Raw genomic sequence first — 72,089 nt, 5'->3', positions numbered from 1 at the left:
CAACACTACACTCCAATACCAGCGCTGCTTAAGTCAGCTGTGAGCTGGTCGTACGTGCTCATGCACGATTTTCCCATAGACATCAATGGGGAGAGCCGGCTGAGAAAAAGTCTAACACCTGCCAAAAAGCAGCGTAAATCTCAGTAACTCAGCCCCATTGATTCCTATGGGGAAACACATTTTATGTTTACACCTAACACCCTAACATGAACCCCGAGTCTAAACACCCCTAATCTTACACTTATTAACCCCTAATCTGCTGCCTCCGACATCGCAGACAACTACATTATTCTTATTAACCCCTAATCTGCCGCTCTGGACACCGCCGCCACCTACATTATACTTATTAGCCCCTAATCTGCTGCCCCCAACATCGCCGACACCTACATTATATTTATTAACCCCTAATCTCCCGCCCCCAATGTCACCGCAATTTACCTACATTTATTAACCCCTAATCTGCCGTCCCCAACGTCGCCACCACTACATTAAATGTATTAACCCCTAAATCTACGTCTAACCCTAAAACCCCCTAACTTAAATATAATTTAAATAAATCTAAATAAAATTACTATAATTAAATAAATTATTCATATTTAAAACTAAATACTTACCTATAAAATAAACCCTAAGCTAGCTACAATATAACTAATAGTTACATTGTAGCTAGCTTAGGGTTTATTTTTATTTTACAGGCAACTTTGTATTTATTTATTTATTTTTTAGCAAATTTTTATTGAGGATCAAAAATAAACATACAGGTAATCTGACATAAAACAGCAAAATTTGCACATACAATGTGTTCCAGAACAAAGGAGTGATATACAAACATAAAGTAATACCTGTAGAGAAAAAATAAATCCATATCAAATGTTAATCCTCGTTTTTCCAACCTCCATATGAAGAGAATGCCCAATTAGGACCTTCATCACATCTATTATGAACAACATATTAGGAGGAATATAATGGGGGTAAGGGTACTATAAAACTGAAGAAGCATAAGAACTATTCAATGCAAGAAAAATCTATTGGCCTGAGAGTATATAGGGGGATATCCGTTCCTTGATCAATAGCTCTTGACTGGTATATTTGTCACCTCATATAGGGTATACTGGCTATAGACTGTTAGCAACAAAATAATTTAGGATAGAGTTATCAATATAATCCCTTATCCTTCATATATCATCATTAGTGTAAACCATCTATCCAGTCTGACTTGTGAACTATGGATATAACTCAAGATCTCAGACCATCTAAAATGATTGCTCTATATATTTGCTTCATAAATGTAACATTAGGTTAAACATTTAAAGGGAGAGAATTCTTAGAATCTGTGTTCTATGTTTATCAAATAAATAAAACGTTTAGGGAGTGCGGAGCCAGCAGTAGGGGAAATATAATTGTAGGAGGAATAAAGTAATAAAACTAGATGCAGTCCAAGATGCCAAGATTTTCTCCAAACACCTGAGAGAGATATGTAAAGTTTGTTTCTTTAATTCTACTTCTAATTAAACCCATAGGGTGGACTACATGGTGAAGTATGGTTCGATATTACACATAAAATGCCTAAAATCTATTCCCCTGTAGCATAAAATAGACACAACAAGTTAGGCACTATCAAGGGACTATAGTTGATTGCAACCAGCATAATTATGCATATATTTACACCTTATCACAACAGAGCTTAAGGTCAGATCATCATATAGGCTATTAAGGTTATCTTAATGATCAGTATGTATTAGATTATAGCCTAAGGCAGGATAGGGAACTTCACTCTATATAGATTCTTCTCTCTAGATCAAAATAGACACTGGACTGCGTCATCTCGGCCGCAGACAACGCAGCAGTAGTATAATTTCCACAGATGGACTTAATATATATACTGTATAGGAATCCTGCCTGTCCCAACCTAAACATAAAAATTCTCATTGTCTAATATCATGGTGGTATACTGATAGACAAAATGCTTAGGATATTGGAAGTGAACTATGGGCCCATACAGCTGAACTATAAAACTGGGATAAGTTTGCACATCAAGAACTGAAGACGGTATCACATATAACCAGTTCTAGCTGAAAGCATAAAATTAGAGGAGAAGAGCAATACAAATAGTATATCAAAAATACACGTAACATATAAGTAGGGAGAACTAACTACAACTAACAGTGTACCGTACATATTTTTAGCAGTCATTAAAACATGTCATCATGTTGGAATAATAAAATTCACCTAACACAAACCAAAACTAGTGTCCGGTAAACTATATTCTGGAGCTTCAGACACTCTCTCTTCAACCCACTCCAGTTCTCCAGAGCTATGGGATTAAAGGGACATATCCCACTCCAGAGCGGTAGGTGGCTTCACTATCTACATGTCGGTGGGGCCATCCACTCACCCTCCAAGATGGAACATTTGAAAGCATCATCAGGCACTGTAAGGTAAGAACGACACAAGCGCTAGGCTTATCTGTCAACAACCTCTGGATTGCTGACTTCAAGATCTGACCGGAGGTTAAGTCTAGAATAGGTAGTGGCCCAGACTTCGGAGGATACGTGGCCATATATTGAAGTGATGTGCAACTGTTGGCTAGTCGGATCACATGCGGGTCGCCAGCATAGGAGCTCCTGGCTTGTAACTGTTGGCTATGTCCCTTCCTAGAAGCCACTGTCATCAGACCGCTAGTGCTATTGACAGGTGAGTGAAGATTCCCATGATTGGACATCAGGAAGGGGCTCTCTCTTTCAGAGAGCAGAGAGAGAGAGCACCTGATAGTGTAATATCGTCAAGGTCAAACAAGGTATAGGTATAAAAAAATCTCTGCCAAATGGATACTCACAAAGAGCTTGGCACTCGCAAGTAGTGCATGTAGGCAGGCTGACCTTTATACAGTAGTCAGTACACTGAATCTATGGTGGTCGTATCAGAGATCTGTAGTGATAGAAACAGAGAACACAGAGGACCAATGGTGCAATATCGTCTGGAAACGAAATGGACACAGCATAGGATACAGCAAGGTGTATACTCACAATGGAGTTGGCACTCCCAAGTAGTGCATTAAGACAGGCTGACCTTCATACAGCAGTCAGCGCGCTGATGGTTAATAGCTGTAGTTGGTGGCTGTAGCTGTTATCGATCTGGGCTTGTCCTCTGCTCACCGAAGTGTGTATTGAATATTCAGCTATGGCTGGGCTGTTTAGCTGTAGAAAGTGGATCTTTCAGGTATGCTGTGAATACACCCAAAATATGCACCTGCGGCACGTCACAGGCCTCAGGAGACACGGTGCATATCAAATAATAAGCTACTAAAAATGAGTGACTGAAAAATATTTGTAAAGGAAAATATATTTAAAATAAGGAAGTCAGCGAACAAACTGTTGAGTAAAAGTAATAAAAGGGGTTTTTATTTAAGAGCTATAACAACGCGTTTCTCGGCCGATAAAAGCTCACTGGCCGTTTCATCAGGTAAGTGTATAGGTATAGCGGGAAAACCACATTTAAAAATACATAGGACGGTCACGATTGGTTAATACATCCACCAATAGCTGACCCAACATATCGTTACATTTAAAATACAATATTTCGCTGACTTCTAAACAAAATCATTTCGTTACATATAATAAAAAAGGAAAAATTATGTATACATAGAAACAATGTTGAAAAATATGATTTAAAAGCCACGAACAAAAAACATTTTGTTCTTTAGCTGAATGTTGAGCAACTCGTTATTGTTCTGTTTTAGAGATAGTAAAAAAATTGTAGGGACAAATGAGGCCACATAAACCATAGAAAAAGAACATCCAATTTGTAATTCTACTGCTTTGATAGTAAATTAAAAAAATACCAGGTTTGATAGAGTCTATAAAAGTCGTTATAAAAAATGACCAAAAAAAAAAAAAAAAAAAAAAAAAAAATGTGTTATGTGAGATAGAATTCTTGTACCTTTCATACATGGTATAGTATAACTGAATCTATGTGTTATCAAAAAAATGGTATATATGTATTGTATTTAATTTAAAAACATCACATTGCAGAGAAAAAATATATAATGTATTGTGCCTGTGTAGAGTATGCAGATGATAGTGTAGATAATTTAATAAAATAATATTTATTAGTTAAATGCTGCCAAATCCAAATTAGAATTAAGCCCTGAAGGCCACAGAGTATTTAACTTGTGAATCCAAAAGGTTTCACGTTGTCTTAATTTAATAATTCTGTTGTAATCTGTTGAAGGGGGTATATAGTCTATGGGATAAAATTTGAAAATTTCAGGATTGCTCTGATGTTTGTTAAGGCAATGTTCTGGTATACTATGTTTGATTTTTTTCTTTTTGCAATTTTTGCAATTGCGTAGATGTTCCCCCCACCTCGTTCTTGCTTTTCTTGAGGTGCGACCCACGTACTGGGCCCCACATATACATTCAAGGACATAAATTACAAAAATGGAATTGCAATTTAAGAATTTTTTGATAGGGTGTATTCACAGCATACCTGAAAGATCCACTTTCTACAGCTAAACAGCCCAGCCATAGCTGAATATTCAATACACACTTCGGTGAGCAGAGGACAAGCCCAGATCGATAACAGCTACAGCCACCAACTACAGCTATTAACCATCAGCGCGCTGACTGCTGTATGAAGGTCAGCCTGTCTTAATGCACTACTTGGGAGTGCCAACTCCATTGTGAGTATACACCTTGCTGTATCCTATGCTGTGTCCATTTCGTTTCCAGACGATATTGCACCATTGGTCCTCTGTGTTCTCTGTTTCTATCACTACAGATCTCTGATACGACCACCATAGATTCAGTGTACTGACTACTGTATAAAGGTCAGCCCGCCTACATGCACTACTTGCGAGTGCCAAGCTCTTTGTGAGTATCCATTTGGCAGAGATTTTTTTATACCTATACCTTGTTTGACCTTGACGATATTACACTATCAGGCGCTCTCTCTCTCTGCTCTCTTTTTTCCAGTTCTACCGACTTACCACCGGTTTGGAGTGGAGCAGCCTCCCAGAATTATTGATTTCACCAATTGATTTCACCAATTGCATCTATCTATCAATGACTCTGCACTATATGTGAAATCGTTTGTATTGTTTTTTATTTTTTGATTTTATTCCACCTAATTTTATTTTATCTATTTTCAATAGAAATAACATTGTATCACTTGATTTATATCGTTCATTTTTTAGAAGTTGAAGTTTTTGTGAAACACACGTCATTGTTTATGTAAAGTCACTTATCTACTTTTTCTGAACTATACAGTTCCTTAGGTACATTCTTGTAAAAAGGACATCCTATATACTTTTTTGAACGATTTTTTATACTATTTTGCACTATTCACCCCACATATATATTTTTTTGCACACAACAGTATATCAATATAGCGCACCCTATTGTATGATTTTATATCGTACATTTTTTTCTTGTCTATTGTTGGGTAATTTATAGGAGTGCAGCACACATATTCTCACCTATTTAATCGGTTTGATATTTATATTTGATTTTTTGCACTTTTTTCACTCTTTTGGTCACAATATGCAGTCCAAAGAGGATAGAAATAAGATTAGAGCAGCATACAATTTACTAGGGAAACCAGCTACTACTGCTGCACAATCAGATTCTGATACCACCAAATCTATGAAAAGTTTATTCCACACTTTAGAAGAAGAAATTTTAAAAGAACATAGACATTGGTGGGATCTCACCACTTTAGAAAAATATATTGATCTGAAACAGATTCCCAGAGGATTACGTATCTTAAAACATTGTTCTTTTAAAGACAATCCTGCACTTTTGGAAAAATGGTACAAAATACTTAGTGATTGTTCTTTTGAATTAATGAAGGCCCTGATAGAACATAGACGTTTTTTAGCTGATCAATGTAGTGAAAACATAGAAAGAATACAAACAGATTTAGAAAAATATGTAGAGAGTTCTGATTATGATCGTTTTTTGAAAAGCATGTATGAAAGGACAGACAAATTCCAAGAGGAACTTGTCCAATCCAAAAACAAAAAATTGGTAAGGGACAATGAGGATTACATCAATGATAGAATATATAGTTATAATCGTACACTACCTTTTAACTCAGAAACACAGAACTCTGAGAATCAAAGAAACACAGATCATAGATCATATGATATAGACCAACCTACAGAGACAAATGCCCCACACAGAATAAACAGATCAGAACCAGGTGGATCTTGGACCACGGTTCACCATAGAAATAATAATAGGATCTATAAGGAGAATTACAAATCAAATAATCATTATCATACTAAACCAACCAACTATTACAGAAAATCCAATACATACATACACAGGGATAAGGAACAACACAATGCACAATACCATAACAGATATAATGATAACCAACATGATACTTGGCACAGACAACAATCTCCTCACCAATCTTACTATCCACCCAGGAATCATTATGACAACCATAGGACTTATAATGATAATTCCTATTATGGTAATAAAAGACAATTTAGAGAGAACAACAGATTCGACAATTACCAGAATTATGATTCCCCCATTCAAACTAATTCTCACACTTACAAAGATAATCATTCTAAGACTAATTATAACCCAAACCAGAATCAATATGTTCATTCGAATCGCTTTCACCCTTTGTCCTCTGTTTCAGAGGACAATGTGTTCACAGAACGTATATCTAGAAACAATACTACCTCCGCATCCTCGCCTTTTTTAGAACATGCCCCACATCAACGAAGAGTTATAATAGAAGAACCAAATCCCAGAAAAAGACCCTTTCATTTAGACCAAGAGGCACAAGAGGGAGAGGTATTGCCACCAAGAAAGAAAAACACAACAAATTAGATAAGGGTATTTTCAATTTATCATCACACACCTTATCCATAGAGGAAAAAAGAATTCTCCACAAGGGTTTATCATTTTGTCCACCCAATCCCCACAATATTTTTAACCTTTTTGTAGACCTAAATAGATTTACCAGGAAATTATCCCTGCAAAAATATTTTGCCCAGAAAAATCTAAAAAAACATAATCTTATAGAAAACGACACCATCTGCATTCTGACTGACAATATGAATATGGGAGAAAGAGTTATCTCTACCCAAGGCTCTACAAATATGGGAGAAAGAGTTATCTCTACCCAAGGCTCTATAAATTCTCTCACTGATCAACTTTTTGAAAGTGTCATTCATACCGATGTAAAAATGAAATCATCATTTTCTCCTCCATTGGGATGTAGCCAGTATGTTGAAATTTACCATAATTTAGTAATCGACGATCTTGAAAAAATTTCTCTGAAGTCATCAAAAAAGAATTTTTACAAATTACAAGGTGAAAGAAAGGCAGTCTCCTCCCTTGCAGACAACCCCAACATCATCATACGGGATGCTGACAAGGGAGGAGGAATAGTGATACAAGATTTTTGTGATTACTTATCAGAAGCCAAGCGGATTCTGAATGATATTAATTACTATAGAGTCCTAAAAACAGACCCCACACCTATTTTTTTAAAAAAATATCATGCTTTGATTGAAAGAGGTTCCAATCTGAATATTCTGAATAAAGATGAAAGAAACTTTCTTAAAGTTAGCAACCCAAGTGTAGCACATTATTACCATTTGCCAAAAATCCATAAGGACCAAAAACACCCCCCGGGCCGACCAATAATTGCAGGGATAGACAACTTAACATATAATTTATCGTATTACATTGATCTTTTTTTACAGAAACATGTTGTTGGCCTTAGATCTTACATCAAAGACAGCACTTATCTACTCAATAAAATCAAGGACCTAAAAAATAATGGCGACTTAATATGGATAACCTGTGACGTTAGCTCTCTCTATTCCAACATATCTCACGAATTAGGCTTACAGACAATCATGCTAAAACTAAATGAAGATCACTATATGCCCTACTTTCAAAAAGAATATATTATTGAATGTATTAGATTCATTTTACAACACAATTATTTTATGTTTCAGGATTTATTTTACCTACAAACCAAGGGTACGGCCATGGGCACCAGATTCGCCCCTAGCTTTGCCAACATCTTTATGGGCATTTTTGAGGATATTTACATCTATAATTCCTCAGCTGGGGCGAGTCTGGTGTTCTATGGTCGCTACATAGATGACCTGATTTTCCTATGGCGAGGTGACCTTCCCTCAGCAACACTGTTTGCTGCTTCCCTTAACCAAAATGATTTTGGTTTATCATTCACTGCTGACATAAATAAGCAGACAATAGACTTTTTAGATTTGACACTAAGTTGGGACCAGTTAGGAAATCTTTGTTCAAAAACATTTTTCAAGAAAGTAGACAGCAATAGCTATTTAAATTTCAAAAGTAATCATCATATAAACTGGTTATCAAACATCCCCTACAGTCAATTCGAAAGAATTCGACGTAATTGTTCATCGCTAGAATCCTTTGATCTTCAGAGTAAAATCATCTATCAAAGGTTCCTTGACAAAGGTTATCCTAATGACCTTTTGACAACCTGTAGAGACAAGGCCAGATCTCTAGATAGGGATACCTTACTTAACAAAAATAAATTTTATAATAAAAAAAGAGAGAATGATAATTTTTCAGCAAAACCATTGTTTATCACCCAATACAATAACAATTATAAACAGATAAGACATATTCTTAACAAACATTGGCCAATAATACTCAGAGACCCTATTTTAAAAAATTTAGTGGATAGTTATCCAAAAATCGTTTACACTAGGGCTCCTACTCTGAGGAGTAAGCTAGCTCCCAGTAAAAAAGTGAAACACATGTTTTGCAACAAAAATTCCAATAATAACACAAATTTTCTCAGTCATATAGGAGTCTACAAATGTGGAAAAAGAGGCTGTAATACTTGCAAATACATACCATCTGGTATGAAAAATTTTACCTCAAAAATAACTGGGGAAATTTTTCCTATCAAAAAATTCTTAAATTGCAATTCCATTTTTGTAATTTATGTCCTTGAATGTATATGTGGGGCCCAGTACGTGGGTCGCACCTCAAGAAAAGCAAGAACGAGGTGGGGGGAACATCTACGCAATTGCAAAAATTGCAAAAAGAAAAAAATCAAACATAGTATACCAGAACATTGCCTTAACAAACATCAGGGCAATCCTGAAATTTTCAAATTTTATCCCATAGACTATATACCCCCTTCAACAGATTACAACAGAATTATTAAATTAAGACAACGTGAAACCTTTTGGATTCACAAGTTAAATACTTTGTGGCCTTCAGGGCTTAATTCTAATTTGGATTTGGCAGCATTTAACTAATAAATATTATTTTATTAAATTATCTACACTATCATCTGCATACTCTACACAGGCACAATACATTATATATTTTTTCTCTGCAATGTGATGTTTTTAAATTAAATACAATACATGTATACCATTTTTTTGATAACACATAGATTCAGTTATACTATACCATGTATGAAAGGTACAAGAATTCTATCTCACATAACACATTTTTTTTTTTTTTTTTTTGGTCATTTTTTATAACGACTTTTATAGACTCTATCAAACCTGGTATTTTTTTAATTTACTATCAAAGCAGTAGAATTACAAATTGGATGTTCTTTTTCTATGGTTTATGTGGCCTCATTTGTCCCTACAATTTTTTTACTATCTCTAAAACAGAACAATAACGAGTTGCTCAACATTCAGCTAAAGAACAAAATGTTTTTTGTTCGTGGCTTTTAAATCATATTTTTCAACATTGTTTCTATGTATACATAATTTTTCCTTTTTTATTATATGTAACGAAATGATTTTGTTTAGAAGTCAGCGAAATATTGTATTTTAAATGTAACGATATGTTGGGTCAGCTATTGGTGGATGTATTAACCAATCGTGACCGTCCTATGTATTTTTAAATGTGGTTTTCCCGCTATACCTATACACTTACCTGATGAAACGGCCAGTGAGCTTTTATCGGCCGAGAAACGCGTTGTTATAGCTCTTAAATAAAAACCCCTTTTATTACTTTTACTCAACAGTTTGTTCGCTGACTTCCTTATTTTAAATATATTTTCCTTTACAAATATTTTTCAGTCACTCATTTTTAGTAGCTTATTATTTGATATGCACCGTGTCTCCTGAGGCCTGTGACGTGCCGCAGGTGCATATTTTGGGTGTATTCACAGCATACCTGAAAGATCCACTTTCTACAGCTAAACAGCCCAGCCATAGCTGAATATTCAATACACACTTCGGTGAGCAGAGGACAAGCCCAGATCGATAACAGCTACAGCCACCAACTACAGCTATTAACCATCAGCGCGCTGACTGCTGTATGAAGGTCAGCCTGTCTTAATGCACTACTTGGGAGTGCCAACTCCATTGTGAGTATACACCTTGCTGTATCCTATGCTGTGTCCATTTCGTTTCCAGACGATATTGCACCATTGGTCCTCTGTGTTCTCTGTTTCTATCACTACAGATCTCTGATACGACCACCATAGATTCAGTGTACTGACTACTGTATAAAGGTCAGCCCGCCTACATGCACTACTTGCGAGTGCCAAGCTCTTTGTGAGTATCCATTTGGCAGAGATTTTTTTATACCTATACCTTGTTTGACCTTGACGATATTACACTATCAGGCGCTCTCTCTCTCTGCTCTCTTTTTTCCAGTTCTACCGACTTACCACCGGTTTGGAGTGGAGCAGCCTCCCAGAATTATTGATTTCACCAATTGATTTCACCAATTGCATCTATCTATCAATGACTCTGCACTATATGTGAAATCGTGTGTATTGTTTTTTATTTTTTGATTTTATTCCACCTAATTTTATTTTATCTATTTTCAATAGAAATAACATTGTATCACTTGATTTATATCGTTCATTTTTTAGAAGTTGAAGTTTTTGTGAAACACACGTCATTGTTTATGTAAAGTCACTTATCTACTTTTTCTGAACTATACAGTTCCTTAGGTACATTCTTGTAAAAAGGACATCCTATATACTTTTTTGAACGATTTTTTATACTATTTTGCACTATTCACCCCACATATATATTTTTTTGCACACAACAGTATATCAATATAGCGCACCCTATTGTATGATTTTATATCGTACATTTTTTTCTTGTCTATTGTTGGGTAATTTATAGGAGTGCAGCACACATATTCTCACCTATTTAATCGGTTTGATATTTATATTTGATTTTTTGCACTTTTTTCACTCTTTTGGTCACAATATGCAGTCCAAAGAGGATAGAAATAAGATTAGAGCAGCATACAATTTACTAGGGAAACCAGCTACTACTGCTGCACAATCAGATTCTGATACCACCAAATCTATGAAAAGTTTATTCCACACTTTAGAAGAAGAAATTTTAAAAGAACATAGACATTGGTGGGATCTCACCACTTTAGAAAAATATATTGATCTGAAACAGATTCCCAGAGGATTACGTATCTTAAAACATTGTTCTTTTAAAGACAATCCTGCACTTTTTGGAAAAATGGTACAAAATACTTAGTGATTGTTCTTTTGAATTAATGAAGGCCCTGATAGAACATAGACGTTTTTTAGCTGATCAATGTAGTGAAAACATAGAAAGAATACAAACAGATTTAGAAAAATATGTAGAGAGTTCTGATTATGATCGTTTTTTGAAAAGCATGTATGAAAGGACAGACAAATTCCAAGAGGAACTTGTCCAATCCAAAAACAAAAAAATTGGTAAGGGACAATGAGGATTACATCAATGATAGAATATATAGTTATAATCGTACACTACCTTTTAACTCAGAAACACAGAACTCTGAGAATCAAAGAAACACAGATCATAGATCATATGATATAGACCAACCTACAGAGACAAATGCCCCACACAGAATAAACAGATCAGAACCAGGTGGATCTTGGACCACGGTTCACCATAGAAATAATAATAGGATCTATAAGGAGAATTACAAATCAAATAATCATTATCATACTAAACCAACCAACTATTACAGAAAATCCAATACATACATACACAGGGATAAGGAACAACACAATGCACAATACCATAACAGATATAATGATAACCAACATGATACTTGGCACAGACAACAATCTCCTCACCAATCTTACTATCCACCCAGGAATCATTATGACAACCATAGGACTTATAATGATAATTCCTATTATGGTAATAAAAGACAATTTAGAGAGAACAACAGATTCGACAATTACCAGAATTATGATTCCCCCATTCAAACTAATTCTCACACTTACAAAGATAATCATTCTAAGACTAATTATAACCCAAACCAGAATCAATATGTTCATTCGAATCGCTTTCACCCTTTGTCCTCTGTTTCAGAGGACAATGTGTTCACAGAACGTATATCTAGAAACAATACTACCTCCGCATCCTCGCCTTTTTTAGAACATGCCCCACATCAACGAAGAGTTATAATAGAAGAACCAAATCCCAGAAAAAGACCCTTTCATTTAGACCAAGAGGCACAAGAGGGAGAGGTATTGCCACCAAGAAAGAAAAACACAACAAATTAGATAAGGGTATTTTCAATTTATCATCACACACCTTATCCATAGAGGAAAAAAGAATTCTCCACAAGGGTTTATCATTTTGTCCACCCAATCCCCACAATATTTTTAACCTTTTTGTAGACCTAAATAGATTTACCAGGAAATTATCCCTGCAAAAATATTTTGCCCAGAAAAATCTAAAAAAACATAATCTTATAGAAAACGACACCATCTGCATTCTGACTGACAATATGAATATGGGAGAAAGAGTTATCTCTACCCAAGGCTCTACAAATATGGGAGAAAGAGTTATCTCTACCCAAGGCTCTATAAATTCTCTCACTGATCAACTTTTTGAAAGTGTCATTCATACCGATGTAAAAATGAAATCATCATTTTCTCCTCCATTGGGATGTAGCCAGTATGTTGAAATTTACCATAATTTAGTAATCGACGATCTTGAAAAAATTTCTCTGAAGTCATCAAAAAAGAATTTTTACAAATTACAAGGTGAAAGAAAGGCAGTCTCCTCCCTTGCAGACAACCCCAACATCATCATACGGGATGCTGACAAGGGAGGAGGAATAGTGATACAAGATTTTTGTGATTACTTATCAGAAGCCAAGCGGATTCTGAATGATATTAATTACTATAGAGTCCTAAAAACAGACCCCACACCTATTTTTTTAAAAGAATATCATGCTTTGATTGAAAGAGGTTCCAATCTGAATATTCTGAATAAAGATGAAAGAAACTTTCTTAAAGTTAGCAACCCAAGTGTAGCACATTATTACCATTTGCCAAAAATCCATAAGGACCAAAAACACCCCCCGGGCCGACCAATAATTGCAGGGATAGACAACTTAACATATAATTTATCGTATTACATTGATCTTTTTTTACAGAAACATGTTGTTGGCCTTAGATCTTACATCAAAGACAGCACTTATCTACTCAATAAAATCAAGGACCTAAAAAATAATGGCGACTTAATATGGATAACCTGTGACGTTAGCTCTCTCTATTCCAACATATCTCACGAATTAGGCTTACAGACAATCATGCTAAAACTAAATGAAGATCACTATATGCCCTACTTTCAAAAAGAATATATTATTGAATGTATTAGATTCATTTTACAACACAATTATTTTATGTTTCAGGATTTATTTTACCTACAAACCAAGGGTACGGCCATGGGCACCAGATTCGCCCCTAGCTTTGCCAACATCTTTATGGGCATTTTTGAGGATATTTACATCTATAATTCCTCAGCTGGGGCGAGTCTGGTGTTCTATGGTCGCTACATAGATGACCTGATTTTCCTATGGCGAGGTGACCTTCCCTCAGCAACACTGTTTGCTGCTTCCCTTAACCAAAATGATTTTGGTTTATCATTCACTGCTGACATAAATAAGCAGACAATAGACTTTTTAGATTTGACACTAAGTTGGGACCAGTTAGGAAATCTTTGTTCAAAAACATTTTTCAAGAAAGTAGACAGCAATAGCTATTTAAATTTCAAAAGTAATCATCATATAAACTGGTTATCAAACATCCCCTACAGTCAATTCGAAAGAATTCGACGTAATTGTTCATCGCTAGAATCCTTTGATCTTCAGAGTAAAATCATCTATCAAAGGTTCCTTGACAAAGGTTATCCTAATGACCTTTTGACAACCTGTAGAGACAAGGCCAGATCTCTAGATAGGGATACCTTACTTAACAAAAATAAATTTTATAATAAAAAAAGAGAGAATGATAATTTTTCAGCAAAACCATTGTTTATCACCCAATACAATAACAATTATAAACAGATAAGACATATTCTTAACAAACATTGGCCAATAATACTCAGAGACCCTATTTTAAAAAATTTAGTGGATAGTTATCCAAAAATCGTTTACACTAGGGCTCCTACTCTGAGGAGTAAGCTAGCTCCCAGTAAAAAAGTGAAACACATGTTTTGCAACAAAAATTCCAATAATAACACAAATTTTCTCAGTCATATAGGAGTCTACAAATGTGGAAAAAGAGGCTGTAATACTTGCAAATACATACCATCTGGTATGAAAAATTTTACCTCAAAAATAACTGGGGAAATTTTTTCCTATCAAAAAATTCTTAAATTGCAATTCCATTTTTGTAATTTATGTCCTTGAATGTATATGTGGGGCCCAGTACGTGGGTCGCACCTCAAGAAAAGCAAGAACGAGGTGGGGGGAACATCTACGCAATTGCAAAAAGAAAAAAATCAAACATAGTATACCAGAACATTGCCTTAACAAACATCAGGGCAATCCTGAAATTTTCAAATTTTATCCCATAGACTATATACCCCCTTCAACAGATTACAACAGAATTATTAAATTAAGACAACGTGAAACCTTTTGGATTCACAAGTTAAATACTCTGTGGCCTTCAGGGCTTAATTCTAATTTGGATTTGGCAGCATTTAACTAATAAATATTATTTTATTAAATTATCTACACTATCATCTGCATACTCTACACAGGCACAATACATTATATATTTTTTCTCTGCAATGTGATGTTTTTAAATTAAATACAATACATATATACCATTTTTTTGATAACACATAGATTCAGTTATACTATACCATGTATGAAAGGTACAAGAATTCTATCTCACATAACACATTTTTTTTTTTTTTTTTTTTTTTTTTTTTTTGTCATTTTTTATAACGACTTTTATAGACTCTATCAAACCTGGTATTTTTTTAATTTACTATCAAAGCAGTAGAATTACAAATTGGATGTTATTTTTCTATGGTTTATGTGGCCTCATTTGTCCCTACAATTTTTTTACTATCTCTAAAACAGAACAATAACGAGTTGCTCAACATTCAGCTAAAGAACAAAATGTTTTTTGTTCGTGGCTTTTAAATCATATTTTTCAACATTGTTTCTATGTATACATAATTTTTCCTTTTTTATTATATGTAACGAAATGATTTTGTTTAGAAGTCAGCGAAATATTGTATTTTAAATGTAACGATATGTTGGGTCAGCTATTGGTGGATGTATTAACCAATCGTGACCGTCCTATGTATTTTTAAATGTGGTTTTCCCGCTATACCTATACACTTACCTGATGAAACGGCCAGTGAGCTTTTATCGGCCGAGAAACGCGTTGTTATAGCTCTTAAATAAAAACCCCTTTTATTACTTTTACTCAACAGTTTGTTCGCTGACTTCCTTATTTTAAATATATTTTCCTTTACAAATATTTTTCAGTCACTCATTTTTAGTAGCTTATTATTTGATATGCACCGTGTCTCCTGAGGCCTGTGACGTGCCGCAGGTGCATATTTTGGGTGTATTCACAGCATACCTGAAAGATCCACTTTCTACAGCTAAACAGCCCAGCCATAGCTGAATATTCAATACACACTTCGGTGAGCAGAGGACAAGCCCAGATCGATAACAGCTACAGCCACCAACTACAGCTATTAACCATCAGCGCGCTGACTGCTGTATGAAGGTCAGCCTGTCTTAATGCACTACTTGGGAGTGCCAACTCCATTGTGAGTATACACCTTGCTGTATCCTATGCTGTGTCCATTTCGTTTCCAGACGATATTGCACCATTGGTCCTCTGTGTTCTCTGTTTCTATCACTACAGATCTCTGATACGACCACCATAGATTCAGTGTACTGACTACTGTATAAAGGTCAGCCCGCCTACATGCACTACTTGCGAGTGCCAAGCTCTTTGTGAGTATCCATTTGGCAGAGATTTTTTTATACCTATACCTTGTTTGACCTTGACGATATTACACTATCAGGCGCTCTCTCTCTCTGCTCTCTTTTTTCCAGTTCTACCGACTTACCACCGGTTTGGAGTGGAGCAGCCTCCCAGAATTATTGATTTCACCAATTGATTTCACCAATTGCATCTATCTATCAATGACTCTGCACTATATGTGAAATCGTTTGTATTGTTTTTTATTTTTTGATTTTATTCCACCTAATTTTATTTTATCTATTTTCAATAGAAATAACATTGTATCACTTGATTTATATCGTTCATTTTTTAGAAGTTGAAGTTTTTGTGAAACACACGTCATTGTTTATGTAAAGTCACTTATCTACTTTTTCTGAACTATACAGTTCCTTAGGTACATTCTTGTAAAAAGGACATCCTATATACTTTTTTGAACGATTTTTTATACTATTTTGCACTATTCACCCCACATATATATTTTTTTGCACACAACAGTATATCAATATAGCGCACCCTATTGTATGATTTTATATCGTACATTTTTTTCTCTCTCTTTCAGTTTTCAGTGAAATCTGTGCAGTCTTCATTTGATAAACCTCTGTAACTTGAGGCGAGCCCACCACCACGACTGCAAGGGTGTTGGAAGTTGCGACCATTGTAGCTTCTGATAATCCTTGTTCCCCTTGGGTGGCTTGGCCGTGTAATAATCGGCTAGGTATTGGTATCTTTAGAGCAGCAGCAGATTGTAACTCTAGCTGCTGAAAGGAGGTCTCAAGTAGTTGAAGGACTTTTTTCCCCAACCACCAATGTCTGCCATCTTCTTTGGGTTTCACTGTCTCGAGCAAGACTGACGGCTTAAGATGGCTCAATTTACGTGTCCCAGGAACCCGGCAGAGACACTTGTGTCTGCTTTGGTACAGGGGATTGCAATACTGGGTATATTTGCCACCGAGATCAATTCGATAGTGGCCGTGGATCCTAGCCACGTGGCAGCTATGAGGCACTTGGGTCCCGGTTTAATTCCCCTCCCGAACGTAAAACCTTAATGCATGGGGCTAGTATTTAGATAGCTTCAATAGGACCCAGAATCTGCAACTCAAACAGCACTGCAGATCGTTAATTCACCCCAAACAGTAGACTCAGCAGCCGGAGCCCAAGTATTGTGCGTCCATCAATGTTGGCAGTTGGCTCCGCCCCCGTATTTATTTTAACTAGGTAGAATAGTTACTAAATAGATATTAACTATTTAATAACTACCTAGCTAAAATAAATAAAAGTTGACCTGTAAAATAAAACCTAACCTAAGTTACACTAACACTACACTACAATTAAATAAATTACATACATTAATTACAATTAAAAAAATGTAATTAAATTAGCTAAATCACAACAAAAAATAAACACTAAATTACAGAAAATAAAAAACAAATTACAGATCTTTAAACTAATTACACCTAATCTAATAGCCCTATCAAAATAAAAAAGCCCCCCAAAATAAAAAAATCCCTAGCCTAAACTAAACTATCAATAGCCCTTAAAAGAGCCTTTTGCGGGGCATTGCCCCAAAGAAATCAGCTCTTTTACCTGTAAAATAAAATACAAACAACCCCCCCAACAGTAAAATCCACCACCCACACAACCAACCCCCCAAATAAAAGCCTAACTAAAAAAACCTAAGCTCCCAATTGCCCTGAAAAGGGCATTTGGATGGGCATTGCCCTTAAAATGGCATTTAGCTCTATTGCAGGCCCAAAGCCCTAACCTAAAAAATAAACCCACCCAATACACCCTTAAAAAATCCTAACACTAACCCCCAAAGATTCACTTACCGGGAGAAGTCTTCATCCAAGCGGCAAGATGTCCTCAAGGAAGCCGGCAGAAGTGGTCCTCCAGACGGGCAGAAGTCTTCATCCAGATGGCATTTTCTATCTTCATCCTTCTGACGCGGAGCGGCTCCCTCTTCAAGACATCCAATGAATATCACTTTAAGTGACGTCATCCAAGATGGCGTCCCTTAGATTCCGATTGGCTTATAGAATTCTATCAATTGGGTGTGGAAGTGCAGAGCGCCACAATAAGGGCTTAGTTGTATGTAATGGATTAAAATTGGATGATAAAAAATAGTTTTAATACAAAATATATAAAATACTGAATCATATAAAAAAAACTGAATGATATAAAAACTCTCAATAGATATACAGTTTGAAATGATAAAAATTGTGGATCCACAATGTACAATTTACCACTTGTTTGAACAGACCTCTAATGAATTGGGAACTGTCCCTCTCAAAATTGGGCAATAGGAATGCCTCCAGGAATCTGAGGGTTGTGTGATGCTATTTGGGTCTAATTTGTTGTATATCCTATTGTGTGTGCCTCTGTTTATCTTTTAAACAGGAGGTGTGGACTGGATTTGTTTGAGTGTCCTTTGGTGTGTACCTATGAATACCCTCCAGAAAAGTGGGTATTGCCTGGAGATGAATACCAATGAGATGAATAAATTGAATTTGTGCCTTTGGAAGCAAATAATTTGCTAAATTAATAACTTGTGTGAACCTTGCTTTGGGTGTGTGTGTCCTATGTTAATATGTGAAATATTAACATAAATTTAAGTGTATCACTTGATCTACTCGTTATGTGTGATCAGGGGACGATGTAGTGCAATCAATCTGAAAAATGACAACACATATCTAAATAATAATGACAATCTTAAAAGAAATAAATGACCAATTACGTGCACTAATAGAACTTGTGTACACAAGATAAAAAATAAAACATGAAAAATAAGTGAAAAAATGAGTTGAAATTTTTTTTGTGAAAAAATATTATTCCAGAAAAAATCTTTAAAAATCTTTAGTGCTTGTTGAAAAAAATAAGAAAAATAATGTTCCAAAAAGCTGTGATGAAAAATTGTGTTATTGTATTCCAATACAGGTGGCCCTCGTTTTACAACGGTTCAATTTACACCGTTTCAGAATAACAACCTTTTTTTCCAATCATGTGACTGCTATTGAAAATCATTGAGAAGCAGTGCATTTATTTAAATAGCCAGTAGGTGGAGCTGTCAGCTTGTGTTGCAGCAAAGCCAAACAAGCTGAAATTAATCAGTTTAACCAGACCTGAGCTATCAAGCTTAAACTGAGGGCTACCTGTAATTATATGTTGATAATGTGTGGATACAGATAAACAGTTAGTGAAAAGTGACCTTGTTTCTTGATGGTGAGAATCTCTTTCAAATCCTGATGATGAATCTTCCTCTTCAGGAAGAATCCTATTCCCTTTGCAAAGGGTATATACTTTTATAATGACAGATCAGACATATTGCAAGGGATCCTGGATATACAAATAACGATTTTCACCATCAGGATTTGAAAGAGATTCTCACCATCAAGAAACAAGGTCACTTTTCACTAACTGTTTATCTGTATCCGCACATTATCAACATATAATTATAAATGATACACTTAAATTTATTTTAATATTTCACATATTAACATAGGACACACACACCCAAAGCAAGGTTCACACAAGTTATTAATTTAGCAAATTATTTGCTTCCAAAGGCACAAATTCTATTTATTCATCTCATTGGTATTCATCTCCAGGCAATACCCACTTTTCTGGAGGGTATTCATAGGTACACACCAAAGTACACTCAAACAAATCCAGTCCACACCTCCTGATTAGAAGATAAACAGAGGCACACACAATAGGATATACAAGAAATTAGACCCAAATAGCATCACACCACCCTCAGATTCCTGGAGGCATTTCTATTGCCCAATTTTGAGAGGGACAGTTCCCAATTCATTAGAGGTCTGTTCAAACAAGTGGTAAATTGTACATTGTGGATCCACAATTTTTATCATTTCAAACTGTATATCTATTGAGAGTTTTTATATCATTCAGTTTTTTTATATGATTCAGTATTTTATATATTTTGTATTAAAACTATTTTTTATCATCCAATTTTAATCCATTATATACGCCCTTATTGTGGCGCTCTGCACTTCCACACCCAATTGTTCTAACCCTTACGCTAGCTAGAGAGCCTCCAGTCAGAGCTAAAGGTATTTCACTCCTTGGCGCGACATCCAAACTAACCAGATAGAATTCTCTCACCCAATCGGAATTGAGGTTTAAAAAATCCCCGCAAAAGGCCCTTTTAAGGGCTATTGATAGTTTAGTTTAGGCTAGGATTTTTTATTTTGGGGGGGGCTTTTTTTATTTTGATAGGGCTATTTGATTAGGTGTAATTAGTTTAAATATCTTGTAATTTGTTTTTTATTTTCTGTAATTTAGTGTTTTTAGCTAATTTAATTTAATTTATTTAATTGTATTTAATGTAGGTAATTTATTTAATTGTAGTGTAGTGTTAGGTGTTATTGTAACATAGGTTAGGTTTTATTTTACAGGTCAATTTGTATTTATTTTAGCTAGGTAGTTATTAAATAGTTAATAACTATTTAGTAACTATTCTACCTAGTTAAAATAAATACAAACTTGCCTGTAAAATAAAAATAAACCCTAAGCTAGATACAATGTAACTATTAGTTATATTGTAGCTAGCTTAGGGTTTATTTTATAGGTAAGTATTTAGTTTTAAATAGGAATAATTTAGTTAAAGATAGGAATTTTATTTAGATTTATTTAAATGATATTTAAGTTAGGCGGTGTTAGGGTTAGGGTTATACTTAAGTTAAAGGGTTAATACATTTAGAATAGTGGTGGCGACGTTGGGGACGGCAGATTAGGTGTTAATAAATGTAGGTAGGTAGCGGCGATGTTGGGGGCAACAGATTAGGGGTTAATAAATATAATGTAGGTTGCGGCGATGTCGGAGAGCGGAAGATTAGGGGTTAATAAGTATAATGTAGGTGGCGGCGATGTTAGGGGTGGCAGATTAGGGGTTAATAATATTTAACTAGTGTTTGCGAGGCTGGAGTGCGGTGGTTTAGCAGGTAATATGTTTATTCTAGTGGTGGCGATGTCCGTAGTGGCAGATTAGGGGTTAAAAATGCTAGTTTTTGCTATGCAGGAGGTCCTCGGTTTAGGGGTGGGGTTAATAGGTTGTTTATGGGTGTTAGTGTACTTTTTAGCACTTTAGTTATGAGTTTTATGCTACAGCGTTGTAGTGTAAAACTCATAACTACTGACTTTAGAATGCGTTAGGAATCTTGGAGGTAGAGGGTGTACCGCTCACTTTTTGGCCTCCCAGGACAGACTTATAATACCGCCGCTATGGAAGTCCCATAGAAAAAAGGGTTTACGAATTTTACGTAAGTCGGTTTGCAGTAAGGCCAAAAGAGTGTGCGGTGCCCCTAAACCTGCAAGACTTGTAATAGCAGCGGTAGTGAAAAAGCAGCGTTAGGACCTGTTAACGCTGTTTTTTCAGCTTACCGCAAACTCGTAATCTAGCCGTAAGAAACTTGTTTTTCACATAAAGAACAGGGCAAATTAAAAAAAAGCATTAGGTACAAAGAATGAATGACACAACCAAAAATAAATCCATCCAATGGAAGGAATGAATAAGCCAGAACAAAGGACATCAAGTGCTATGAATGAATGAGAGAGGCAGAAAAAAAAAGAGACATGCGGTAAACGGAATTGATGAGAAAGGCAGAAAAAGTCAGGAAGTGTAAGAACTGAAATAGACAGACAGAATAAAGGCAGACAGGGCAAGGAATGAATGAAACAGGCAGAGACAAAAGATGTTTACTGAAAGAAATGAGGCAGCCTTAAAAAGGCAGCCAGGGCAATGAATGATTAAAACAACAAAAAACAAGACAGCCAAAGCAAGAAATTGATGAGCTAGCCATAAAAAAATGGGGTTATTGATTTAAAAAAATGTTGTTATATATATAAAGAAAATACCACAATTAATTACTTTTAATATTTTCTCAGAACCAGAGGAAGATCCCATATTTCCCAAGGTATTTTTTGGTTGCTATAAATCCCCTTTCTTCCCCTCATACAACTTCTATATTTTTCAAAAAATGTAACTTACTTAACTCAAGACCAATGAGTGTTACAAGCTACTCTAGGAATTCACATATAATTTACTTCCCTTTGGATCCTTTTTCAGCAAATATAAATCACGTCATAAATTATCTCTTTTTTCTTTTTGATTCTGTTTGGGCTCATAGGTCTATCAACATTTCTCGTCGGTCATTTCTGTATATCATTCCCCAATTAATAATTCTCCAATAGGTCAAAACCCCCTGATTTGTAAATTATTAAAAGCAATGAGACTTAACCGTCCCCCAATTCCTAAATATACTACCTTTTGGGACGTTGATTTAATTTTTTCCATTTTTAAAAAATTGGGCTCCTAATCAGGTATCTCTTAAAACAATTGTCTAATAAACTTGCAACCCTTTTATGTCTCATTTCTTTTTGTAGAGTTTCTGATGTTCATGCTTTAGAGTTTAATTTTAAACACTTTACCCCAGATGGTATTACTTTTCTTATATCTCGATGAACTAAAACCTCATCTTCTTTTATTTTCTATCCTTGCTTACCTTCTGAAACTTCTCTATGTGTGGTTAACTGTATAAAAGCTTATGCATCTAGAATGTTGTCCTTTCAAAACTCTTCTCAATTATTAATTTCTTTTGTGTCACCCTACTGTCTATTGCGAGATGGGCTAAATGGGTTATGAAAGAAGCTGGTATTGATTTATCCTTCACAGCTTATTCAGTTAGAGGTTCAGCGGCCTATAAGGAGTTTTTAAAGTCTGCCTCTCTTCAACAGATTTTGAATGCGGCTGTATGGTCTTGGTCTTCTGACTCTACTTTTAAACAATTTTATTTTAAACCCATTAAAAACGCTTTGTTAAATGTATTTTGTTGGTTAGCTTTAAACTAGCAAAATATGAAGTCTCTGTGCTTGAAATAAAATTCTGATTATCCTAACTTTGTGAAGGAATAATCTAGATTTTATTAAAGACACAGAGATGAATATTTTCCCTCCCTTTCATATTATCCCTCCCAAATTTTAGTATTACTTACATGTTATTTTCTTTCAGCTCAAACTCAATGAAGTAAAATTGCGTGCTGAAGGTTTTCTCCCGTGTCTTCAAAACCCTGTTCGAGATGGTCCTGTAACTTGGAAAAAGATAGTTTTATCTTGGTTACGTCTGAATAAATTCTTTCCTTCCACAGTTATTTTCAAACTTCTATGATTATTGTTTTGGACTTTATTCTACTGTGTTACCTTTCTGGGATTCTTCAAGATCTTCTCCTTCTGGTTACAATTTATAAGCATCGACAAGAATCAGGACATTATGTTTTGTATTGGGCAGTTTGTGGTGGTGACCTGTATCATGATTGGACAGTACGTTCTTCTGTCAACTGATCAAACTGTTTTATTGATGTAATGTATTTATGATGAACTTTTAAAGGCTGCATAGAACAGTAAAAGAAAGAGATAGCAAAATATTTGTCTGTGTCTTTAATAAAATCTAGATTATTCCTTCACAAAGTTAGGATAGTGCTGTACACTCAACACTTACTAGGTTAAATATTTGGTAATGAAGATTTTTTTTATAGAACTACCTAGCTTTGTTACAATTTAGATCATATATAATTAGGTGATAGGTTCCAGTGTATTTGTTATTATCTATTAAGCACTGCTATGCTTGTTTTATCCATCATATTTATCCATATGTTTAAGTTCTTTTTGTGTGAAGATACCCAGACAAACCATAAATTCAGCCCCATGTATGATCAGTTGGGCGGAGCATCTTCCCAGCTAGGTAACCTGATTTTTCTTTATTTTGTAAACACCTTTTCACTATTTACTTTATCTCTTACGACGAAATTATTATATATAATTTATATGTTCTCTTTATTTGTACCTCTACGCTGCTATCTTTTGCCATTTGATACAAATGATTACAAATGATAACAATGATTGTTCAATTGTTAAGCACCATATTATACACTCTGTATTATGATTGGTTGACGTTCCTTTTTAAGGATCTTTCTGGGGGACACCTGTGATCTCTGATGAAGCGCATCTGAGCATGCGTAAAATGCTTCACATCTTCCACAGCTGCCCTTCCACACAGTGTGTATATGCTACCTGTTACCTTGAATAAATTACCTTTTATTCTGACATCTGGATCCTTCCATCTTTGCTTTACAGTTTGTCTTCATGACCAGCAGGTAGCTAGTGGATGCTGTTGGTCTGCTTCCCACATTTATTATTACAGAATCAAAAGTTCTGTGCAGTGCCACCCCCTATGTTGCACAAGAGCAGGGCCTGTCAATAATCCAGAACAAACTCTGTTTTTTTCTGATTTATACTGTGTCAATAATGGATATTATGTTCTACTAGCTGTATATGAGAGTTTACACTATATGCAAAATGACATCTTTTATGTGTAGAATGTAAGAATATCTAGTTTTCTTCTTTCTATATCTGGCTATTGCATGACCAGATCTGTTATAGGTGTCATATGCATTTTGTTTTAAGTATAAAGTATATATTTTGTAGTCTTTATTTAGTATTGATATTAGGTCTGTTCTTTTGGTAGTAAGGTTATAAAGGAGTTCCTGAACAGTGGGGTTATTTTTTTGTTTTGTTTCTAATCACTCGAACATTTTTTCCCTTTTCTGTTTATTTTGAAAGGATTTGTAAGCTGTTTGTTCTCACCATACCAAAACATTTATGAGCTTCCCAGATGGAGCCTATAGAATAATGAGAAGCGGTATTGAATTGAAAGAATGTGTTGAGGTTTGCAGTGATTTTTTGTGATATGATCATGTCTGAGACTATATTGTCATCCAGTTTCCAGATAAAATCTGTCAATAGTTTAGTTGGCCACATCAGGGAACATCAAACTAGGGTGTGGTCAGACCAGGTCATAGACGAAATGTTGGCTTATCGAAATAGACTAAGTCATGTGACATCTGTGAAAAAATAATCAATCCTGGTGTATATTTTATGTGGATTAGAGTAAAAGGTGTAGTCACTTTGTGTTGGATTGAAAATTCTCCAGATGTCTTGGATTGTTAATTGTCTAAGATTATTGTTAGGTTTTTTTATAGTTGATACGGGAATTAAGGAGTGTGATGAAGAACAATCCAGTGTTGGATTTAGTGCTAGGTTTAAGTGGCCCCCATAATCAATGTGCCTTTTTGGTTATCTAGGACAATACTAGAAAGAGTTTTAATGAATATGTTTTGTTTCGAGTGAGGTGCGTAAAAAGATACTAATTTAACTGGACACCCATAAAGTAATCTGATAACCACTATAAATATAGCTTCTCTATCACAAATTATTTTGGATTCTTGGAAAGGTATTCCTGATTTTATTAAGATACCAACCCCTTGGATTTTACGGTTAGGTTGGGAACTTTTTCCGAATTTAAATGTAAATGCTTTAGGTTCTCTACCTTTCAAGAAATACGTTTCTGGTAAACATATTATATCACCAAATTGTCTTTTTAAATATTTTTTTTTTTCATTTAAATGTTTTTATTACTTTTCAAAGTTTAACTACAAAAACAATTCTGGAAATGAGAGCTAGGTTACATCAATTAAGCCCACGCAGGGGACTGAGTCTTTTTAAATCTTTTATGGATATTGTACTTTTTGTTGTGAATTGAGGCCTTTAGAGTTACAAGTTAATATGTTCATCAGGTTTGTAGAAGTAGGTTTGTTACACGTTAGAGCCATAAGTATGGATTGTGAATCATATCACAAGTGGGTAACGTGAATTAATTTTCCATTGACGGACTGTGTCCAATAACATGGATTGAAATGGACAAGGCTAAACCATTCAACAACTAAGGCAGTTAACATAAAGAACAAAAGATAAGTGAACATATAAAACAAGCAAAACATGTATAATATTACCTCTAAGTGAGGCATCAGATGTGGGAGAAATGCTAATTCCTCCTCTTCACACCTGTTATATCACACTCATTGTATGAAGAAATGTTTGGTATTGTTACAATTGTAAGTGGTCATAATATAATACTAAACATTTAAAACTATAAGTGTTTTTTTTTTTTAGAAATAATACTATAAAAACTGAGTATGCTGAAAATTGAAGTTGCAGACTCTTAAGTACCAAAATGCAAAATTTAAGTTGTGGAAATGTACATACAGGACAGGTCGATAATGTGAAGTTTAGGTAGTCAAGGCAGTGTTACCAGCCATAATATAGTAAAGTGTTTATTCCAATTTTTAAAATAAAAGAGCAGTTTGTTGCCAAGTTCTTTTGTAAGAACTGGTTAGGAGAATACAGTTTTCCAATAGTGAGGCTTGAGGGACAGCTCTACGTCGGGTGAAGATGATACCATCTGTGTACAGTTAAAAACACCTCCCGTATATACTGCCAAAACTAGTCAGATACAACAAATAGTCATACCCCAAGTGACCCTAACTGCCCCAGTATCTATTCTCAAGAACCCTGCCTCTACCTCAAGAAATGTACCACAGGCTGCTGAATCCCAGCACCATGTAGAAATCCCCAGTACCTCTGAACACTTAGAAATCAATCAGGTTTTTTACCTCCCCCCAAAAAAACAGACGGGGGGGGGGCAAGGTACAAGAGGAGCCTACAAAGGAGGGTATCCTCTGAGGACAAACCTAAGACAGACATGGAATCAGTAAACAGTGCTATCAACTTTACAACTTACCAATCGAGTGCTATTAAACAGAAAGTTTTGAGCCTGGATTTGGGCTTTGTACCCACAAATTCTTTTAATCTGTTCAACACTCTCTTGGACGTTAACAAGTTCATCAGAAAAATCACCCTTAAAAAAACACTTCTCTGTTGTACACAGTGTCTCCGGCACAGAATCTACAGAGAGAATGTCTAATATTTTCAAAACAAATACATTGGATCTGGAAACACTTGATTTCCAGGATCTCTGTGGTCTTTCTGTGTTAGAGTCACTAGACAGGGAAGGTATGGAAGAACAGGCCTTTGATCAGTATCGCATTCCTAAACTTAAATGCTCCTCTAACATTTATCTGATCTAGAGCAGGAGTCCTATTATTGAGAAGTTTCAGAGGAGAGTGGAAAGTGATCTGACCAATCTGTTTTATATTAGCAGAAGAAGGCTCAGAATAATCTCACCAAAACCAAAAGGTATGCTTTAGTTAAACTAAGCTCCAAGCCCCAATTGGTGATCTGTGCCACTAACAAAGAGGGGGTCGGTAGTGGTGATGGAAATAGATATGTATGTTGGTGAGGCCCTGAGACAGCTCACCAACCCACATGAATATAGGGTATTAAACACAGATCCCACAAGATTGTTTAGTAAAAAAACTGAGGGATCTGGTGGATGATGGGCTGGATTGGGGCTATATCGACAAAGATACAAAGGAATATCTGCTGACCACCCACCCCATAATACCTGTGTTCAACCACCTCCCGAAAGTGCACAAGTCCCTGGATAACGTAGTAGGGAGGCCCATAGTCAGCGGCATAGGATAATTGCTCGAGCATTTATTAGAGTGTCTCAATTTAATTTTACAGCCCATGGTGATTGATTTGTGATGTCATGTGAAAGATTATAAACACATACTTAACATAGTCTTCAACATTGAATGGAATATGGAATATAAATGGCTGACAGTAGATGTCAAAGCCCTTTATTTCTCAATTCCCCATGAAAGGGGTCTTTTGGCAATTGCCTTTTATATGAGAAAATATCATGGTAACAATGTGGAAATCTGTTATTTTGTGTTGAGGGTGACTGACTTTTTACTGCGACACAACTACTTCGAGTTTGAGGGGGTTTTCTACCTCCAGATCTGTGGTGCGGCGATGGGGGTGAAACACCTTTCTAGTATCAAGAGTGGTGAGTCAGTACCCCATTAGTACAGCATTACACCCAAACACATAATAAGAGTGCTGACTCTTTCAGATGGTCATGTATAGAAATAATCATGCCCCCACATGGGGAGGTGACAGGCCAAACAAGAGGTCTTTTGAAGTTTGAAACTGAAAACCAGATGCCCTGAGGGTCTTAATTCGGATTATGACCTGATAAACTTTTGGCAATAGTTTCTGGTCTGATACCTCCCCCACTGTTTTTTTCTCAACATCATCATATTTTAATGTTATATGTAGAGATACACTCATTACATACGTTTCTTTGTATCTCATTTTTTAAATGTATCTGTTCAGATATGGTTCTGTTTATACTTCAACATGATCACTCTGTGGCTATATGTACTGCCCTTAGCTCAATGTTTAATTTAGCAATTGGCAGGTTATTAAACATTTGAAGGAGACCACAGGTCTCCTAGTACCGAGTAAACATGATTTGACTAGCTTGAAGTATGAACCGATTCCAATATGGATATAATCCATACATTCATCTAAAAGAGAATGGGGAGTGTACATTGAATTTACTATTGGGATCACATAGCTTGTTCAGGTTTAGGTGTTATTAGATTATGCAAAGTGTTGTTTTATACATATCTAACATCTTTCGACTGTGGAATTAACTCCTGTATGATGCACTTGATTTTGAGTTAAAATTCTAGAGTTCTGGGTTTAAAAATATTTTAGATTAAGTACAAATGGAATATTTTGCTCCAACAAAATGTATCTTTGAAAGTGTAAACATTAACGGCTAGATTTAGAATTTTGTCGGTAACGACCCGCGTAGCTAACGCTGGCTTTTTTCTGGTCGCACCTTTAAAATAACTCTGGTATTGAGAGTCCACAGAATGGCTGCGTTAGGCTCCAAAAAAGGAGCGTAGAGCATATTTAACGCCACTGCAACTCTCGATACCAGAGTTGCTTACGGAAGCGGTCAGCTTCAAAAACGTGCTTGTGCACGATTCCCCCATAGGAAACAATGGGGCTGTTTGAGCTGAAAAAAAACCTAACACCTGCAAAAAAGCCGCGTTCAGCTCCTAACGCAGCCCCATTGTTTCCTATGGGGAAACACTTCCTACGTCTGCACCTAACACTCTAACATGTACCCCGAGTCTAAACACCCCTAACCTTACACTTATTAACCCCTAATCGCTGACCCCTGCATATTATTATTAACCCCTAATCTGCCGCTCCGTAAACTGCCGCTACTTACATTATCCCTATGTACCCCTAATCTGCTGCCCTAACATCGCCGACCCCTATATTATATTTATTAATTCCTAATCTGCCCCCCACAACGTCGCCTCCACCTGCCTACACTTATTAACCCCTAATCTGCCGAGCGGACCGCACCGCTATTATAATAAAGTTATTAACCCCTAATCCGCCTCACTAACCCTATAATAAATAGTATTAACCCCTAATCTACCCTCCCTAACATCGCCGACACCTAACTTCAAACATTAACCCCTAATCTGCCGACTGGAGCTCACCGCTATTCTAATAAATTTATTAACCCCTAAAGCTAAGTCTAACCCTAACACTAACACCCCCCTAAGTTAAATATAATTTAAATCTAACTAAATTAATTAACTCTTATTAAATAAATTATTCCTATTTAAAGCTAAATACTTACCTGTAAAATAAATCCTAATATAGCTACAATATAAATTATAATTATATTATAGCTATTTTAGGATTTATATTTATTTTACAGGTAACTTTGTATTTATTTTAACCAGGTACAATAGCTATTAAATAGTTAAGAACTATTTAATAGCTAAAATAGTTAAAATAATTACAAATTTACCTGTAAAATAAATCCTAACCTAAGTTACAATTAAACCTAACACTACACTATCAATAAATAAATTAAATAAAATACCTACAATTACACCTAACACTACACTATCAATAAATGAATGAAATACAATATCTACAAATAAATACAATTAAATAAACTAACTAAAGTACAAAAAATAAAAAAGAACTAAGTTACAAAAAAAAATAATATTTACAAACATAAGAAAAATATTACAACAATTTTAAACTAATTACACCTACTCTAAGCCCCCTAATAAAATAACAAAGCCCCCCAAAATAAAAAATGCCCTACCCTATTCTAAATTACAAAAGTTCAAAGCTCTTTTACCTTACCAGCCCTGAACAGGGCCCTTTGCGGGGCATGCCCCAAGACATTCAGCTCTTTTGCCTGTAAAAAATCACATACAATACCCCCCCCCAACATTACAACCCACCACCCACATACCCCTAATATAACCCAAACCCCCCTTAAATAAAGCTAACACTAAGCCCCTGAAGATCTTCCTACCTTGTCTTCACCTCACCGGGTATCACACCGATCCGTCCTGGCTCCGATATCTTCATCCAACCCAAGCGGGGGCTAGACATCCATTATCCGAAGGCTGAAGAAGTCCAGAAGAGGGTCCAAAGTCTTCATCCTATCTGGGAAGAAGAGTAGATCCGGACCGGCAACCATCTTCTTCCAAGCAGCATCTTCTATCTTCATCCGATGAGGACCGGCTCCATCGTGAAGACCTCCAGCGCGGACCCATCTTCTTTCGACGACGTCCAACTGAAGAATGACGGTTCCTTTAAGGGACGTCATCCAAGATGGCGTCTCTCGAATTCCGATTGGCTGATAGGATTCTATCAGCCAATCGGAATTAAGGTAGGAATATTCTGATTGGCTGATGGAATCAGCCAATCAGAATCAAGTTCAATCCGATTGGCTGATCCGATCAGCCAATCAGATTGAGCTCGCATTCTATTGGCTGATCGGAACAGATAGAAGATGCCGCTTGGAAGAAGATGGTTGCCGGTCCGGATCTACTCTTCTTCCCGGATAGGATGAAGACTTTGGACCCTCTTCTGGACTTCTTCAGCCGTCGGATGATGGATGTCTAGCCCCCGCTTGGGCTTGGATGAAGATTTTGGAGCCAGGACGCATTGGTGATACCCGGTGAGGTGAAGATAAGGTAGGAAGATCTTCAGGGGCTTAGTGTTAGGTTTATTTAAGGGGAGTTTGGGTTAGATTAGGGGGTATGTGGGTTGTGGGTTGTAATGTTGGGGGGGGGGTATTGTATGTTTTTTTAACAGGCAAAAGAGCTGAATTTCTTGGGGCATGCCCCGCAAAGGGCCCTGTTCAGGGCTGGTAAGGTAAAACTTTTGTAATTTAGAATAGGGTAGGGCATTTTTTTTATTTTGGGGGGCTTTGTTATTTTATTAGGGGGCTTAGAGTAGGTGTAATTAGTTTAAAATTGTTGTAATATTTTTCTAATGTTTGTAAATATTTTTTTATTTTTTGTAACTTAGTTCTTTTTTATTTTTTGTACTTTAGTTAGTTTATTAAATTGTATTTATTTGTAGATATTGTATTTTATTCATTTATTTATAGTGTAGTGTTAGGTTTAATTGTAGATAATTGTAGGTATTGTATTTAATTAATTTATTGATAGTCTAGTGTTAGGTTTAATTGTAACTTAGGTTAGGATTTATTTTACAGGTAATTTTGTACTTATTTTAACTATTTTAGCTATTAAATAGTTCTTAACTATTTAATAGCTATTGTACCTGGTTAAAATAAATACAAAGTTACCTGTAAAATAAATATAAATACTAAAATAGCTATAATATAATTATAATTTATATTGTAGCTATATTAGGGTTTATTTTACAGGTAAGTATTTAGCTTTAAATAGGAATAATTTATTTAATAAGAGTTCATTTATTTTGTTAGATTTAAATGATATTTAACTTAGGGGGGTGTTAGGGTTAGACTTAGCTTTAGGGGTTAATCCATTTATTACAGTAGCGGTGAGATTTGGTCGGCAGATTAGGGGTTAATAATTGAAGTTAGGTGTCGGCGATGTTAGGGAGGGCAGATTAGGGGTTAATACTATTTATTATAGGGTTATTGAGGCGGGAGTGAGGCGGATTAGGGGTTAATAACTTTATTATAGTAGTGGTGCGGTCCGCTCGGCAGATTAGGGGTCAATAAGTGTAGGCAGATGGAGGCGACATTGAGGGGGGCAGATTAGGGGTTAATAAATATAATATAGGGGTCGGCGGTGTTAGGGGCAGCAGATTAGGGGTACATAAGTATAACGTAGGTGGCGGTCGGCAGATTAGGGGTTAAAAAAATTTAATCGAGTGTCAGCGATGTGGGGGGGCCTCGGTTTAGGGGTACATAGGTAGTTTATGGGTGTTAGTGTACTTTAGAGCACAGTAGTTAAGAGCTTTATGAACCGGCGTTAGCCCAGAAAGCTCTTAACTACTGACTTTTTTCTGCGGCTGGAGTTTTGTCGTTAGAATTCTAACTCTCACTTCAGACACAACTCTAAATACCGGAGTTAGAAAGATCCCATTGAAAAGATAGGATACGCAATTGATGTAAGGGGATCTGCGGTATGGAAAAGTCGCGGCTGAAAAGTGAGCGTTAGACCCTTTCCTGAATGACTCCAAATACCGGCGGTAGCCTAAAACCAGCGTTAGGAGCCTCTAACGCTGGTTTTCACGGCTACCGCCAAACTCCAAATCTAGGCCTAATTGATTTGTGTTATACCCTTTTATTATATACATAATGCATTAGGCATCTATACTGTTAATTAAGTTAAACTTATCTGGGCTTATGCACTGTTGTTTTAAAGCAAGTACAATATTTTATAAAGTTTTCAATAAATTTTGATGATTTTAAAACCACCAGCTGGTGCTCCGCCTTCTTTTGTGCTTCTTCTTGCTACCTGTTTTGTCAGGAAGTAGTGTTGGAAGTAAGCATATCATCTAAAATCTAATGAAGGATTGTCTTTGTTGAGAGTTGCATTCTTTTTCTTTTTCTTCTGGAGTGTAATCCATTGTTGACATTGATTTGTGGGTTGGGAGACCTCAGGTTCAGTATTGTCTGAGTTGCCTCTGTCAGTTGGCAAAGTTGCGGGAGTAAAATTAATATTCAGGCTTTTAGAGATTGTTGGTAAGTCTTCCGGATCTTTATATATAAGCGGTTTACCCACGTGATAAATTGTTTGGCTAAATGGGAAGCCATATCTATATATTATTTTATGTTCCTGAAGTTTGGTAGTGTTTAATTTAATCGCACTTCTTTTGTCGATTGTCAAGGGACATAGGTCTTGAAAGAAGTGGAATGCATGTTCTTGATGATTGATACTTGGAAGAGATCTGACAGTTGTCTAGATGGATTTTCTATCTTTAAAGTGCAGACATTTCACAATTACATCCCTGGGTGGAGCAGATGGGACAGGCCAGGGTCTCAATGCCACATGTGTACGTTATATTGAGACATCTGTCAGTTGTGTAGACTGAAGGATAGAGTTGAACAGTTCGATCAAAAAAGGTGTGAGAGCTTCTGGGGTGATGTTTTCAGGACTGCATCGAAGATGCAAATTGTTTCTTCTAGACCTGTTTTTAAGGTCTTCAACCTTGTCTTGTAGTGATTTTATAAGAGAATCATGTTGCGATAGACAGCTATTAGTGGAAGAGACTATAGAGTTAAGATTTTCTTGTCCTTCTTCCAGATATTCCATTCTGGCGCCCAAATTGTTAATGTCTTCCTAATGGTTGAGATCTCTGTTTTTATAAACAACTTAAGGTCAGCGATATCTGTTTTAGATGTTAGCTTATCTATTGTTGCTTGTATTGTAGTTAATTGGTCTTGAGGTAGAGAAGCAAAACATGTCATTTGTTGTGACATTGACTGATTAGTTTCTAGTTAGGAGTTACTTGTTTCTTTTACATATTGATCTGATAGACCAAAAAAGGAATTCATTATAGGTGTAGTTGCAGTGGGTCTGGTCGCTTTGTCAGATTTCTTTGGCTTTTTAGTAATAATTGTAAATGACAAATTTTATGCAGATTACCGTTTGAGCCAAATATAAAAGTTGTGGAATATTTCATCGCTTATTCAGGAGTGTTGCTGTGTTTTAAAATGTTTCTTTTCGACACTTCTTTTTTGGTTTTAGGCCAACAAAAGTAGATCTGTTAACTTTGTAAGTTAGAGATATTTAGGGAGTATATGAGTTGTTTCTCTTTTGAAGGCGATGTCATTAGAAAATGGCGATTAGTAGTTTGTGGAGCTGCTCATCCCAGTCCAGATGCGTTCTGGATGGACATCACAGCTTTATGGGTCAGAAGAACAGAAGAAGTGCAACTTGATTAAGGTATTTATGCTCTGTGGTGTTGTATATTTGTTGTTGCGTCATGCATTCTTGCTAGGCAATAGAAGTGCGTCATAGCCTTATACATCACATTGAACTAGGTAGATTTTGTTGATCTCTGTTTTTCTTCAGGCTCCGGATAGGTTGTGAGTGATATGGGATATCGTCTTTGGGAATCAAGTCCTTCAGTGGTGAGTCGCGTAACGCTGCCACATCATGGAGCTCCGGTCGTTTAATATGTCGCTCTTCGGTCCATAACTGATAAGCAGGGTGCTATAGTATGTAAAGCCTGTCATGCTAATTATATGAGCTTACGCTGGATTCTGCAGGTATGCAATAAAGGGCTTTCAGAGGAGGAAATGCTCCTGGAGCTTTAGCACTGCGTGGCCATGTTCCTGCACAGCCAAACTACGCCCCCCTATCCAAATATTTTTATCAATATTGATGTGAATTTTTTTATCAGATAGTGTATATACGAATGTATTACTTTAGTTTTAGATGTTTATGATTTGTTTAGTGAACATTTTTTTTAACCCTTACACTTTACACTAGGGGGCCTATTTATCAAGCTCCGTATGGAGCTTGATGCCCTGTGCCCTTCAGGCTTGCCAGAAACACAAGTTATGAAGCAGCGGTCTAAAGACCTCTGCTCCATAACCTGTCCGCCTGCTCTGAGGCGGCGGACAGACATCACCGAAAATCAACCCGATCCAATACAATCAGGTTTATTTACACCCCCTGCTAGTGGCCAATTGGCCAAGAATCTGCAGGCGGCGGCATTGCACCAGAACTGGTGCAATGATAAATGCCGAGAGCATATGCTGTCGGCATTTATCGATGTGCAGCGAATATGATCCGCAATATTGGATCATGTCCGCTCGCATCATGATAAATAGGCCCCTAGGTCTTCAGGCACGCTAATACTTTGAGAGCAAATTTTGTTTGCACTCGAGCCCAACCGTTTACTTTCAACTTGTAATATGCATTTTAGCACAGTGACAATATTGCTTACTATGTCTTGCACTATCACTAGTGCTCCACTTATAATCTAGCCTTATAAATATAAAGAATATATTTTTTATACACTACAGTTTTCTTAAAGACAAAGTTTAAGTTTATGCTCGAAAATTCAAATCTTCTAATGTTCTTTATATTTTTAAATATATATTTCTATCTATATATATTTATATGCAATATTTATCTATCTATAATAAATAAAATAAAAATAATGTTTTCTTATATGTGCAGAACATAGGAATTTTAAGTATTCTTGACGCACCTTCGGCTTTAGCACAATTGATCTAGCGCCGTGTTGGGTTATGGTGCTAGTGATAGTTAATAGGTTTTTTGCAGTGCTCACCATAAAAGTCTATGTGGAGAAGAAATTAGACGACTTCAAGTTAGCGTACTAATAGCCAGATTATAAGTGGAGCACTAAATTATTGCCCGTTTGCAGGTGCACGATAATTAATCAGCCAGTATAAGTGGAGATCCGATCTCTGGTTAATTTTCTAAAAGTACCCCAAATGCCCTCAAAATAGATTAAAAAGAGTAAAATGTATCTTTTTTTTTCAAATAATTTTTTATTAAGAATCCAAAATACAGAGAGATTGACAAAACAAACAAGCAAGGGGGCGGAGTCTGGCCAGGCAGGGAAATGGCCACACATTGAGAGGGCTCCAATACCCCATGTAGGCAGCATAAGCAAAAACCCAGCATTGTCCCCTTCTTTCCCTACCTAAACCCGAAGGAGAAAGCAGGAACAGCCCAGCGCACAACAATAATTCACAGAGGAGCTGTGACAAGCCAAAAACTGACGCCATAAATTGCAAACTGTAAGCCGCGGCGAGGCCGCACAACAAGCAAGTGAACCGCTTCCAGCACGGAGACAGGCAACAACCGCTACGGACACCTTTCAATTCACCTCCGGACATCTGACAGGTAAGACTATTGAAGCGGACAGTGACGGCTGGGGGTAAATAGCGGTGCAGCCATAGTCGGGACATAAGGTGCCGCGTGAACATCAAGCTCAACTACAGATACACTTTCCACCAAGATCTGACTTTTCAAAAATGACAAACAGAGCTGGGACATAACCCGACCACTAACGCCAACCACATAAACATTAAGATAGCCTGAAATACACGCTTTTCTACCAGTGGGGACGGTAGTAAATCTAACCACTTTGCGAAGGCCTAACTGCGCAGTAAACAAGCACATACCTAGCTCAGTGTTTGCAGAATACAAAACATAGGCCTCAAAATAAAAGCAGGAATAAAAAAGTCCCAGAGGGTCTTACAATATTGATCTCCTCCAATAACTGAGATAATTTTGAAACAAGTGACAAAATTAAAAGGGCTTACACTCTACGTACAGGCCTGGGGACCAGGGCCCACTTCAAGAGAATTAAACATAGGAATAAATAACCTCATACTTCCCCCCTTTCATACTCTTCTCCAAAGGGTACACACTATAGGTAATGCCTTGCAAGAGGCAAACTAAATCAGGAAAAACTGACTCCTCAAATCCAATAAGTCAGTTCTTAAAACCAATTGACATAAAAGTAACAACTCCAAGTGAAATTATGGCTGATAACCAAAATATCTCTGCAGCTAAAAGCCTGCAAACTGAAGCACCACATACCTCATACATAACTAAATACGACCTGCAGCACCTCTCATCAAAAGAAGACATAAAAGAAGTTCTGCAAGAGATGAGGGAACTGTTTAGTGACCTTAGAAAGGACATGAGTGCTTTGGATACCAGAGTAAAAAAAATGGAGGAACACCATAAGTCTATCAATGATAACTTAAAGCTTAACACAGAAGACATACGAAGTCAAGCAGATCAACTTTATTATTTGACAGACAAGGTAGACGATTTGGACAATCGTTGCAGGTGCAACAACTTAAGATTTAGAGGGATATCTGAAACAGTACATCCACCGGCAATAGAGGGTTATTTACAAGCCCTCTTTAGGGTAATTAAAGAAACCCCAGCAGCAAAAGAAATCCCTATTGAAAGAGCCCACAGGGCACTCAGGCCCAAACCTCCCCCGAAGGCTCCTCCCAGAGACATAATTGTTGAGTTTCAGGGATAAAGAGGACATCCTCAAAGGAGCCAGAGCAAAACACCCCATAACTCACGCAGGGGAAGAAATTCAAATCTTCACAGATCTTTCTCCAGTCACTCTTCAGAAGAGGAGAGACCTATCTCACATTTCATCCCACCTCAGGAAACATAAAATCCAATACCGCTGGGGATTCCCAGTATCTCTCATTGTAAACCACAACAACAAAACGGTCATCTACAAGCCAGGCTCAGATCATCAATCGTTTTTCAAGGATTTATCCGTGCCGGAGATCACCATGCAAACCAGACAACAGCTTTCAAGAATGGATGTAAGCAAACCGACAGACCTCATGGGACATTCCACTTAGGATACCCAGATAAGTACTTTGAATGCCTTAAGGGAGGGGGGAATGTTTTCAATGTTTTCAATGTTTTCAATGTTCTATATGTTAGCAGCAAAATGATAAAGCTAAATGGAATGGCATAGACAGAAACGTAAGACTTTCCCCGGAATAGGAAACCAAAGTACCTCGAGAGACTCAAATCACAGGACTTTTATGCTGCTCTCCACTAGTGGAGACCAATGTGATATTATAATAAGGACATACGGTTCAATGTTCTATATCGAAATCTTTATGTTATGTTAGAATATATATTTTGCCTTTGCTCTTCTCCTACCCTCTTCCCCTCCTTCCTTTCCACATTCCACATCTTAATATCTTCTCGGTCCTGTTTTCAACAATCCACTTCTTCCTTTACCCTCCCCCTTTTTTTTTTTTTTTTTTTTTTTTTCTTCCCTCCCTCAAAATGCACACCAAGACCAGCAGATTCCAAGATCACACATTACGACTGACCACAATAAACACAAAAGGGTTAAACAACCCAGGTAAACGCTCTATAGCTTTCAAAGACCTGAACAAACTTAACAGTCACATAATTATGCTTCAAGAGACTCATTTTCAGAAAGGGAAAGAGCCTAAGTGGCACAACACACAATACCCCAATGCCTTCTTTGCCTCAGGGCCTAACAAAAAGTCGGAAGTAGGTATCGCATTCCATAAGGCCCTACCTATAAACATCCTTCAAACTGTAAAAGACCCAGAAGGCAGATTTATCCTACTAAGGGGCTCACTGTATGGACACCAAATCACACTCATCAATATTTACGCCCCTAACCAGTCACATATTGTTTTTTTTAGAAAGATAGCAAACCTAATTTTAGATAACGCACAGGGGGTGGTATTTCTGGCGGGAGACTTCAACCTATCCCTAGAACCCCACATAGACTCTTCAAAAGGTACTTCAAGCATTGCAAACAAGAAATTGAAAATAGTCAAAAACATACTCCAAAATCTCACATTACATGACACTTGGAGGACTCTGCATCCATCAGACAGGGATTATACCTTTTACTCCAATCCCCACAACTGCTACACCAGGATCGACCATATTTACACTGACCAGCAGGGCTTATCTATAACAAACGAGTGCTCTATTGGCACTATCACTTGGTCTGACCATGCCCCCGTAACTTGTAACATACTATGGCCCGACATTCCGCTAACACACAGAATTTGGAGAATGGAGGACACACTGATCAGTGACCCAGTATTCCTGGACTCGGTCCAAAAGAGTATAACGGAATATTTCTCACTAAACTCACAAACATCCTCATCCAGACAACTAGAATGGGAGGCCCATAAAACAGTAGTAAGAGGTATATTTATAAAACGTAAATCCTTCCTGAACAAAGTCTCTAGGGAGACTCACACAAACCTCTTACAAAAAATTAAATCATTAGAAACAGCTCATAAACAAAACCCATCAGATAAACAAATACTCTCAGACCTCACTGACAATAGACTACTACTTAAGCAGCATCTGATAAAAATCCACCAGCAGAAGGCACTATTTCTAAGACAGTATTACTATGAAGCAAAATTCTAGCCAGGAGTTTAAAGCGCAAACAACTGAGTAACTATGTTCACTCCCTTAACTCTCCAGAAGGTCTAATAGTGAAGGATAGCCCCATGATTGCAGCCACATTCCGTAATTACTACAATAGACTATATAACTTAAAGGGAAACACTACACATAATGACCCCACCATAGAAACCAAACTAGACCAATACTTCCAAGACCTTCATCTCCCTAACATAGAAACGCAATCAGCGGACTCTCTCTCTGGCCCAATTACAATAGAAGAACTCCAACAAGTGATTAAGGATATCCCGCCCGGTAAAAGCCCAGGCCCCGATGGGCTTCCATCCACCTATTTCAAGAAATGTGGAGAGGTTCTCTCATCCCATATGTTACAATTGTTCAATGCCCTTAGAGATGACCCTAATATAACCAGAACCCTACTGGAGGCCCATATTACAGTCCTGCCCAAACTCGGTAGACCAGCCACCAGCCCGAGTAACTTTAGGCCAATATCCTTGATAAACACGGATATGAAAATCCTGGCAAAAATTCTAGCGAATTGATTAAATAAATATCTTCCAGATCTCATACACAAAGATCAAGTAGGGTTCATTCCAGGGAGGGAAGCGAGGGATAATGTCACAAAAGTAATACAGTTAATAAATCACGCCAAAAACACTGGAATTCCTATGGCCCTATTAGCAACAGACGCGGAAAAGGCCTTCGACAGGGTAGGCTGGCCCTTCCTGCGGAGAGCCATGAAAGAGATGAATATCCCACAACCCTTTTTAAATATGTCAATAGCACTCTATTCTGCCCCCAATGCTAGGGTCCGAGTGAATGGAACCCTCTCTGATACCTTCTGCATATCTAATGGGACAAGACAGGGTTGTCCCCTGTCACCCTTACTTTTCGCTATCTCGATCGAGGTCCTAGCACAAAAAATTAGGTTAAATAAAAAGATTGCCGGAATTAAGGTTGGAGATATGGAGTGCAAACAAGCACTGTACGCTGACGACATTCTGTTCACCCTTTCTAAAGCAGAAACCTCTATCCCAGAATTACTACATGAACTGAATTCATATAGTGAGGTATCTAATTTTCTCCTTAATATAAACAAGTCAGAACTCATGAATATTACCACCAATCCACAACACATACGCCACCTGAACTCGAAACACCATATACCAATAGCACATCATAAGATTAAATATTTAGGAATACAATTAACACCAAACCCACAAGATTTATTTAAGCATAACTACATTCCCTTAAAAAATGACATCATTAGAGATTTGTCTAGCTGGAAGAACAAACCCATTTCATGGCTGGGAAGGATAGGAGTCTTCAAAATGAATATCCTCCCCAGAATTCTTTACATACTCCAAGCTTTACCAATACCATTACCGGCGGGATATCTTAAACAACTTCAATCCACAATAGAAAGTTATATATGGGCTAATACTAGACCTAGGATCCCCACGAAGACACTGTACATGTCTAAGGATAGGGGGGGTTTGGGTTTACCGAATCTTTCCGTCTACAGGTCAGCAATTTTTTTACAAAGGATAGTCGAGTGGTCCCACAATGACACAAACAAGGCCTGGCTACATTTAGATAGACAAATATTTTCCCTAAATAATGTAGGTACAAATCTACACAAATATCTAATAACTGCAGAAACACTATCAGAATGGGATAAAATCCTGGCGACTAGTACTCACATTTCATCAAGATATTCTCCTCTCACCCCGATAATTGAGAACATAGACCTTCCATATAGTAAACTAAGCAGCAGACTAAAGCAACCTTAAATTAAAGATCCGACTGGACAGGCTCTACTAATGATTATCTTAACTGGAGCAAAAAAGCTTATCCCTAAAAAATGGAAAACCCAAGAAACACCAACTGTGGAGGAGTGGAAGAATCAAGTCACAGAACTTATAGCACTAGAAAGATACCACTACCTTAAAATAGACAAATTAGATATGCACGAAATGATTGTAGCAACTTGGAAGGGCACTATCTAAAATGCCAGGGACATAGAATGTGAATTTTTTTTTTCTTTTTCTCTTCCCTCACCATCCCCCTACCCCTACTCCTTTATTTCCTTCTCTCTCTCTTAAACTTACTTTTCCTTAACTTTTCCTATATATGACCGTCAAAACTGTATTGCTGGATATGAAAGTTGAATGCGACATGGATTCCAATGTTTGGAATCTGTGGAAGAGGTACATGATTTGATCTATAAATCATTGAAATTGTTAAAGAGAAAAAGAGAAAAAGAGAAAAAGAAGGAGCTCTGTATAAGACTGTACATGGATGTGCATTTCTATGTTTTATATGTATTTTTTCTTTTCCATTTCCCTTAGAAGGAATGTATCTTCATGCATATGTTGTAAAGCAAAATTCATTTCAATAAAGCTCTTTTGAAACAAACAAAAAAAAAACAAACAAACAAGCAAGAATGCAATAATGACAAACATTAGGTCGATTTTACAGGGGAAGACAAAACATCCCAATGTTTAGAAGTTTCAAAGTAAGAAATCGCGTATCCTGGATTCTTATTTTAACCTTTTTTTAAAAAAAAAACAATTCAAAACTAACAATAACAATAACAGTAGCGTCTCAGTGCTCATCTCAGCATATACATAGCACTACCTTAAAAATTATTCATAAACTGTACTCATGTGTGAACCAGATCAATGTAGTTGTCAGTCCATATGACTCTAAATGTTGTCAAGTGGTATAGGCTAGAACTTTGTGTTTTTAATATAATTTTCCCATGTTATTTGCAATTCAATGAATTGCTCCCGTTTATCATGTAGGTAAGAACCATACTCCTCTAATTCGATCAGGTCTGTGACCTTGCTGCGCCATAAGTTCAGGGAAGGGATCTCTGATGATCTCCAATTTTGCGCTATCAAAACTTTTAAACTGTTTGTCATAATTTTTAGTAGTGGTTTAAAGTGGGATTGGGGTAATTTGATTGATTTGTTTAACAACCATATAAGAGGGTCCAGTGGAAGAATGGTTTTAAAAATGTGTTCTATCTCAATAATTATAGTTCGCCATAGCGTATTTATCTGGGAACACCACCACCACATATGGCTCATGCCGCTTCCAACATGTCCACATCACCAGCAGCGGTTATTGGTCTGCGGAAATAGTTTATGTATCCTCTTGGGGGTCAAATACCAGCCATGAAGTATTTTATAATTTATTTCCTTGATGGATGCAGATGTGGAGGAGGATTTGGTGTTGTGAAAAATGTTTGTCGCTACTTGCGGTGTAATAATTACCCCCAGCTCCCTCTCCCACATCTCAATAGAGCGTGGTAAATTGCTTGGTGGCAACTGGGTAATGATATTGTAAATATGGGAAAGGCTATGCTTAACTGGAGGCGAAGATGTATATAATTTCTAAATGTTGGTTAGTGGTCGTGACATATTTATGTAATGCTGATGTGTTGTGATATAATGGTGTTCTCCTGTAGGTAAACCAATTGCTAGCCCAGCCATGGCCAGCGTCCACTAATTGTTTCTGTGATCTCATCTGGTCATTATTGGTGAGTGACATGATCGGGACCTCTCTATCTTTAAATTGTATCTCTATATTCCTAGTTAAGGGTAATAAGGAGAACTCACTATTATGAATAATTGATGTTAATGGGCCTGGACAAGAGGACAGATATGGATTTATCTTGTTGGTAGAATCCCAAATTCTCAATGTTTCTTGTGTAATCGGATTACAAATTTGTTTATAAAATGAGTGGAATTTTGGGTTCCAACAGATAGAAGGAAGGTTAAAGCCAACACTTAGGTTCTCCTCTAGTGAGATCCATCTCTTGCGGTCCCTATGTATGCTCCAATCAAGAATTCTCTGGAGAAATATGGACCTCCAATATGAATCAATGTCCGGGACTCCCAGTCCCCCTTGAGTTGTTGGGCGTGACATTATGAGGTGATTTATCCTAGGGGGACGCCTGTTCCAAATGAACGATCTAAACAACCGTTGCATATGTGGTATGTATGTGTTGGGAAGTTGTATGGGAAGGGTCTGCATGATGTACAACAGTCATGGAAAAATGTTAATTTTGATTGTGTTGATCCTCCCTAGCCAGGACAAATGTTTCCTAGTCCAAGATGAGAGGTCTCGCATTAGGGTGTTTTTTATTGAAACGTAGTTTAATTTGAACAACGTTTCAAAGTTATCTGCTAATTGTATTCCTAAGTATCTTAGGGAATCTTTATTCCATTTGAACGGGCATATTTTAGTAATCATGGCTTCCAGTTGGGGATCAATGGCTACACCTAACATTTCCGATTTACTTTGATTAATTTTAAAATTAGAAAGGTTACGGAATACCTCTAATTCTTCTAGTAGATGAGGGATAGATTCAGCTGGTTCTGTTAAGGAAAAAAGGATGTCGTCCACGAAGAGTGACATCTTGTACTCTTCCCCCTCCACTCTCAAACCTTGGATATTTTTATTTTATCTAATTTTAGTCGCTAAAGTTTCAATAAGACACGTGAAAAGTAAGGGAGACAAGGGGCAGCCTTGCCTGGGCCATTTGTAATCTGGAGCGGGTGCGATAGGACTCCGTTAAGGGCAATTCTAGCACTTGGTTTGTTATATAGCACAAATATTCTATGCAATGTTTCATCGCTGAAACCAAAGGCCTGTAGTGTCACCTCTAGAAAAAGGCTATCCGATTGAGGGGTTATGTTTCGCTTTAGCATGCCACAACAGATGCAAGTTGCGCACTGTATTGTCTCTTGCCTCGCGACAAGGAACAAAACCGACTTGGTCCTAATGTATAATTTTGGGTAAAATTAAATTGAGTCTGTTGGCTATGAGTTTGGTGAAAATCTTTATATCGGTGTTCAAAAGGGAAATCGGTCTATAATTTGAGATTGATATGTTAGATTTGTTTGGTTTCGGAATTAGTGTTATATTGGCTTGCAGGGCCGGAGGGGAAAAGGGTTTATCCTGGTCTATACTTTGAAAGTATGCCTGGAGATGCGGTATCAGAAGGTCCTTAAAAGTTGTATAGTAAATGTTACTAAATCCGTCTGGGCCTGGAGATTTCCCCATTTTTAATGATTTAATCGCTAGTTTGATCTCTTCGGTTGAAAAGGGTGTATCTAAGTTGGTTCTCTGTTCATCACTAATTTGGGGTAAATGTAATTGTGCCAGGTAGTTTTGTATGGCCACATTTGTTGGAGGGGGTGTATCAGTGGTCAAGTTGTATAGTGAATTGTAGTATTGTCTAAAACTGTCTGCTATGTCTTTTGACGTATGCCAGTCATTCCCCCTGTCGTCCTTAATATGTAAGATATACCTGCTGAGAGTTTTTTTCCTGAGCTGTCTAGCCAGGAGTTTACCTTGTTTGTTGGCACCTTTGTAGTATGTTTTTTTAAGGAAAAGCGCGTTGCACTTGGCCTCATTCCCCAGAAAACAGTTAAGCTGTATGTTCTAGACTTTCAAGGAGGGATCGGTCTTTTGGAAATAATTTATGTATTTCTTGGAGTTTATTTAAATCAGTAAGTAGGGAGGTTAAGTAGTATTGCTGTTGTTTTATTTTGGCTGCTTTCAAAGCAATTAGCTCACCTCTGAGTACGCACTTATGGGCATTCCAGATGTGCTGCGGGCATATGTCAGGTGTGTTATTTAGTTTAAAATAGTCTTCAATAGACTTAGTTAGTTGAATCCGTGTTAATGGATCCTTCAGAAGGGATTCATCTAGCCTCCATGATCTTGTCTGGGGGGTGTGCACAGGAAAATCAAATGTACAACTAACCATAGCATGGTCTGACCATGTTATGGGGTATATTTCTGAGTGTCGGGCATGTGCTAAACTAGTTACATCTGTGAGCATATAGTCTATTCTGGAATAATTTTGATGTGGATGGGAATAAAAAGTAAAATCTCTTGTGTCTGGGTGGTGGAGTCGCCAGATATCATGGATGGCCAGAGTAGATAATTTGGATCTAATTCATTTCAAGGTCTTGTTGGGAATTGATGACTTCCCGGCAGAACAGTCCATAGTAGGATCTAGGGCAACATTAAAATCGCCACCCACTACCAAACTACCCCCAGGAGACTCTAAAAGTTTATTGCAGATCTGGTGGAAGAAACTGGGGGCATCTAGGCTAGGAGCATATATATTAGCTAGGGTTATAGGTTTATGGTTTCAATAGCCCAGAAATAATTAGATATCTTCCCATTTTGTCTTTGTTAACTGATGTCACCTGAAAAGGGAGATTCTTGCTAATCATTGTATATACTCAATTATGCTTAGAACTATTAGAAGAAAAATAAGCTGTACCGAATTTCTTAAATGAAGCTTGGGGTTCTCGCCCCCTTTTGAAATGGGTCTCCTGCAGCATTACAATAGCGCACCTGAGCCTTTTGTAATCTCTAAATGCAATGGTTCTTTTTTGTGGAATATTAAACCCCTTGACATTATGAGAGAGGATTTTAAGATTTGACCTATCTATCAACATTGGTACATAATGGCATATAGGAAGTTACAAACAACAAGTACAGTTCAGCTTCACAGTTCAAGGTAGTTATGAGCGATATTAAGTAAAAAGCATGAGACATCACATAGACAGAAAATGTGACCATACTATTATAAAAGAAACAAAAACTATAAACTATTCCAACATAAAGTGTATTTTTAAAGTTATACACCTTGATCGGGGAGTAAATGGTGTTGCATAATGCTCTTGATTACTATACATATGTTATTAAGGGTTGATGATTAAACTGAAAGGGAATCCCCAACGGTATCTAATATTGTGGTCTTGTAGGGCTTTAGTAAGAAATCTGACTTCCTTCCTCCTCTGTATGGTTTGTGGGCAGAGGTCCTGGAATATTTGTAAGGTATGATCCTTGAATGTTATGGATCTTCTTGATCTTGCCGCCTGCCAAATTTCTTCTTTGGTAGTGAATCTTAAGAACCTCATAATCACATCTCTAGGTGGAGCGGGAGGTTTAGAAGGGGGTCTAAGTGCCCTATGAATCCGTTCAATGTTGTCATTTTGCAAAGAGGGTGATCTGGGGTTTAAGGAGTGAAACAGATCTTTGACATACGATTTTAACAGCTCTTGGGAGATCTCTTCGGGGATGCCTCTGATCCTAATGTTGTTCCGCCTCCCACGGTTATCAAGATCCTCTAGTTTTTCCTGTAGAGACTGAACCATGGAATCCTGTATGGATAGTTGTTGTTTATTTGTACTAACCATGGAATTAAGCGCCTCCTGGCCCTCCTCTATGTAATCGAGCCTGGAGCTCATATCATTTAAGTCTTTCTTTAGTTCTCTCATTTCGCCTTTTATGAAGGATTTTAGCGATTCGAAATCTGATTTGGAGGGGAGATCTGCTATTTGTGATGGCAAAGCTAGCAGGGATTTATATTGCGAAGGCGTATACTCTGATTGCATCTCCGGGAGAAGCTGTTCTTGCGATTGGGAAGTCTGTAATGAGTTAGGATCTGAGGGCTGAAAAAAGGTGGACACGGAAGGAGTAGATATTGTTAACTTGCTGCCCTTGTCTGGTTTAGGCCCTTTGCGTTGGGACATCGTGTTAACCCCTGAGATCCCTCCCCTCTTTGTCACTTATGAATATGGGTATTATATATGATAGTCCTGCTCTGGCTTTTGGGAAACTCTGCCTTTTTATATTTTAGGTAGCCCTACATGAAGTGATGTGCCACCGTATTTATGTCAGGATCTAATAGGCCTCCACTTAGTAAAAAAAATAAAAAAATATTGCAGCCTCTGAAATAAAACACTATTAACGGTGGTTGGAAGGCAGCTTTTCTAGCCTCTTTTTATTTTTATCTATATAGTTTTAGTACGTAGGGTTATTATGTCAGTTGTTCCTTCAATCTGGCTATTAATATTTAAAACCTTGATTGCAGCTTAGGACCATTATAGTAAGGTTCCTATTATGCAGTATGCAGAAGGCAGGAAGCTCTCTCTTTCTCAGCCCCTATTGTGTAGCTGTGCCTTTAAGGGTTCTGCCCCTGTGTCCATGGGCCGTGACAATTGTGTAAAGATCAGGGGCTGATGCACTCTCACCTGTGCTTTTGTGTCAAGCTATCTTTGTTGTCTCCTGGGCCCTTTATATACAGTGCAGAGGCAGCGTGACTGGAACGACCGCAAACGTCCACGGCAGCCCGGAGCTGCGCCTCCCAGTCCGGTAGGTCCTGTCTTGTGGGCTCCTAGATATGGGTTGTAGGCTTTCTAGTTGTAGCAGTTTTTGTTAGGGCTTGTATGAAGAGAGCCGCCGTTCAGATTGCTGCGTGTTATGTAAAGCCCGGTCCAAGATGGCGACCGGACCTTTGTTGCGAGTAGAGGCCCGTTCTGTTTAGGCAGAGAAGGGGGGGGGGGAATAAAGTAACGAAAGGGTTCAACGTTGCTCCTGGTCTCCTCAGTGTAGTTAGGAAGGTGTGTTAATAGGAATTAGGGTCTCCACCATATCACCTCCTATTAGATGAGCGGCAACAACTACGGAGCTTCACATAAAGTCAACCATGTCCCAGCACGGCTTGGCTCCGCCCCAAAAATGTACCTTTTTAAATTAAAAATAACGGCACTAGGCAGTTTTGGGGGGTAAAATTGGTGGCTGAGGAGTGTTAGAAAAATAACGGCACTGAAAAGTGCCTTTACATTGCGGTCTATGGGAACTGTGTGTTCCCATAGATTCCAATGTAAATATATATGTATATGATTATATACATATATATTTATGTGTTAATATGTGTATATACACAAATTGACACATAAATATATATGTATATATTTAAATACATATATATTTAAAAATGCTGCCCATGGCTGCGCTTCTTACCCCTTTCGCTGCGCGAGGTTCTTATGCCATCTTTAATGGCATCAGAACGGCGCTTCCATAGGAGCCTATGGAAGCACGCTCTCGTGAGCACAATGTTTCCTAGCAATGTGAATGCGAGCTTGCGTTTGCATTGCGATTTACTTGTAATACCAGTGCACATTATCGTTCGCTGGCATTACAAAGTGAAGCGCTAATATCGTTTGAACGCAAGCGATATTAACCTATCCACTTGTAATCTAGCGCTAACTTTTTACTTATAACTTGGAATACGCTTGCAAATCCAGCTGCGTTAAAAACTTTACTTGAGCGCATTTAGCGTGTGAGCGGGGGAAAATAAATTGCGCCCCACTAGTAATCTAGCCCTTAGTGTGGTGTTTGTTTTTGTTTTAGTATCCAGGAACTGACATATCACTGACCTTTAGTCATAGCTAATTGTGAACATGTGACAAAGCAAAGGTAGGCTACATTCTGTGTGCAGATCACAATGAGCTACAGAGAACTAGATAAGATAAAGAAATGCAGGAAGAGACACGACAAGTGAAAAGTATGTGGGTGAGAGAATGTGCAGTAAGAAACCAGTGTGAAATAAAAATGGTAAAAGAAGTAACTGGATAAACACTGCCAATCACTTTTACAACTTAAACTACTGCTGATATTATGAAATATTTATTTTTTATTTTTTTGTAAATATTCAATTTATGGAAATGTACCTTTATAGTGTGAAGGTACATTTTGAGTTACATTTTACATACACATCAGTGCATCCCAAGTTTGATCATAAACATTTTTTTCACTATACATCTATTTAGAAAATTATTGTATTAAACTTTAGCAATACTTGCTGTGCACCCCACCTATGGAGCATACAGGCATAAGCTACGTGCATCTACATCAAAGACATGAAAGTAGCAATAACTTTGCAAAAAATTAATTAAATTTGTAATTCACTAGTGTGCATTTCAAATTTTCCTAGCATTTCCCTTTAAAGACAGAAGCCTGGACATAGTAGTATACATATGTAGGAGTATCTGTGATAGTCCATTATTTCATCTAGAAAAGTAACAGAGTATAGAATATAGCAATAAAGTAATTGAAACTAATGAAAAAAAAATAACAAAAAAACAATGTACATACCTTAATTAAAAAATACGTTATTGCTAAAAAATGCTAACCATCATCTGAGCCTTCAGTGAGCTATAATCTTTTTGCTGGTGGTGTGTATATATAGGTGGGTATATATGTGTATTCATGTGTATATATGTCTTTATATTTGTATACATGTGTATTTATGTGTTTATATGTGTATTTACAGTATATAGGAAAATGGCACCGATAGACATGATCAACACAGGGTTTCCACAACACGCAATTGTTATTATTATTATACTTTATTTATGAAGAGCCAACGTATTTTGCAGCGCTATGCATAGATACTATTTGGTTAAATAAAACAATGATGTAAAACTTGTATGAGACAAGACAAAGCTTGACAAACACATACAGAAGGAATTGAGGGCCCTATTCCCGTGGGAACTTACAATCTAGAAGGGTAGGAGGTTGAGAAACAGGAGGAGGACTGCAAGATTGAGAAAGATGTTAATACATAGTTAGATGAGGGAAATGTTAGGTAAGTGGAATTATTTTATTACTGAGTTGGGTGGTAGGCTTCTCTGAACAAAAAAGTCTTCAGGGAGTATTTAAAACAAGAATAATTAGGGCAAAGGGTAGGTGCTGCACGACAGAAGTCCTGCAGTCTAGCATGGGAAGAGGTAATAGTCGAAGATGCAAGGAGCAGGTCATTATTGGATTTTAGTGGGCGGGCTAAAGTATACTTGTTGATTAGAGAGGATAGTAGTGGGGAGCGGCGTTGGTGAGAGACTTTTATGTAAGGGTGAGAATTTTTAATTTAATTCTGCTGTGAATGGGGAGCTAATGAAGGGACTCACAGAAAGGTGCAGCAGATACAGACTGACGGTAAAGGTGGATTAGCCTGGCAGAGGCATTTAGGACGGATTGAAGGGGAAGAGGCAGGAAAGAGAGAGGCCAGTAAGTAGGTGATTGCAGTAGTCAAGTCGGGAAATAACAAGAAGAGGATTAATTGCTTTGAGGTGTTAGTGCTCAGAAAAGGGTGAATCTTGGAAATATTGCGTAGGTGGTAGCGGCAGGATGAAGAAAGCAATTGGATGTGGGAAATGAAGGATAGATTTGAGTCAAGTGGGGGTTAGAAGGAGCTCAGTCTTTGACATGTTTAATCTTTAGGTGGTGAGAGGCCACCCAGGAAGAAATACCAGCTAAACAGTCGCTGACATGAGAAAGGACTGAGGGAAAGAGAGCAGGGGTGGAGAAGTAGATCTCCATATACAGGCATAAATAAAAAATATTGCTGGTTTGGTTCCAGACCACCGCAATAAAGTAAATATAGCAATAAAGTGAGTCACCCTAATTGTTTTGTTTCCCAGTGTATATTAAAGTTCTATTTACACTATACTGTAGTCTATTAAATGTGTAATATCATTATGTCTAAAAAACAATGTGCATATATTAGACCGCAGTCTCAGAGGCAGTGGACCAGTTATGGAGCAGCAGTCTTTAGACAGCTGCTTCATAACTGCTGTTTCCGGTAAGCCTGAAGGCTCGCACAGAAACAGGGGCATCAACTCCATTCGGAGCTTGATAATTCGGCCCCTAGGTCTACAGACGTGCTAATACTTTGAGTATAAATTTTGTTTGTGCTCGAGCACAACCATTTACTTTCACTTGTGATCTAGCCTATAAGTGTAAAGATTATATTTATTATACACTACAGTTTTCTTAAAGATAGAGTTTAGGTTTATGCTCCAAATAAAACAGCTTACTATCATGCTGTATATGTTTCAATGTAAAATATATCATCCTCATGAGCTTTGCTTAATTTTAGTATTTAGGGATGCGTCCTTATTGGCATATCCTTCCATTTCATAAAACAAGCTATTCCTGAGCAATCAAGTATCCCAGGCATCTGCACAACACTTACTTTAGGGAGTAAACATATTTGGGTCAAATCCTGTAGAAAACGTTATTAAAATGAACCATTAAACTCTACGGGGATATTTATAGATAAATAAAGTGATAAGCTTTTCTTAAAGATTGCAATCGACCCCAGTGAAATGCAGCATTATCTGCTATATTATTTTTAGAAAATACATGTACAATAGTGTGAAAAACATCACAAGAGAAATAAAATAACCCAACACAATTTAAAAAAAAACTAAAAAAGTTTCTGACCAGACATCACCTAATAGTAAAGTGCATTGTCAATGGTTTTGCGCAAGGTTGCAAAACAACAAAATGGCATCAAAGGCCATAAAAAAACTTAATAACTTTTTCCAGTCGTGCGTTTTCCACCATTACCGGCATCTGCAGTCAGTCTGACAAAAAAAATTACGCATTCTATAGCAAATAATAAAAGCGTTGAATTATACTAGGTTTCCATTGAACACGCAAACAGTTAGAACACTGTCAGAAGCTGTCTCAAACATTATGGCAGATTCAACTAAGTGTAAATGAGGAAAAATAAGCTTTTTGATGCCTGTTTTCCATTGGGGTCTTAAAGTTTGCAAACAACGCAAGTGTTTCTCTTTTTTAATTGTATATGTAATATTTAGTGCTTCCCCAGGCAGGTTGGAGTTAGGTTCTTAAAGGGACATGAAACTTATTTCATGATTCAGATAGAGCATACAATTAAATAACTTTCCAATTTGCTTCTATTATCTAATTCGATTAATTCTCTTGATATCCTTTGTTGAAAAGCATATCTAGCTAGGCTTAGTAGCTGCTGATTGGTGGCTGTACATAGATGCCTAATGTGATTGGCTCACTCATGTGCATTGCTATTTCTTCAACAAAGGATAGCTAAAGAATGGAGCAAATTAGATAATAGAAGTAAATTGGAATGTTGTTTAAAATTGTATGATCTATCTGAATCATGAAATACATCTTTTGGGTTTAATGTCCCTTTAATTATATTTAATATGAACTTACATATAAAAATACAATTAAGCACATAACTCTAAATAGACTTTTGCATGGGGCAGCACTAAATATTATCTTTAAAAATAAATTTAACTTTACGTTTTTAAAAAATGGCTGATTTTTGATTGTTTATTAGCTGACCAAATCACTTAACCTTGCTCAAAAAACACCAAACTCCTAACACTGCAACTAACTGCTGTATCTTTCCCTCTGTAGCCAATCACAGGTAAGGAACGCAGGAGCTAATGACTCAATGGAAATGAGCCCTCAGACAGGATACACAAAATAAAGCCTTTACAAGCTATGTATATATAGACATATATAAGTGCATTGGAGCTCTGTGCAGTCAAGTAGCTAAAAACATGAAAAATCATACTTATGCAATATTTAAATTTAATAAAGTGTTTAATTATATATGTAATGTAAATATTTCACATTTCAATGTTCTTCACATAGGGGAATATGTTCTTAGTATTTTAAATAGCTATTTTTATATATATATATATATATATATATATATATATATATATATATATATATATATATATATATATATATATATATATGTATACCTATATAGAATCATATATAGGTATATATTGTACCAAAAAAACAGATATGTATAGAAAAATGTATTTATAAATTAAAAGAACATATTCTTCTATAGGAAGAACATTGGAATGTGAAATATTTATATTTCATGTCAGGTTAGCGCACTTGAGAAAATGCGTTCGGGTTTGCATGAATTGTTGGGTGTATTTTTGCAGCTTTTTGCGCTCCATTAAAGTCTATGCGGGAATACACTAATGACGTTGCAATATTCCAACTTCAGTTTTTTGTGCGCATCGGGTTAGTGAGTGAAAACCTTTAACTTTCATCTTTTAATACGCACGGTACCGGATGCTCGCAAAAAACTTACTTCTAGCGGAGTTAGCGTGTGAGCAATAAATAGAGCTCCACTCGTAATCTAGCCCTATTTCGTATATATACCTGCATGTAAGGAATCTTTTAGTACTTTGATAATGCAATAGCAACATTACTCTTCAAGCAGCAAATTAGGTACAGGTCTATCTAGGTTTGTACATTAACATAGAAACATTTTTGCTTTATTCCCGCAATTGTGCATGTTCAAACAGTGGCCATGTCTAGCTAATCATTGCTTATTAGTTTTTATAGAAGTAAAGTAAGTCAATATATATATATTTCTCTTAACTAATAACATTTCTCATATTTACACACATATGAAAAGATTAGCAGTATTGCAGTTGTCTGTTCATATGCATATGCAATTTATTTAACTCACAGTTTTCCATTGAATGCAGGGCAGATCTAAAGTAATCACAACAAAACCAAGAGAGGAACGATTTGTGGTTACTTAAAATAAACACATATGACCTTATGAATGTGTAACCCTTATTCTCAGCCAATATTTCCCAGGGAGGTTCTTTCATTGCTTCTATGACTTTGCATAAGAGTAAACATTTATTGCTGAATTAATTAACCATATTTGCTGGATAAAGGATTTGTCCTGTGTAAGAACATAATGTGATAATATACACATGGTCCTGCCAATTCAGGCAAATCATTGATAGTTTTTTTACAACCTTTCATCCTGTTGCTAGCAGGTCAAAATAACAAGGCAAACCATATATTGTTGTTTTTGAGACAGGACTTAGTTGAAATAATTTTTATTGCACAACACATAAAGAATAAACCACACCTTGTACAATTTCCAATAAGAATTCAACCTCCCGCCACTCCTTTGATAAGAGACCGTCAGTTTAGAGTCTATTATATTTGCTGTGACCTGATAAGCCAAGTCTAAAAGTAAACGGGCTCTCCAAATGAGCAGTTTTTGTTCGGTAGTTGGGTTCGGAAAGTTCTGGAGCTCAGTGTGAATAAGCATCTCATCGTTGGCATTAACAGAGAATGGAGGATGCAACAATCGAACCACAGAAGAGATGAAAATTTCTTTGGCTTCCCCCTTTTCTCTGTATCATTTTGTTGTATTTTCTTGAAACAAAAAAACGTTTTCTTCTCCCTTTCCCCCCTTTCTGTATATCTTAACAATAAATAATAAACCATAAACTCCCTCTACCCCCCCCCCAATAAATTTAATATCAAACAACAACTTGCATGTCTCCTCTTCGCACCTGCCGCCGATCCAGGGAGAGAGCCCCTCCACTTTTAGTCATGTATTGAGACAGGACTTAAAGGGACATTAAACACTTTGAGATGGTAATATAAAATGATAAAGCATATACGTAAATAAAACTCTGCCATATTCTTTAATTATCTATTTTGTCCCCTTTTCCTGTAATTCCATTCTGAAATTGTGAGCTTTTCAGTTAGTTAGAAATGGAAGTGAAGAACACTGTAATATTCTACACAGTCATTGGCTGCACACTCTAGTGACCTATTTATAACTGTCTCTAATTGGCCACAGCAGAGAAGGTAACCTAAGTTACAACGTGGCAGCCCCCATTGTATTATAGACACTAAAACTTTACACTTATTTTGTTAATATTTAAACAACTAATGAAACTTTAAAAAATACATCTACATGTTATTCTCAGACTAATCTTTTCTTTGAATACATCTTTCTATCTAACATTTATTTAGTGTTTAATGTTCCTTTAAAGGACAGTAAATATCTTTAGATTTTTGTATAAAATGTTTATTTATGCATAATGAAACAACTTTGCAATATATTTTCATTGTTTATTTTGCCCTCTTTCCATGTAATTTAGATCTGAAAATAGAGCTTAAAATGCAACCTGCTGACCTCTTAAGGCTTACTCTACTACATATCTGTCCTTATTTAGCTTTATCAGATAACAACTGCAAAACAGTCTACTTGATAATAATTTTATGACAGTGACTAGCTTTGTTGTCTGTGGACTAAAGCCCAGATTGGCTCCTCCAACTAAGGCAAATGGTGGGTGGAGTTTGGCTATTGAAAAATATTTGCAGTAAAAAAGGATGTTAATTTGTTTTAAAATCACTAAGATTTTGCTATTATATTAATCTATACTAACACAACAGAAATGTCTTGTATTTTTTTTTGCCTAAGCGCCACTAGCGTTAAGCTTTTTGTGCTATTCTGGTTGCACTGGTATTACAAGTTCCAAAAAAAACAACATATTTTGCGCTAGCGTTAACCCGAATAGTCCAAAAAACCTAACTTTAGTTTTCGCTTGTGCGTTTGTGTATTCCCCTATAGAGATCAATGGAGAAAAAAAGTGAAAAAAACCCTACTCATGTGCTTACCGAATCACTATAAGCCCCTAGCCTAATAACCCCTAAACAGCCACGTAGCCCACCGCAAATAATTCATCTTATTCTAATACCCCTTAAAAAATAACCCCAAAATAAAAAAAAACTGTTTTATAAATAAACTACCAATAGCCCTTAAAAGGGTCTTTTGTAGGACATTGTCCTAAAGCAATCAGCTTTTTTTTTTTTAAAAAAAAAACTATCTAAAAAAAGTACAAAGTGCCCTGAAAAGGGCATTAGGATGGGCATTAAGCTCTTTTGCTGCCCCCAAAAAATTTAAACCCTAATCTATAAAAAAAAAAACCCACTTACCCCAAAGTTGGTACCACCGATGATAATGGCGGCAGCGCTCCATCTTTATCCCAGCGGTGCTCCATCTTCATCCCGGTGGCGGTCCATCTTCATCTATCGTCTTATCTTCTTCCTGGTGGTGACGACTTCGGTCCTCCTCTTCAGAACTTCAACATGGAGCTCCTCTTCATGTGGTCTCCAGCTGCACACTGAATAGTGAATGTGAGGTACCCAGATATATGGGGGTATACCCTTGCATTCCTATTGGCTGATTTGAATCTTCATTCAATGAAAGTCAATACCTAAAGCCATAATGTATGATCTAAGATCATAGATGCACAGAAGCAATAGTGTCAGGAAATCACTGTGTGGTTATATTTCTGTACGGCCCTCGGGACCTCCAGTTCCTCCTTATTATACCACAGAGAATGCAAAAACGACCTATATGCAAGATGACTGCATGGTGGCATCTTTTGTATAGGTGAAGGAATGTGTAGTCCTCTGCAATGAAGAAGTTCCCTGTGGCTGGTTCAAAATATTTAGCATCTAATAGGGTCTAGATTGCCTTTTTTCCACTTACTTATGTTTATTTATTCCAAGCTTTATGGCTTAACACCTTTTTGCCAGGTTTGATCTGGTATAAAGGAAAATGGGTTTGCTACAGGACACAATTAATAAAAAAAGATTAGTTGCAAATAGTAATGCACCAGCTCTGTGGGTTGGTAAAACCTGCTGCCTCCCCAAGCAAACTTGTACAATATTAGATATGTGCGATTCGTTTCGGATCGATTCAGAAATTCGGAAAATTCTGCAAATTCGGCGATTCGAATCGAACCGAATTTCCGAATTAAAATACTGCCGAATTACTGAATAAATCCGAATTACTTCGGATTTATTCGGTAAATTCGGATGGCCATGGATTACACTAGTATTGTACAGTATAAGTCTAATCCCACCTAATACTTACCGAAATTCCGAACCGAACCCAACCGAATCGAACCGAATCCAGACGAATTTAGTACATAATACTAGTCTAATCCCACCTAACACTTACCGAAATTCCGAATTTCCGAACCGAACCGAATCGAACTGAATCCAGCCGAATTTATTAGAATCTGAATGAATCCGAAACAAATCCGAACCGAATTGATTCAAATTTTTCTGAATTTGAATCGCTCCGAACCGAAATTCAAAAAAATCCGAATCGATCCGAACCGAACCAAATTTTTTCGCCATGCACATGTCTATACAATATATAATATAACATCATTTTCTAAATGATAACAACATTTCTAATCTCACCATCACTTCATATCTCTATTAGCACAGTCATCTTCTCTATTGCATATCTGCAGCAAGTGTTTCATAGAGTAATGTTAATCTGTGTTTGAATAGGAATAAGATATATATAATATGCCTAACATCAACTTGTTTTTCTTTACTCTGGGATAGGGTTGCTAAGATGTTTTGAAGAAATTAAAGGAGACTAAGGAATCAATAATCATCACATAGGAAAGTAACAAATTATACAGTAGCTGCTGAAAAAACACACACTTTATTTTACAATTTGCTACAGTTTGGTACAAATTATTTGTCCAAATCATCTTCATTCACGCTTTCTACTTTAATACATTCAACAGCTTTGTGCAAATTGGTGAATTCTATTTCTTATTTAATGGATATAAAAACCACACATTTTCTTTGGTGATTCAGACAGTGCATACAATTTTCAAAGTGTTTCCAATTTACTTCTATTATCAAATTTGCTTTCTGCCCATAATATTCTTTGTTAAAGTGATACCTAGGTAGGAGCACCACATGTCAGGGAATAGTGTTGCCATCTAGTGATTTTGCAAATGGATAACATTCTTGCAAAACTGAATCATGATAGAAAATGTATAGGTTTCATGTCCAAGTGGGAGTAAAGACATTAATATGTCAGATACATCAACATTATTAACTATATAACAAGAGTACTAGATTAAATGTTTGAAATTAAGATTTTACATGTTGTAAAAAATATGGGACACTCATGTTCTAATAGTAGATAAATAAGGGAACCTGGGAGATTGTAAAAAAGTTTGAGTAAATAAAGGAGATCCCTGGAAAAAAGGCAGGGTTGGCAACTCTAATCTCAGTGGTTGTATCAGGGTGGTCAAGAATGAGAACAGGGTGTAGCTGGATGGGCTGGAAGTGTGGCTGGCATTTCTGGGAGGGGTTGAGGTGGTTCCTTTAGGCATATCTAGACAGCCATCAATCAGTAGCTTCTGAGCCTACCTAGGTATATGATTCAACAAATGATACAAAGAGAATGAAACAAATTAGATAATAGAAATATATTGGAAAATTATTTAAAATTGCATGCTCTATCTGCGTGTACCAATTGGGTGTGGGCGTGACTGGACAAGGTTAGATATAGTAAAGAGAGCCTGTGAAAGGAGTTGCTCAAACAATCTCCAAGTCCAATAAAAAAGTCCAATTTGCAATACAGCAAACAACATTCTGTTGTGTAGGAAAGGAGAAAGACTGAAGAGGGCCCAACAGCTGAAGTGGTGACTGCAGTCATGATTAGACATGTGCTATTTGTTTCGTTCCGAATTCGAATTCGGGCAAATTTGGTCGAATTCGGAGCTTCGGACCGTTTTGAATATCCGAATGAAATCCTTTCCGAAATCATACTAATCCGAATGCATTTGTTACGAAATATTCAAATCGTTCAGACTTATTCGTTTTCATTCGGATGTGCGTGGCGCAGTTCTATTTTTTAAAATAAATATTATTATTAAATCCAAAGAACCACAAAATAGTTAGAAAACAAGATATTTAATTATTTATTATCAAATAATTAAAATATGAGTGAGATTGAACAGATAAAATGCATGGTATACTATATATATTTAATTTAATATTAATACACTACTAATCCGAATGCATTTGTTCCGAAATATTCGAATCGTTCGGACATATTCGTTTTCATTCGGATGTGCGTGGCGCAGTTGTATTTCTTAAAATAAATATTATTATTAGATCCAAAGAACCACAAAATAGTTAGAAAATGAGATATTTAATTTTTAATTGAACAGATAAAATATATAGTTCGTTTTTTGGACTAGCATGGTATACTACTGATATAATAATATAATATAATACTATACTACTGGTGATTTACAGAACAATCCGAATCGACGTAACATAATTAACGAGTGACAACGAATCAATTTGAATTAATTTGTTTATTAAAATGAGTGTAGTGTCATATTCTTCTACGGTCTTCTTGTCCAATCAGATCATTCCTTTTGTTTTGTGGGTTGGATTACTGTCACAGTGATAGTTTTCTGGTCCAATAATTATATTGCTTTAATGTTGTGGGTTGGATTACTGTCACACGCAGTGCAATGTGCTATAGCTTTCCTCAAGGGTTGTGCTTGTTCTGTGCTGTTGTTAAGCAGAAGGCAGACATTATTCAGACTTGCAGGCTGTCAGCATTGCAGCAGAAGACAAGCCCTGAAGTTGCACAGAACAGAAGAGAAGAAGGCACAGTGTCCTAGAGATTTACTGGTCTGTGTAGTTTTGCTTATTATATTATTATTTTTTGCTGAAATTGTGACTCAAGGGAGAAAGTTTTACAACAGTCAAATATATCTTTATCTTATAGTTCTTGCATTAATAATTGTTATTTGAACTTCTCACTAGAGTAGTTAGTTGAATTTTATTATAATTGTGTATTGTATTGATTGTCTTGGGTGACTTTTTGCGAGTTCTATCTATGAGCTCAGCTCACTCCAATTTTTTTTTGGTTTAACAGAGTTACTGCTGTGCTGTCTTAAACTTAGATAACAGGCACACAGGTTGGTGACTGAGTATAGGATTTTGAACACATCAGCAGAAGACACATTACCCTATATTATTATTATTTACTCTTTGTGAATAAATATAATTTGATATTTTTTTGTGTGTGTGTGTATGTTTACTATTCATCATTGTAGATATCCACACAAAATTTAATTACATTTTTGTTGTTTGTTTAAGAGAGTTACTGCTGTGCTGTCTTAAACTTAGATTACAGGCACACTTGTCCTTGAGCATATGATTTTTGTTTTTTGAACACATCAGCAGAAGACACATTATCCAATCTATATTATATTTAATCTTTGTGGTTAAATATATATTTTTTATTGATTGTGTGTGTGATAGTATCTAGACCCAAAAATTATTATTAATTAAAAAACATTTTTTTTGTTTATAATTGATAATAATTATATAATTCTATAGTAATATTTACCATTATTTAATTTTGCCATTTTTATTTTTTAAATATATATAATTAGTAGACAACTACCTAATTATTTGTAATGGATAGTCATCCCCCACCTCATGTTCCTCCAAAAACCAGCAGCAGTGACACAGTAACCAGTGCCACCACATGTGTACCGCTATTGTCTGCGTCAAATCCTTCCACATCCTCATTGCCAGGCACAGACATTTGTCATCCAGCCTCCACACGTGAAACATCATTTAGGTATCACAAGAGACGTGATACTACAAAGGAGAGGCAAATGAAGCAGCAGGAACTGCTGCCCTGTCCTGTTTCTGTGCCTAAGGTAAAGTTAATGGGTTCAAGCAGAGCTAGAAGCAGATTCACTAGCAGTAGTACTAGTAGTCATCTGAGCCCACCCTCTAAATGTCAAAGGTCTGTGAGTCAAAATTTAAGTTCACAATCCTCTAGCAGGGTTGATAGGTCCTCCTCTGAGACCAGGAAGCAGTCAGCATTTCGGCGGCGTCTTGATTTTGCGGATCTTACCCCCAAACAACATGTACAATCACTAGTGCCAGTTGTGTCACCACCTCCACTATGTCCAGTTCTAGTACCGTGTTGCCAACTAACGTATTTTACAGTAGAGGCCAGGCAGTGCCAACGCAGGCTTTTTACAGTGAACCTTCATTTAAGCATCCCAAATGTGAAGTATTTGAGTATGAGGAAGAAAATATTTCTCATGCTCATACTGCCGCCACCACCACCGCTACTGCCAGTGCCAAAATTATTGATAGCCCATCTGCTATTGATATAAGTGAAGAGGGCACCAGTAATCACCAGGGAGAAGAGGGCTCCCCAACATATGCCGCTAGTGATAAATCCATCTTTACTAACATTGAATATGTTATATAGTGTCATCTTATAATTTAGAACCAGATGATCATACTCACTATTCCCCTGCCTATAATTCACCCTATTCTATAGATTTGTATTCCTCTCTGTCTCAAACAACGTCACCACCAGTGTCACCGAGCTCTCCTGTTACGTCACAGAGAGAAGGCCATGATATAACAAAAACAAAAGAAGTTGCTACAGCATGTGCGTCCAAAGAAACTGTCACAAAAGATTCTTCACTGCACAGTGGCAAATGTATCCGTCGCGCACAAGTGTGAAAGCATTTTGAGGCTATTGGTGATGGTCGCCAAGCCAAATGCAAATTGTGTGGTAGTGAAGTCAGCCGGGGTAGAGTGTTGGGGCATCTGACTAATTCAGGAATGATAAAAAGAGAGAAGCGCTCAACCTGGGAACGAACAATAGCATAATAGCTTGTTCTATGGCTAGTTACCACCCTAGAAGCAGCCTCTTTTTGCTCAATATGTGCCTTTCACAGAGAAGAACTTTCCTGTAGCATATCAGTCTGATCCTGACTTCACAGTACAGTCCAGCCCCGAAATACCAGGCAATCCCTCTCTGAACAAGAGAAACAGCAAAACCCCAGACGTACGTTTCGGCCTATTGTGGGCCTCGTCAGTGAGGTGCAGCCATATCCCTCTAGGCACACTGAGCAACGGGTCCACGTCTGGATTCCCGCATCACACTTAGGGAGACTTCACTAAGTGTCATAATTTGCATAAATAAAAAGAGAGAAGCGCTCAACCTGGGAACGAACAATAGCATAATAGCTTGTTCTATGGCTAGTTACCACCCTAGAAGCAGCCTCTTTTTGCTCAATATGTGCCTTTCACAGAGAAGAACTTTCCTGTAGCATATCAGTCTGATCCTGACTTCACAGTACAGTCCAGCCCCGAAATACCAGGCAATCCCTCTCTGAACAAGAGAAACAGCAAAACCCCAGACGTACGTTTCGGCCTATTGTGGGCCTCGTCAGTGAGGTGCAGCCATATCCCTCTAGGCACACTGAGCAACGGGTCCACGTCTGGATTCCCGCATCACACTTAGGGAGACTTCACTAAGTGTCATAATTTGCATAAATAAAAAGAGAGAAGCGCTCAACCTGGGAACGAACAATAGCATAATAGCTTGTTCTATGGCTAGTTACCACCCTAGAAGCAGCCTCTTTTTGCTCAATATGTGCCTTTCACAGAGAAGAACTTTCCTGTAGCATATCAGTCTGATCCTGACTTCACAGTACAGTCCAGCCCCGAAATACCAGGCAATCCCTCTCTGAACAAGAGAAACAGCAAAACCCCAGACGTACGTTTCGGCCTATTGTGGGCCTCGTCAGTGAGGTGCAGCCATATCCCTCTAGGCACACTGAACAACGGGTCCACGTCTGGATTCCCGCATCACACTTAGGGAGACTTCACTAAGTGTCATAATTTGCATAAATAAAAAGAGAGAAGCGCTCAACCTGGGAACGAACAATAGCATAATAGCTTGTTCTATGGCTAGTTACCACCCTAGAAGCAGCCTCTTTTTGCTCAATATGTGCCTTTCACAGAGAAGAACTTTCCTGTAGCATATCAGTCTGATCCTGACTTCACAGTACAGTCCAGCCCCGAAATACCAGGCAATCCCTCTCTGAACAAGAGAAACAGCAAAACCCCAGACGTACGTTTCGGCCTATTGTGGGCCTCGTCAATGAGGTGCAGCCATATCCCTCTAGGCACACTGAGCAACGGGTCCACGTCTGGATTCCCGCATCACACTTAGGGAGACTTCACTAAGTGTCATAATTTGCATAAATAAAAAGAGAGAAGCGCTCAACCTGGGAACGAACAATAGCATAATAGCTTGTTCTATGGCTAGTTACCACCCTAGAAGCAGCCTCTTTTTGCTCAATATGTGCCTTTCACAGAGAAGAACTTTCCTGTAGCATATCAGTCTGATCCTGACTTCACAGTACAGTCCAGCCCCGAAATACCAGGCAATCCCTCTCTGAACAAGAGAAACAGCAAAACCCCAGACGTACGTTTCGGCCTATTGTGGGCCTCGTCAGTGAGGTGCAGCCATATCCCTCTAGGCACACTGAGCAACGGGTCCATGTCTGGTTTCCCGCATCACACTTAGGGAGACTTCACTAAGTGTCATAATTTGCATAAATAAAAAGAGAGAAGCGCTCAACCTGGGAACGAACAATAGCATAATAGCTTGTTCTATGGCTAGTTACCACCCTAGAAGCAGCCTCTTTTTGCTCAATATGTGCCTTTCACAGAGAAGAACTTTCCTGTAGCATATCAGTCTGATCCTGACTTCACAGTACAGTCCAGCCCCGAAATACCAGGCAATCCCTCTCTGAACAAGAGAAACAGCAAAACCCCAGACGTACGTTTCGGCCTATTGTGGGCCTCGTCAGTGAGGTGCAGCCATATCCCTCTAGGCACACTGAGCAACGGGTCCACGTCTGGATTCCCGCATCACACTTAGGGAGACTTCACTAAGTGTCATAATTTGCATAAATAAAAAGAGAGAAGCGCTCAACCTGGGAACGAACAATAGCATAATAGCTTGTTCTATGGCTAGTTACCACCCTAGAAGCAGCCTCTTTTTGCTCAATATGTGCCTTTCACAGAGAAGAACTTTCCTGTAGCATATCAGTCTGATCCTGACTTCACAGTACAGTCCAGCCCCGAAATACCAGGCAATCCCTCTCTGAACAAGAGAAACAGCAAAACCCCAGACGTACGTTTCGGCCTATTCTGGGCCTCGTCAGTGAGGTGCAGCCATATCCCTCTAGGCACACTGAGCAACGGGTCCACGTCTGGATTCCCGCATCACACTTAGGGAGACTTCACTAAGTGTCATAATTTGCATAAATAAAAAGAGAGAAGCGCTCAACCTGGGAACGAACAATAGCATAATAGCTTGTTCTATGGCTAGTTACCACCCTAGAAGCAGCCTCTTTTTGCTCAATATGTGCCTTTCACAGAGAAGAACTTTCCTGTAGCATATCAGTCTGATCCTGACTTCACAGTACAGTCCAGCCCCGAAATACCAGGCAATCCCTCTCTGAACAAGAGAAACAGCAAAACCCCAGACGTACGTTTCGGCCTATTGTGGGCCTCGTCAGTGAGGTGCAGCCATATCCCTATAGGCACACTGAGCAACGGGTCCACGTCTGGATTCCCGCATCACACTTAGGGAGACTTCACTAAGTGTCATAATTTGCATAAATAAAAAGAGAGAAGCGCTCAACCTGGGAACGAACAATAGCATAATAGCTTGTTCTATGGCTAGTTACCACCCTAGAAGCAGCCTTTTTTTGCTCAATATGTGCCTTTCACAGAGAAGAACTTTCCTGTAGCATATCAGTCTGATCCTGACTTCACAGTACAGTCCAGCCCCGAAATACCAGGCAATCCCTCTCTGAACAAGAGAAACAGCAAAACCCCAGACGTACGTTTCGGCCTATTGTGGGCCTCGTCAGTGAGGTGCAGCCATATCCCTCTAGGCACACTGAGCAACGGGTCCACGTCTGGATTCCCGCATCACACTTAGGGAGACTTCACTAAGTGTCATAATTTGCATAAATAAAAAGAGAGAAGCGCTCAACCTGGGAACGAACAATAGCATAATAGCTTGTTCTATGGCTAGTTACCACCCTAGAAGCAGCCTCTTTTTGCTAAATATGTGCCTTTCACAGAGAAGAACTTTCCTGTAGCATATCAGTCTGATCCTGACTTCACAGTACAGTCCAGCCCCGAAATACCAGGCAATCCCTCTCTGAACAAGAGAAACAGCAAAACCCCAGACGTACGTTTCGGCCTATTGTGGGCCTCGTCAGTGAGGTGCAGCCATATCCCTCTAGGCACACTGAGCAACGGGTCCACGTCTGGATTCCCGCATCACACTTAGGGAGACTTCACTAAGTGTCATAATTTGCATAAATAAAAAGAGAGAAGCGCTCAACCTGGGAACGAACAATAGCATAATAGCTTGTTCTATGGCTAGTTACCACCCTAGAAGCAGCCTCTTTTTGCTCAATATGTGCCTTTCACAGAGAAGAACTTTCCTGTAGCATATCAGTCTGATCCTGACTTCACAGTACAGTCCAGCCCCGAAATACCAGGCAATCCCTCTCTGAACAAGAGAAACAGCAAAACCCCAGACGTACGTTTCGGCCTATTGTGGGCCTCGTCAGTGAGGTGCAGCCATATCCCTCTAGGCACACTGAGCAACGGGTCCACGTCTGGATTCCCGCATCACACTTAGGAAGACTTCACTAAGTGTCATAATTTGCATAAATAAAAAGAGAGAAGCGCTCAACCTGGGAACGAACAATAGCATAATAGCTTGTTCTATGGCTAGTTACCACCCTAGAAGCAGCCTCTTTTTGCTCAATATGTGCCTTTCACAGAGAAGAACTTTCCTGTAGCATATCAGTCTGATCCTGACTTCACAGTACAGTCCAGCCCCGAAATACCAGGCAATCCCTCTCTGAACAAGAGAAACAGCAAAACCCCAGACGTACGTTTCGGCCTATTGTGGGCCTCGTCAGTGAGGTGCAGCCATATCCCTCTAGGCACACTGAGCAACGGGTCAACGTCTGGATTCCCGCATCACACTTAGGGAGACTTCACTAAGTGTCATAATTTGCATAAATAAAAAGAGAGAAGCGCTCAACCTGGGAACGAACAATAGCATAATAGCTTGTTCTATGGCTAGTTACCACCCTAGAAGCAGCCTCTTTTTGCGCTTCTCTCTTTTTATTTATGCAAATTATGACATTTTGGGAAGTCTCCCTAAGTGTGATGCGGGAATCCAGACGTGGACCCGTTGCTCAGTGTGCCTAGAGGGATATGGCTGCACCTCACTGACGAGGCCCACAATAGGCCGAAACGTACATCTGGGGTTTTGCTGTTTCTCTCGTTCAGAGAGGGATTGCCTGGTATTTCGGGGCTGGACTGTACTGTGAAGTCAGGATCAGACTGATATGCTTCAGGAAAGTTCTTCTCTGTGAAAGGCACATGTTGAGCAAAAAGAGGCTGCTTCTTGGGTGGTAACTAGCCATAGAGCAAGCTATTATGCTATTGTTCGTTCCCAGGTTGAGCGCTTCTCTCTTTTTATTTATGCAAATTATGACATTTTGGGAAGTCTCCCTAAGTGTGATGCGAGAATCCAGACGTGGACCCGTTGCTCAGTGTGCCTAGAGGGATATGGCTGCACCTCACTGACGAGGCCCACAATAGGCCGAAACGTACGTCTGGGGTTTTGCTGTTTCTCTCGTTCAGAGAGGGATTGCCTGGTATTTCGGGGCTGGACTGTACTGTGAAGTCAGGATCAGACTGATATGCTTCAGGAAAGTTCTTCTCTGTGAAAGGCACATGTTGAGCAAAAAGAGGCTGCTTCTTGGGTGGTAACTAGCCATAGAGCAAGCTATTATGCTATTGTTCGTTCCCAGGTTGAGCGCTTCTCTCTTTTTATTTATGCAAATTATGACATTTTGGGAAGTCTCCCTAAGTGTGATGCGGGAATCCAGACGTGGACCCGTTGCTCAGTGTGCCTAGAGGGATATGGCTGCACCTCACTGACGAGGCCCACAATAGGCCGAAACGTACGTCTGGGGTTTTGCTGTTTCTCTCGTTCAGAGAGGGATTGCCTGGTATTTCGGGGCTGGACTGTACTGTGAAGTCAGGATCAGACTGATATGCTTCAGGAAAGTTCTTCTCTGTGAAAGGCACATGTTGAGCAAAAAGAGGCTGCTTCTTGGGTGGTAACTAGCCATAGAGCAAGCTATTATGCTATTGTTCGTTCCCAGGTTGAGCGCTTCTCTCTTTTTATTTATGCAAATTATGACATTTTGGGAAGTCTCCCTAAGTGTGATGCGGGAATCCAGACGTGGACCCGTTGCTCAGTGTGCATGAGGGATATGGCTGCACCTCACTGACGAGGCCCACAATAGGCCGAAACGTACGTCTGGGGTTTTGCTGTTTCTCTCGTTCAGAGAGGGATTGCCTGGTATTTCGGGGCTGGACTGTACTGTGAAGTCAGGATCAGACTGATATGCTTCAGGAAAGTTCTTCTCTGTGAAAGGCACATGTTGAGCAAAAAGAGGCTGCTTCTTGGGTGGTAACTAGCCATAGAGCAAGCTATTATGCTATTGTTCGTTCCCAGGTTGAGCGCTTCTCTCTTTTTATTTAATTCAGGAATGAACCAACACATTCGCACCCATCACAAGCCATTGGTGTTAAGGGAAGAAAGTGGTGTGTCTGCTTCACCCAGCACTACTAGGGGAACTACTAGTAGCAGTATCACAGTCACCACCAGTAGGAATCACAAGGGGTAGGGTGATCATGCCTCTTCTGGTGGAGCTGCTCCAAGTGTCAGCCAACATCACATGAAATGCACCCAGCCCATGATAGAGAAAATTGGTGTATTTCATTCCAGTCGGATGTCAAAACAGCAGGTGCGAAAAATTACACACCTCATTGCCCAGCTCATAGCGGTTGGAGGGGCTCCTTTTAATATGGTGGAAGGGGACCCCCTTTAAACAACTTATGGAGGCAGTTGCACCCCATTATAAGGTTCCTGCTCGTACCACATTTAGTAGATGTGTAATTCCCTCACTTTACCGGTCATGCGTTATTGTTTTAAAGAAGGAGTTGCTGGACAGTCAGTGCACTTCACCACTGACCTATGGAGTGCTCCTAGTGGCCAACATGCCTTCCTGTCTTTGACGGCACATTGGTGGCTGCCAAATGTGTCACCAGTTATATCACCAAAAAGTTCAGGGTCAAAAACCTCAGACTCAGTGGCTGGTGTAGTAACCAAGGGGTACCGCTCCTTTCTCCTGCATGCTGAGGTGATGGATCATCAGCACACCTCACAGAACATCCTACATGCACTGAATAATATGGTGGCTCAGTAGCTGGGAGAGCAGGCAGGGACAAAGGCACAAATGGGTTTTGTGGTCACCGATGGGGCAGCCAATATGCTAAAGGCACTTTGTGAGGGTGGGTTTGTGGGTGTACGTTGTACGGCGCATGTACTGCATCTGGTTGTTAAGTCTGCCCTCGATCACAACACCGGAAGGTTGGCAGCACTTTTTGAGTGTTGCCGTAAAATAGCTGGCCCCTTCCATCATAGTGTAAAAGATAGCCATCTCCTTAGGCAGGAACAGAGAAATGTTGGCCTTGCAGAGCACCGTCTCAAACAAGATGTGAGTACTAGATAGAACTCCACATTACATATGCTGGAGCGTATATTAGAACAGCAAAAGGCAATCCATGCAATGGCATATAAAAACATTCCATTGGCATTGACAGACCACTGGGCAGGGATGACTGGGCCATGATTGAACAGTTATTGGCAGTCCTAACACCTTTTCAGGTGGTGACAGAAAATTTAAGCCAAGAGAACGCTAGCCTGGCACAAGTCATTCCCCTCTTCACCCACCTCTCGAACCTATTAGATGATTTCCTTTGCAATAGGGAAGTATTTCCTGGTGGTAATCTTCTTGTTGATGTTGCTGCCCTTCTAAGGAGGCTGAAGGAGCAACTGACTGACTAGCCACACTTTGTGATCCTAGAGTAAAGGGAACTTTAGCACTCCGCACAAATAGCTTGACCACATGGAGGGACAAATTGATACAGAGGGTGCGTGATAGAAAAAAAAAATGTAACCTGTAGAGGCAGATGAAGAGATGCCAGAGTCTGATAGTGATACTCTGTCACCTAAAACCAAAAGCCCTAGCACTGCTGCTTGTCCTCGTCCCACCACAGCAGCTACTTTTTGGGCTGATACACTGGGCAGATTGGTTGGAGACATTAGAGAGCCCCCGATGAAAGAAAGCAATGCTGCCGACATGGTTAAGCTTTAACTATCTCAACCTCCCCTACCCCCCAGTACAGATCCCTTGAGATTTTGGGATGAAGAAGAGAGGTTTTTGTGGCCTGTCCTGTCTGTGGTAGCCCAGGAGCTACTTTTTTGTCCCCCAACCACCGTCCACAGTGAACGTGTATTTTCAAACACAGGAAATACACTTTCACCTCATTGTTCACAATTGTACCCCCAGCTCCCGGAGCAGATTACATTTTTAAAAATAAACCTACCAAAGCTGGGTTACCCAGCTCCTAGCTTTGATTCCGATTAAAAATATTGCTATAATCTCCTGCTGACCCACTTGTGCAGTGTGCCTGATTGTCAGTACTGGACTGGGAATTAAAATCAGCCCTGGAAAATTTGGAGACCAGCCCTATTTTCCGTTCACTCAGTATAATGCACACATTCAATTTTTCTCAAAGGTGATATTACTCCTTCCCCCAATACAGGGAGTGCAGAATTATTAGGCAAGTTGTATTTTTGAGGATTAATTTTATTATTGAACAACAACCATGTTCTCAATGAACCCAAAAAACTCATTAATATCAAAGCTGAATAGTTTTGGAAGTAGTTTTTAGTTTGTTTTTAGTTATATCTATTTTAGGGGGATATCTATGTGTGCAGGTGACTATTACTGTGCATAATTATTAGGCAACTTAACAAAAAACAAATATATACCCATTTCAATTATTTATTTTTACCAGTGAAACCAATATCACATCTCAACATTCACAAATATACATTTCTGACATTCAAAAACAAAACAAAAACAAATCAGTGACCAATATAGCCACCTTTCTTTGCAAGGACACTCAAAAGCCTGCCATCCATGGATTCTGTCAGTGTTTTGATCTGTTCACCATCAACATTGCGTGCAGCAGCAACCACAGCCTCCCAGACACTGTTCAGAGAGGTGTACTGTTTTCCCTCCTTGTAAATCTCACATTTGATGATGGACCACAGGTTCTCAATGGGGTTCAGATCAGGTGAACAAGGAGGCCATGTCATTAGATTTTCTTCTTTTATACCCTTTCTTGCCAGCCACGCTGTGGAGTACTTGGACGCGTGTGTTGGAGCATTGTCCTGCATGAAAATCATGTTTTTCTTGAAGGATGCAGACTTCTTCCTGTACCACTGCTTGAAGAAGGTGTCTTCCAGAAACTGGCAGTAGGACTGGGAGTTGAGCTTGACTCCATCCTCAACCCGAAAAGGCCCCACAAGCTCATCTTTGATGATACCAGCCCAAACCAGTACTCCACCTCCACCTTGCTGGCGTCTGAGTCGGACTGGAGCTCTCTGCCCTTTACCAATCCAGCCACGGGCCCATCTTGTTCAGTGGTGGTCGTCTTTCAGCCTTTCTTACCTTGGCCATGTCTCTGAGTATTGCACACCTTGTGCTTTTGGACACTCCAGTGATGTTGCAGCTCTGAAATATGGCCAAACTGGTGGCAAGTGGCATCTTGGCAGCTGCACGCTTGACTTTTCTCAGTTCATGAGCAGTTATTTTGCGCCTTGGTTTTTCCACACGCTTCTTGCGACCCTGTTGACTATTTTGAATGAAACGCTTGATTGTTCGATGATCACGCTTCAGAAGCTTTGCAATTTTAAGAGTGCTGCATCCCTCTGCAAGATATCTCACTATTTTTGACTTTTCTGAGCCTGTCAAGTCCTTCTTTTGACCCATTTTGCCAAAGGAAAGGAAGTTGCCTAATAATTATGCACACCTGATATAGGGTGTTGATGTCATTAGACCACACCCCTTCTCATTACAGAGATGCACATCACCTAATATGCTTAATTGGTAGTAGGCTTTCGAGCCTATACAGCTTGGAGTAAGACAACATGCATAAAGAGGATGATGTGGTCAAAATACTCATTTGCCTAATAATTCTGCACTCCCTGTATTTCGTTTCAGAATTATAGTATATTATTTTGTAATTAAAAAAAAAGTTCCAGATTTTTGTTATATGCACTGTAAAGCCCAATTACATCCATTAATCACCCCTTTAAATTGTTGCTTTTGTAACCATAGCTGCTGCAGCCCACCATGAAATTTCCTGGTATCCCGTTAGGCCAATCCGGCGTTGCTGATTGTCATTACATGACAAATCATCATGGCTCCTAAACCAAAAGATCTCTTATTTTGATGACATTTTGTAGTTAGCTAGAGGACATCATTCAAGTAACTCCCAAAGTCAATATTTTGTACCCCTCTTTGAGACATAATATATTATTCCCACTACAGCAGGGTAGTCAAAAATTTAAAACAAATTTCAAATAATTTAAACTTAAAAGCTAAGGCCAAAAAATACCATTATTTTGATTTATATTTGTAATTTGAAGGTAACGTCATGTGACCTTCAACCTTAAATATTTCAGAATAAATATTGAAATTTTATGTGATGATTTGTCATTGAATGCCCACCAAAAAGTCCTTTCTATTTCACAGCTATTTTACTTCACAAGGGTGTGATGGTTGATGTTATTATAATTTCCACTTTTTAATGACTTTCTTTATAATTTTTGTTATAATTTTTTTATATATGTTGATTTAGCCTGTAGTTTATACAATTTTTTTTTCAATCTTTTAGAATTAAAAAGTGCACCTTAATCATAATTTTACAATTGTAAACACATATTTACACATGTTACACAAAAAGTTTCTGTTGTTAAGCATTGTCACACATTAGGTACAGTTCGAGGTAAGCCACAAAAATTTTTTTTAGTTAGTGGGAGTATGGGAGACTGTTATCCAAACTGAATGTCTTAATTTTTAATAAAAATCTTTGAATTACAATTATATATAATATTTTTGGGCACTAAGATCAAATATTAGTGCTACAAACAAATATAGATTTAACAATCAGCCTGCTGCTACCATATGCAAAAAAATACAGTTAATCTCTAGGACACAGTGTTGTCATTCTAGAAGTCCGCTCCTCATAACAAGAAATAAATAAAATAATAGTAATGCTTTGCCCAAAGGCACAAACAAGTGAGTGACTTTTAAATTTACTACTTAATCCACATTCCATCATTTATTTCCATTTATTAATAAATTAATCTCTGTTTCTTTCTCAATTTTTTAAAAGATTACTAAAGAAACACTGGAGACTGTACGTTGAGGAAGAAGGAGACAGACCATAAAAAAGAGGATGCTACAAGGAGTTCATGGGTAAGTATTATCAATACATGTGTACTTACAAATCATTTTTAAAAAGCTGCATGGAGTGCAGCTCATATGTGTCTAAAGAAGGTTTTAAACTTTCAATTGAAACCTCTGTAAAATAATAAGTATCAGAGCTAGTAATTTCCCC

Source organism: Bombina bombina, chromosome 5 (assembly GCF_027579735.1).
Source record: "Bombina bombina isolate aBomBom1 chromosome 5, aBomBom1.pri, whole genome shotgun sequence".
Classification (NCBI taxonomy): Eukaryota; Metazoa; Chordata; class Amphibia; order Anura; family Bombinatoridae; genus Bombina; species Bombina bombina.
Note: the sequence above shows the minus strand (reverse complement) of the source record.